The 67388-nt window shown below is 43.3% G+C and overlaps 1 protein-coding gene across 1 annotated transcript; it reads right to left on the bottom strand.

Moving 5' to 3' along the window:
* Positions 1–43038: 43038 nt before the first annotated feature.
* Positions 43039–65681, bottom strand: RUBCNL (rubicon like autophagy enhancer). The gene is made up of 15 exons (XM_041466989.1): positions 65510–65681; positions 63411–63519; positions 60683–61348; positions 56068–56153; positions 52769–52979; positions 51773–51877; positions 49650–49692; positions 49163–49295; positions 48599–48744; positions 47788–47852; positions 46464–46702; positions 45604–45665; positions 44535–44688; positions 44324–44414; positions 43039–43846 (listed from the first exon to the last, which is right to left on the bottom strand). Exons 1-15 carry the CDS (start codon positions 65579–65581, stop codon positions 43734–43736), a joined length of 2295 nt encoding a protein of 764 aa, XP_041322923.1. The 5' UTR covers positions 65582–65681; the 3' UTR covers positions 43039–43733.
* Between the last annotated feature and the right edge of the window lie 1707 nt (positions 65682–67388).

Raw genomic sequence — 67388 nt, 5'->3', positions numbered from 1 at the left:
CTCTGATTAGGTTGGTGTAGATCCAAGGCTGGCCAAGATCCCTCTCAGCCTTCTCCTCTCCAGGCTGAACAAGTTGAGCCCTCTCTCCCTGTTCTCTGACCTGTACCATCCCAGTGTCTCCCTACAGTTTGTCCAACCTTTTATTGAAGAGAGAAGCCTAAGAAAGAACACAGTGCTCCTCACACCATCTCACAACTGACACAGATTTCAAGGACACGTTTCCCAATGCACTGAAGGTCACATATAAAAGTGCTCGATGGATGCAAATATAAACCATCTTTCAAGCCCCGATGATGCAGCATTGCAGAGGTCTTAGATCTGAAAACACATCAAGAGAGAAAAGTTAATAATCAGTCCCACAGGGATTTTAAGAAATGTTCTGCCTTAATAGCAAGATTCTTGCTACTTTCCACAGACTCAAGAATCATCCTTCAGATTTTTCAAAAACTTCTGTTCTGACTTTCACCTCTGAAAACAGGCAGGTGAAAACAATTACCAAACTGTATGTCTTTAATGAAAAAAACTGTCATTCACCGGACCATGAGCCACATGCTGTTGTAAAGAGATTCAAAGAACCCCTTTCACGAACAAATCTCCATAATTAAGATCCATCATTGAATCAGCATACATTTGCTCTCCTCAGAGGTACGCTGAAACACTTTCCAGGCATTTTTGGTTACTCACTTCTGTTGAAAAAATACTTCCTCTATAGTATTTGATTATTTGATAGGCTGTGCCACAGCTCCTATTCTTTGTTTTCTAGGATATTTTATACAAGCCTGATGGTTTGTCCCAGCTTTTTTTTCTTACAGACCTTTTTCAAATCCTAAATTACTTTTGCTGGTCTCCATGACATCCCATTAAATGCTGCAATGGGATGTGTGCTCTAAATCTGACATCCTACTTGCACAGGAAAACTGGGGTGGGTGTTTCCTTATCAGACAAGTTTGCTCAACACTCTTAGCACCCTCTCTTGAGTTGTTACAGCTTGTGCAGAAGGTAGGGGAGCAACTCAGAGTTTCCACCATGTCATGTGGTATTTCATATTTGCGTGACCTAGACTGAATCCAGCACTGTGTCCTCAGCACTGATTCAATACCAGCACATCCCATAGGCAGCAGCTGTGTTAAAGAAGTGTTCAAACAAGCTTGGAAATACAAGGACAGCAAGGATGAGATTTAAAGTATGATGAATTTATGAGGCAGACATAGACAAAACACATATTTGACACATGGATCATTAATCCCCTTTTCTGCCTCATTTCAAGACCTGCTGGATTGTCACTGTATAGCTAATAATGCTGTCTCACCAGGTATTATTAAATTTAGTTAGTCTTTAGATACAGCCCCAGCTGAAGCCCTGTCATGACACACTATTTAAACCCTGCACTGTGCATCCTTGAAGCATCACACACAGCAATTTTACAGGGCAGCACTGAAACACATTTCAGTGGGATGGTGTGATAGTTATTGTTCCTGGTTAACTTGCACCTGTGTGGTTTTTGTGTTATTTTTTTTGGATTCCATGAGAATGATGTCTCTAAATTTCTTAAACCGGGCAGGATACTGCAGGCCATTACTGTAGTACTGGTTTCCTAGAAGGGTGTTGAATTGTAACTCTACAATATAAATGACTTGCATTTTGCCACAAAGTATGCTTATGGCTAGGACCAGGCCAGCTGGTGTTAGGATGGGCTGTGCTGTGGGACTGAGTTAAATGTCCATTACTGTCCCACTTCAGAAAAACAATACACTTGACCTACAGCTTCAGCCTTAGGGCCAAAATATCAATGCAGCTGCTTTGAGGTTTGTGTGCTTGAAAGGTAAAAAAAGCCAAAGGAGAGGTGGTCCTCCAATTACAGGAAAAGACATTAGGAAATATCAAAGATGATTGTCTATAAATTAAATACCATAAATTAGCATGCAGTGTGTTCAATCACTTGCAGAGGGAGGACTATAATTGTTAACAGACCATGCCCCTGAGACACAGCTGAAAAGGTCAGAACCAATCTTTTCCCTGCTGTTGTCACCACTATACCACTTCAAAAGTCTTGCCCCTTATTGTGCCTGTGCCTGAAGGGCCTTTCTTTCCAAGTACTTTTGGCAGTGCTGACACTCCCATCCTGCTGCCTGTGTCACACTTCACTGCAGATCAGCCAGACTGTGTCACCACAGCCTTCAAACCCTTCCACGAGTTATCTCCTCCTCGCCTCGGCCCCTGAGCCAGCCCCACAACTCTGAGTGACAGAGCACTTTCACTTCAACCTCCTCACCTGCCAAAGGCTCTCACCTTCCTCCTCCTCACCCCCAGGTGCCTTGGGGAGCCTTGGGAAGGGCAGAAACTGCCTCTGCTCTCCTGCCACGAGGCTTGGATGTTTCTTAGCAAAGTAAGTGACAACTCAAAAAGCAGGCAGGAATTAGTAATCCCACTTCCACCAATTAATGGGAATTTATTTGAAGGATCTGGGGCATCTGCCTAAGAAGAGGTCCAGCAGCTTCATCTGACTTGGCAGCACTGTGTTCTGGCAGCCAGGAGGGGTTTGCAGGGATCTCCAGCTGAGGAGGGAGCTGGGGTCTGCTCTAGGTCAGTCATTTCCTTATGGGCACTAGGGCAGTGTATGCCTGGGGTGGCCTTTCCTGGCACATCCACCTCTGGGCACTCACGTTTTTCACTGCCCACTGCAGTCTCCCAAGAACTTTGCCTTCCTGCAGGCTGCTTCTGCTTCAGGAAATTACTTTCTCCCAAAGCTATTCCTTTGCAAAATCACACTGATATAGTGCAACGTCTTCCTCGCCACAGCTGATTTGGTCACAGGTTGCAGACCACGCTCTGGGGTGGGAAGAGTGTGGTAGGGAGCAGAGTGGGGACTGCAGCACAGATTTTTCCAAGCTGCATGAAAGCTTCTTGTGGACTTGCAAAGTGTCTGACTAAATGACAGCACAATTTTAAATGAACCCTTTGAGAGGAACATCCTGGGCCGTGAAAAACTAGGGGAAATCAAAATAATGCAAATTATTTTAAAATTATCTCCTTTTAACAAATAATATCTTGTTCATATATAAGTACAGAGGATCTAATTCCCACTACAGTTTGATGCTGAGTTGCGCCTTTATTTTGTGACTCTGTCCTTGTTCCTAAGAAAGTTGGTGACACTTCCTGTAACCACTAGTGATTTAAGCACTGTACTGCCTCTGAATATGGACCCTGAGAAGCTCAATGCTGTTGAAAGGTAAATGAGTGTTTGAGAAGCAGGAGTCATTACTCTGATGGCATGTGCTCAGGTGCCAGGTGGTAATTTGACCCACTGCTGGGTCAGTGTTAGCAGGGTACCCTGAAATGCCACCTGTGATCTCCGCAGGAGAGGGAATACTACAGGCTGGGGCTTTGCAGAACGCATGTGAAACTCAGACCTTTTACACTGTATTCTTCCTGCATTATATATGCCAGAAAAAGCCTTGAGAATGCAAAGCACAGCTGGGTGATCCCACTGAACCTGTCACAACATGGATACTGGGATCTGTTAGGGGTGGAATCACGATATCATGAAATATCTCTTGGCGCAACAAGAGCTTCTCATTCTTTGTCTAAATCCGTTCATGCAGGAAGGAGTGGGGTGGCCAGATCTTTGCCTCCAGCTGGAGTCTGCCACCATGCCCTCCCTCCCTGAGAAACCTGGTCTCCAACCCCTACAGTCCATGGCAGGACTCACCAAGCCCCGTGGGGCTCTGGTCTGGGCATTCCCAGTGGCACCCACCATGGACGAGGAGAGGAGAGGAGAGGAGAGGAGAGGAGAGGAGAGGAGAGGCAGGTAGGGTGGAGGGTGATGGCCCATGCCATGCACACAGGTGTGAATGAAGGGAAGCCTGTGCCACCCAGCAAATATGGCAGCTGAGTGCCCATCAGCAATAGGACATTTTTGCTTGGTCAGGGAGGGACACCCAGACTTGCATACTGGCAAGGCTGGAGAAAGAGCAATGTAGAAAGAAGTTCTGTCATACTGAAAAGCATGATATTGGTAAGGTAATTCTCAGATCAGCAGCTCTCCAAACCTCACTGGGCACAGGAATGACCAGGAGGATAATGGCCTGTTAAAGCTAGGCCAGGAGACTGGTTTATGATTTCACTTGCTTGTGCAGCTTTCATTTTCCAAGTCCTATACTCAGTAATCTGTCTTAGGGTCTTCTAAGGAAATCTTTATTTCAGTTTCACTACAATCTGTCTTATTGGTGAATCAAGATGAGCCACAAAAATCAAATAAGCTATAAGGAGACTGTTTTCACAAAGAAGAAGGCCACTTCTATCTAGGGGATACAACCTACAACCTTCCAGCCCAGGAAGATTTACAGTCCCCAAAATCTGTGCTCAGGAGGGTTCCAACAGAGCAGCCCCCACTGGCAAAGGAGGGGACAGGGCAATGCCTGATTGCTGGTCTTGGAGCAGGTTGTTCCCTCAGCAGAAGTAGCCAAATATCCCTATGAAACAAAAAGCAGACAGCTCTTGAGGCCACGGATGAGCTCTGAGCAGTTACATTTGTTACCAAATTCCCCAAGTCATTTGTTTCAGAGATCTTCTGCACTGAAGTGGCTGAGTGGGTCTGAAAGTTTTCCTTGTGGCTCAGTCTCAGGCCCTTGCAGAGAGTTTAGTCTTACTTAAAAGTCATAAGGCACAAGATTAATTTCCTGCAAGCAGTCTAAACTTTGAAGGAGAGGCGTTTAAGCAAGTGAAAAATGAAATAGCAGGGGAAAAAACACCCTGTAAAATAAAAACAATGATAAATAAATAACAGGAAAGCATACACCCCACTTCAAATGTAATAGGCTACACCCAGCCATGAATTATTGATCAAAACCATCCATTTGCTGTGAAGGGGAGGAGTAGTGAAATATTAATAACAGTGCATGAGCTAATCTTAGGTTTTGCTTGGTGAGAGAGTGACAAGAAGAGTTGGAGAAGCCTGACCACTGTCAGCTCCCAGGTCTGGATGCAGTGGGAGAAGGGCACAGCTCCAAGGCTCTCCCAGGAAAGTGTGCAAGTCCCACATTTCCAGCAGAGACTGGCAGTGACTCTTCCAGCTGATAAACCCATTCCCAGATGGATATGGGTCTGGAAGTGTCACTCATGGAGGCTGTTGCAACAATACTGTCTATCCTGTTTTGGTAGTCCTACAAAAGAAAACCAGTGTCTTGGTTAGATCCTAACTCAGTTCAATGTGTTTCCTAGTTTTCCTGGTTTTCTTTCGGGAAATAATTTGACTTTGTGATGGAAGGAAATACCTGAAAATGAGACTTTGGTGGGTCAGCTGGCCAGAGGCTTACAGGAGTAAACAAGCATGAGAAACAGATGGGACAAAAAAACATATTTTATTCTTAATTACACTTGTTGTGCCAGGTTTTTTTTTTTTTTGCTAAACTGTGAGGAAACAAAGTAATAATTTATGACACTCTGATTTGGCAGAAGCTGACTCATGGTTAACCAACCTTATCCTGTACTTTCAGTCTCAATCTCACTCAGTTTTTGGTGAGTGAACCACCATTGGCTTTGACACAGTAGCAGAATGGGCTTTCCCAGGGCCCCTGCCCTGCACAGCGTGGCTGCCACAGCCAAGACAAAGCTATTCTGCTGCAAACTCAGGGACTGCCGCCCCACTGCCAGAATTTCAAGTACCTGTCTTCTGCTGCAAACCATGGCAGGAGAAAAAAACCCCCACAATTATAAATTACACTGCTCTCCTGAACAGCAGGCAGCTTTTTGCCAAGTAAAGAATAATTCAATTTCCTTTGGATCCAGATGAAAATTTGCACACAAATACTTGTAGCACTGAACAAAATGTCATGTGCACATGGGTTCACTTGCATATATGTCTCCTTGAACACTCTATCATTATGTTCTGACTTTATAGGATTTTAAATGTTAGAAAATTTACATCCTAGGCTGTCTGCTCTGTGTTTATATTGGTTTTCTTCTTTTTCTTTTCAGTTTTTAAAAAAGCTATATTCTTGCATATCTTCCTCTTTCTTTGCATGTTTCCCATTATTATCTCATTTTTCCTTTGCACATTTTCTCTCTTTTTTCCCCTGCTTTTCCATCTGTTGCGGTGTGATGTCCAATATCCACCTACCTCTGGTCATTTCCTCACTCCTACCCTGGCAGTTTCTGCTTGCTTGCTCTCAAGCTTTAAAGCCAGCATTCCTCATAAACTTTGTAACTGTGCTCAGAATCTCCATTTCTTGTTTGCAACCTCTCACATGCAAGCCTGGGGCCCAAGTTTTGCACTGGAACTGCTGCCCAAAACACTTACAAGCAGTTATTAGTTCCTTGTCAGGAGGGGAAATTTTGCATAACACAGAAGGAACTTGCTGGGTTTCTACAGCACATCCGAAAAAAAAATATTTCCCCCTGCACCGCCAAACCGAAGGGGTTTTGTTTCCAGCCTTGCCTTGCCATGGTTGTGTTTGCAGAGCCAGCCCTGCTTCTGGAGCTGCATCAGGGGGACCTGTCATCCTCCTGCAGGTGAAGGGTGAAAGCCAGCACTAGGAAATCCATGCCTTTTGCTCAGAAGGAACATGCCCTGCATCTACTGAAGCTGCAGGAAGACAAAAAAAGATTAAATTTTTTGCAAAAAATAAAAAGAGTGTTTTCTCTGGAGAAGGCATCATATGGAAATCAAACACAGGAGAGATCTGCCTACAACTATCTGAAAGGAGATTGTAGCCAAGATGGGGTCAGTCTCTTCTCCCAAGTTTCTTCCCTAGGCAGGAATAGGCTGCCTAGGGAAGTGGTTGAGTCACCATCCCTGGAGGTATTTAAAAGATGTGTAAATGGGGCACTCAAGGGCATGGTTTAATTGTGGACTTGACAGTGCTTGGTTTACCACTGAACTTAATGTTATCTGAAGGGTCTTTTACAATCTGTGATTCTATTATTCTATTATTCTATTATTCTATGATCTGAGGTCAGGCTTTTCACAAAGGCCCTGGATTCAACAAACTCTTACCTGTTGTCTCTATTTTTGTAAAGGAATGTGAACAAATCTAGTCCTCATAATGTTTTTACTTAGTGATTAACTAGACTTATGAGTCAGAGCTTGTATTTAGGATTAATCTCTTCCATGACACATATAAATTAAAAATACAAGAGGAAAAAGCTTTGGAAGGGGGAAACTTTGCCCCCTCTAGCAATGAGAAACAGTGATTATAGCTGGCACCAAAAAAGCCCAGTTATGATTCCTTTATATTCTCAGTATCAGCATTGATTATCTCAAGTAAGCAAAAAGAAGCTTTTCCTTGATTTTTTGGTTTGTTCTTTTAAAATTCATCTTCCTGGTCAAACACCTTCCTCTCCTGCTGGTTGGCCTTGATATTTCTTGGAAGATCCACTGAGGTAAGGCTGGAAGAGATGTGAATACAAAATCCCTGCAAGGCAACTGAAGGATATCCACCCAAAAGCATACTCCTATTCTCCAATCTCTCTCTAGAGCAGCAGCCAGGCTTTGACAGTAATGGTGGCCAAGACACAAGTGAGCAAAAATCTGAGGCAGCCTGAACAAGTTTTATCAAACAACATATTTAGCACCTGACTAAGAATATAGTCAGGAAGACCCTTGATATTGGGATAGTTGTTTAAGTTAGAAATCCTACAGAAGTCACATGTTACAAAAGAGAAGACCAGACTTTAATTTTTTCACTCACTGCTAGAAGTGAAAGATTCTTGAGGGAGCACAGAGAGATGGGAGACCCACCACTGGAAAGCAAGTTCCACAGTGAAGTGTCAGACACGTGTCAGGTGGATGAGTTTGATCCCAAAGATGCTGCTTGTGTTGCTCCCTGTGGGTATCATCCAGGAGCTGCCTGAGCAGAGCATCCAGAGCAAATCCACAGACAAATAGAGGAGTTCCTTGTTTCTGCATCCTCACTTAGCTGCTCCATTTTCTGTTCTGCTGTGGCCAATGCACACTGAAAGCTAATGAGGCAAAGACATCAGGTGTGTTTTCAAATGTCAGAAGACTCAAAAGAGCCCCTGAAGGACTGTTCTTGAAAAAGAAAACAAAATATTGCTGGAGTGTCATCTAAAAGACAAACATGAAACAAACATTAATTGCTCTTTTGACAAAGTGTTCAAGAGGCACGGGGGAAACTGAAATGTCAAACAATTCAGCAGCAAACAAAAACTCCACAACTGTATCGATCTTGTGCGTGGGTGGATGGATGGTGTCAGGAACTGAGAAACCAAGGCCTTCCAGGAGAGGAGCCCTGTGCTATCCAAGTGACACACACAGTAGTCACTTTGCTTTCTTTGCTGTCACAAAGCATGAAAAAACCCCAAACTGTTCCAGACAGCTGCCCAAAAATCCCCTGTATAAACAGCACAAGAAGCAAGGCACAAAGAGCAAGTGTTTGGCCCTATTCATCTCTGCATCCCACTAAAGAAATGCACTGACCATTCATCTCTGTAGGTCACCCCCAAGCCATCAGTGAAGTCCACTTTCCCAGGCATTCACTGACCAGAAGGGAACAGGTGCACACAACCCATCTCCTAAACCAAAAACCCAAAAGGGACAGTGTCACTGTCCCCACTTGGCTTTGCTGCCCAGTTTCCATTCCTCATTGTACAGCTGAGCGAGTGAGCAGTATGGCTTTGGAGATGAGCTCAGGCAGATCTGTTTAGCCCCTTCCTGGATATTTATCTGTGCCTCATGCAATGAGTGGCAGAATCCATCACCTCTGATCTCAGCTGCTCCCAAACAGCAGAGATTCAGACCCCTGGGCACACTGAAGGAAATCTCTGCAGATGATACCACTGGCCAATGTGACCTGTAGGTCGTGACCTGTAAGTGGACAACTGGCCTGTATGGCCAGCTGAGGCATGGCCACCATCCCTGCCCCTGCCAGGCAGCTGGAGCTGTGCCAAGGACAAGACGTGGGCATGCAGGGAGCCTGGGGCTGGGACTGCCCCAGTCTCATTCTGCTGGCCACGTTCCCACTGAAGTGCCTGGCAAGCACTGCCATGGCAATATGCACAGACTGGCTGAGGAGTCCACCCCAAAACTTGGGACCAGGTACAGGAAGCCACATTGGTGCTTGAGGGTGAAAATGGCCTCAGCCACTGTGAAGTGCTGGCCATTGTCCCTGGAATATCAAGCATAGAGGAATGTGTAATGCAGCTGAAAATTTTTTTCCAGAATGCTCCTGGGTGCTCACTTTTTCCTTCACATCTTTCTGTCTTCTCTTTTCCTATAGCTGATTTCTACAAAAGATCCCGGAGACTCCAGGCACTGTGGTTCCAGGAACTGAAGAAAGACAGAGGAGAAGAAAGATAGATTTCCCAAAGGTCTTGCACTCTGCCAGATGACAGACAGAAGCAGGTAAGAGGAGCCAGACATAACAGACAGACAGAAGAATGGTTTGCTCTAGCACTATCATTCAGAGAGTTGCAAAGCGTGGGGGAAAAGGAAGGAGCATCCTTAGTTTTTATTTCAATCCACTTTGCTAGCCAGGGCTAAAGGTCAGGCACACAGGAGGGGTGAATTGAGATATAAGAGTAGCACAAATCATCAAATAGCTCAAGGGAAAGAAGTGTCAAATAGCTTAGTGTCAAGAGTGGCAGGAGCAGTCTGCCTGCTGGTTAAACTTGCTTTTTCTTATTCAATGCTCCTTCAGGCATTTCTGTGTCTTTGGCCACCTGGTGAGTTATGAGCTTCATGTGAGCAGCAATGAGTTTCTGACAGGACAAGAACTCTAAATGCTTTTCTAAGCATTACTCTGGAGAGTATCTAAGTTTAGGTTTAAGTATGTTCTTCAGCTCTTCACAGCATTACATACTACATGACTGAGTAGTTGTGTAATGAAACATCCATTTTAGCTGTCAGAAACACTGGACAGAAACACCAAACTATAGCAGAGCCACCAAAGATCTCACACTGAAGACAATCCCACCAATTTGCCTGGTTCCTCTCTCTCCTGTGCATGGGAGCTGTTCCTGCAATTGCAACAGGAAGAGGAAGAAAAACTGGGGTCTGGCTCCGATGGTTTGCAACAATCCCCCCACCCCCATCTCCTCCTGGCTCCTTCCCCAGAGCAGTAAGACCCACCACGCTCCTGAGCAGCCCTGGCACTGTAACGCATCCCCAGCTGCACGGGGCACGCTCTGCCTTACAAATCCCACTTAAACAAGAGGGTTTGCAGGCTTTTGCAAAGACTAGATTTAGGTTTTGTTTACATTTCCACAGTAGTCTCAGCTGTATGTTGCGAGCTCTGTTTCCTCAATTGCTGAAGAGCTGTTGTTTTTGATTGTAAAAATAAGAGTACTTCCATAGCCCAGTGGGATTCCAGCACTTTGGACATTCTCTGCTTAAAGCCCAGGGATGCCTTTGCCAAGTTAATTTCTGGACACAGCACTGTGAGGACAGCAGGCACGAGAACCATGATGCTACAGCTACTCTATGCCCAGGGGTGTGCTCCTCCAGTGAGAGCAGGAGATGTAGACTCATGAATGAGAAAGAAATTATTGTGCATTTACTGAGATCCCCTGCACCAGCTGCTCTGCAGCCTTGCATCAGAACTTCATGGCCTCCCTTCCCAGCACACCTGCATTCTGCAGCACACCTGCATTCTCAAACCCCAGCTTTTACCAAAGGACATATTTTCAGCAGGTCTTCCTACCTGCCCTTGCAAAATAAGTCATCGTTTAAGCAAAGGCCATGTGCTTGTGGTTTGCATCAAAAGAAGCATCAAGGGAGGTGATACTCCCCCTCTACTCCACTGGTATGAGACCTTTCACTGTTTGAAATAGAGGCCTAACTCTAACTATTGGTTGTCGTTCCTCTTCTGACCTTCTGCTTGTCTATCTTGGGCACGTAATTCTGAAAGGGGATGTTGACAGTCTGGACACTGGGATTTAAGTAAGAACTGCATACACAGGCAAATACTTGGGCACTCACAACTTTGCAGCAAGCAAAGGTTATCTGACAACCAGTGTAAAATGACAGCCTTCATCTAAGGGCTGCTTTTGAATCTGCTTGAGAAGTTGATTTCTCATCTAAGTGTGTAGATTCACACAAAATTACTGGGGCTCATTGTTATACCACAATATTAAGCCTTTTTAACTGAATGAATGCCCAAAATGAAAAGAAGGAAGGAGAAGGCTGCTATTTGTTAAAAAAAAATGTGATTACTATTACAAATATTTTGATTCCTTCTGATAGTAGAAACCAGAAGTAAAAAGTGTCATCTATCCTGTAATTTACAGGAGACTGAAGGCACGTCTAAGGGATCTCTGGTAAGGACATTTTCTCTCTCTAATTGACTATAAATCTCTTCCTCATTTTCTGGGAAGTATCTCTCCTTTGGTATCTCTTTTATGACCTAGCAATCTCTCTGAGTCAAACAGGCAATGTAAGAACTGTGTTTGCAATATAAGAATAAAGAAATTGATAACTGCCTCATCATGTAAAGCACTTACCATTATCAAGAAGCAAACTGTGCAAAATAGTATTTTTCTCTTGCAGGAATTTTAAAATTATTTGTGCCAAATGCCCTGTGCATCCTGACACCTCAATACTACCCAAACCCCAGGCTTCCTACTGACACACACATTCAAAGACAGTTTATTTTTAAATAAAAGCTTTTTAAAGGTTGATGATGGTTATGAGACACATTCTTTCATGAGCATGGGAGACCTTCAGTGGGCATCACCCTCTCCTCATCAGGAAGGGAGCAGCACGGTGGTTCTTCTTCTGCCTCATTTCCCCCTGGCACCATCCGTCCATATGATTCCATGTTATTGCTGCAACACTTCCTAGGCAGCTGATGATCCCAGGATTATCAGTTGATGGCACTCAGGTATCCCCCCATCCACCAGGTACAGGGCAGCCTGCTTCCACAGTCAGAGATGGCTTCTTTGGAGGGACAACCCCACCTGGACAAGGCACTTGGCTTTGGGTACCTGGTGAGTGGGTCAGTTTCCTCTGATTCTTGCTCTTTTTGGCAAGAGGAGTCAGGAGTTGTTCTGCCTAGCCTTACAGCAGAGCACTCAGTGAGGGCTCCTCCTGATGAGCTGCGTCCAAGATAAGAGCTATTAGGGGAAACCAGGGTAAAATAAACTACTTCATTTTAATTCATAGGGAAAAAAAAAAAAAAAAAAAAAAAAAAAAAAAAAAAAAAAGAAAAAAAAGTACTGATGTTGCTGCTCATTGCATGTCCCTGCTCACACTTCCTGTGTTAATCACAGTTCTGACTTTGTTCATTAGAGCCAAGCTGACCAAGCCACTAACATGCAAATGACCTCACTGTGACTGCAAAATGTAATCCAAGCTATTTCCATTTATGCTGTGCTCCTTTGCTGTTTTCTCTAATCCTGGCTGAACTGAGATTCTAGAATGCCTGGATGTCTTAAACCAGGTAATCTGAAACCTAAGTTTTCCTTTAAAAACTCTGACCTGGGTACAGGTGAAGAAATGGAAGAGTGAACTCATGACACCCACCTGTACAAAAAGACAGCACACATATGGGGAGGGGAAGGAGAGAAAAAAATCATCCCTTTACAGAATGTCATGCAAACAAGGATTGTATAGAAAACAACGGGGCAAAAATGCTAGAAGAGTGTGCTGATGCTTAATACAGATGCTTCTGAATTTAAAGGTTGGGTAAAAGACGTTTAGTTTATTAAGAGATTTTGACTTATGACATAAATTGTTTAGTTTTTTGTAAATGCAAAGAAGAATTTGTCTGATAGACATTGAAATCTCATATTTGGAGTTCTTCCAATAAGCAAAAGAAAAATTACATTGACAACTTTCTAAAGCCAATCATTCAGGACCTTTCCTATATAAAAATCAGAGAATGTTCTCATGTTTCTTCACATAATCATGAAACCCAGAAGTTGCTTCTAAAGATACTATTTTAAGGTATGTTTTCAGTGAGTCAGCTTGAAACTTCTGCTTAAGAGCAGACACTGGGTTTTGTTTCCTTGCTACATAAAATGATGACCTAACTGGCTTCTTTTTCAGATTTTTTTCCCTGCTCAACTCCTCTTTTACCCAGCACATTGGCTCCCTTTTACTAGTACACACAAGAAAATGAAACTTTTTGGGATTTTTTTGTCTGCCCTGAGAGGGATAGGCAATTCAATCCCAACATGGCAACAAGCATTTGTAAAAAGTTAACAAAACTGCTTTTTTTTCAAGGTTAGGCAACATAACAGCATGGTGACAGGAACTATAATGAGGAAAGAAATTCCACTATTATAAGAAATATGGCTATTTCTGTCTAGAGGAACAAAACATTTTGTAAAGTACTCAGGTCTTGGAAACAAATATTTTTGTCACTGCATTTACAGTGCTTTATCTTTGGGAAAATCAATTCCAGAATGACGCTGACCTCCTTTTCCAAAAGCTTTTGGACTTGCTGATTAAAATGTGACGTAAATGTTAAATGTGCTGCCACATAATTCTCCCCAAATATTTTGACACTTGAGTTTTAACCATGCTTTTCCATCTTGTGGTACACAGTTTAAATATTCTGAGAAGAAAAGACTCTGTATATGTAGGTGGGAAGGAAACTTTGGAGTTCATCTACCCAAACCTCATACTCAGTGGGTCGCATTAAAATTCAGTGCTACGAGGAAGGAAACTTTTCTGATGTAAATGCATGATTACTTAGCTCATTCCTATGAGTGTTCCCAGTTAAAATGGTCCTCTTTCTGCAGGAAAAGGCTTGCAAGAGCAAAATGAGATGTGTTGACCTTCTTCTGAGACTTTCTTTAAAGAAAAAGCCCTGCAAACAACCTCAGTGGCTTCCTGAAACAGCAGTAGTCAAGGGCATGCAGTCACAATCTAATAAAGGACTACTAGAGCTAAAATGTCACAACAGGAAAGGAAGAGTAAATATTGAAGGTTCAATAATGAAAACCAACAAAGACACATCAATTTTAAACTAGGCAAATACGTTAAATATTGATTCAGAGTAAAACCCTAGGGGGGAAAAAAGTATAAGGATGTTCACAATAGAAACAGATTAAATATTACTAAAGCAGATTAAAATATAAATTGGGGTTTATTTAAAATGCTGATTAAGTGGGCTGCTTTCTTCCCATGAGAAGTAAATGGACTAGAGGTCTTCCTGTAAGTGAGAAGGAAATGAATGCACTGCAAATACTCAGTCACCAGGTTACAAGGTAAAGGAGAAAGGAAAAGAGGAAGCCTACAGGCTGCAGAAGTGTACATCAGGACTATTCCCCATTCCACTCAGGCTTAAAGCCTACATGCAGTGGGACCAACATCAGGGCCCTTGGCTGGGTCAGGGGCTCTGCCTACAGGCAGCACAGGGAGAGCCTCATAAAAGCAAAATACTGAGAGAAAATAAGGGTGTTTTCTGTGCAGAGTCCACAATCGATTTAGAAACCCATCCTTCGAGTCTAACTTGTACTGCTGTTACCTTTTTGTGAATCTTCCAGTCAAGTGCTCCCTATGTTGCCAAGGCTAAAGGCCAACAGGGAGACCAGCAGCATGGTCCCAGCTTGTGGGTGAAATTCATTCCATTCTGGTAACCCACACCGTTACAATTGGTACTTATTCCATCCATCCCTCAAAACTGAAATGTGGATTCTCTAATAACAATGAAAAGACTATCATTTTGGATGAATGAATGTATTTTCCTGAGAAAAACCTGCTGGTTATCTATTAAAGAAATAAATAAATAAATAAATCTGTTATTTAGCAGTAGCACAGGTTACACATGTGCCTGTGGAAAAACAAAAGACATTTTGCTTTGAATTTCTCCCTTTGATCTCCAAGCATGTGCTCCCACAAAACTCTGAATTTGAATGAATGATCAGAGAGCAAGTGTTTTCTGAGGACTTTTTACCAAGGGCTACCTGAAATGTGAGTTGCACATGGGAAAATTCAGGAATTGCAGGTCCACCATGGAGATGGGGATGGGCTGTGAGGGAGAAAGCATTAATGGCCAGGAAGCCCTGCATGCTGCAGTAGTGTGGTAAAGGAAGTCTCTGTTGTCTAACTCAGGAATAATGTGTGCAGCACGCTCCGTTCCTGGACTGCTACCATTGCTGATCCTCTCATTCACAGTCACTACATCTTACCCATTGTTACAGGAATACTTTGGAAGCAGCTGACGGCAGCAGTAGCATCCCAGCAGTCACCCAAGACAGAGCTCCAGTGGAGATCCATGACAGAGACTGCAGGGGACCAGGCCACAGACCCTCCCATGTGTCTTGTCACAGCAGACTCCTGCTGAGATGGCAGTGCCATCATCCACCTTCTATCATGGCCCCTGCCATCACTGTGGGAAGATTCTGCAAGAGAAGTGGAAAAGGGCTCCTTTCCCACCAGGAAAAACTCACACAAGCCTTTGAGTGAGATGGTGGTTTAAGCACAGCTCCTGTAATTATCTTTTATGCTGGAACAAAAAAAAGACAGGCTTTGATCCTGCAGACACAAAGGCCACCTTATTCCTCTCATCTGAAAGGAGAATAAAACCAATCCCAGAGCAGCCTGGAAATGTTTGGCCAGAAATCCACATAAGAGCAAAATTTCCTCCTCCTTGTAAGATACAGGATGCAAAAGTTCCTCAGGGAGGGAAGCCTAAGTAACACTCCTGTATTCAAGTCTACATTTGCCTGCAAGGGAAGTCTGCAACCCAGTATTTCACTGTCAGTGGCAGGAACATATGCACAATATTTCATTAGGAGAATTCTGGCACCCTCTGGGTATCCTCCTAGCCTTCCTGAGGCTGCCACCTTCAGTGTATGCAGCTCCATCTGACCAGCACACTCAGGAGCGTGCCTGGGCTCCCAGGTTTGGATGCTCACCCCAGCTGTACCCTGAGCCCAAACCCCAAGGCAGACACGAATTCCCTTATTCCACCTCCCAGACAGGGGTGTCAGGGTGGCACGTGAGATGTCACCCCAGCCCCCAGCACCACACAGGGAGGGCAGCTCCATGCTGCTGACACAACCATTGCTTTCCTGCCCAAAAGAGCTCACAGCCCAGCAGGGGAGAGCCCGTGGTTCCACATGGCACTCAGATAATGTGCTCTATTTGTTTGTGGCGGCGTTTTCCTTTCAACCTCGCACTGCTAAGCACAAAAGCCAATGATGAAATAAATCACTCGGGCACTGTATTGATCCTTGAATGATGATTACATAAAGAAAAATGTAAATGCTTTGGTGTATTAAATAATCCCTCTCTGATACCTATTATGCATGTTGCAGCAATGCCTTTAATTTCATTTATGCAGCTTCTTTGGAGGAAAGACATCCAAATTTTCTCCTCAGCCTATTCCACTCACTTTATGCAGTGGAATACGTGCAAAGGAAGGAGAGAAGCAGAGGAAAGAGGGAAATTGATTGCTGTCAGCCTGGTAGGGAAACGCTAACCTTGCAGGCAGGAGACAAACAGCAGAGTCATCTGCAACATGCAAACCCGCTCCTTCATCTCCATAGTGAGGCACAGGAAGTGCCCTGCAGAAATTTTCGAAACTATTACAGCTATAAGGGAGTTGTCTTTAGTAGGACCCTGTGGACACAAGTGAATTTAAAAAATAAATACTAAGATTAAATGTATGAGCCAAGCATTCTTTGACAGAGAAAACTATAGTGGGTGATCAGTGTTCACAGAACACAGATGCAGACTACCCATCAGTCCCTAAATGCAGCCTCAAGAGAACATTTTCATTTATCAGAGATGCCAAAACTGCCTCCACTTCAGTATCCCACCCTCATCCCTGCCCTCACCTGTCTCTCTCTTTGCCCTATCCCGCATTTGTCAGTCACTCTCAAAAGACTTTGTACCCAGCTAAAATTTCTATCACACTGTATCAAATGGGACTTGCTTGAAACAGGACTGCAGTGCCTATTTCTCAAAGTAATTATTAATTTGAAAAGGTTTCGGCTCAGCTCGACCTGGTTCTCATGAAGAAGCACCAGCTTTACACCTGCTACCCCATCCAGCACAGTGCGCGGCACCGCTGTGCTGGGCCAGAGCGTGACACCGACAGCAGAGCCGCTGTCCCCGCTCCCCGGGCACCGCGCCCGCCGTCTCAGCCCCCCGCACCCCGTGCGGCCCCGGCCGGGCCCCGCCGGCATCCCCGCACCGCTCTCCGCAGCCGCAGGGTCATCCCGGGACTCCCGCACCGCTCTCCGCAGCCGCAGGGTCATCCTGGGACTCCCGCACCGCTCTCCGCAGCCGGAGCATCATCCCGGGACTCCCGCACCGCTCCCCGCAGCCGGAGCATCATCCTGGGACTCCCGCACCGCTCTCCGCAGCCGCAGGGTCATCCCGGGACTCCCGCACGGCTCCCCGCAGCCGGAGCATCATCCCGGGACTCCCGCACCGCTCCACGCAGCCGCAGGGTCATCCCGGGACTCCCGCACCGCTCCCCGGTCCCCACCGCTCCCCCCGCCGGCCGCTCCCCACGAAAGAGCGGTAGCTGCTCCCGGAGGAGTCCGCTTCGTAGCAACTTTAATTTTAATCTTTTCTTCGTGAGCACCGAGGGGGAAATAACAATAACAACAGCAATAATAACAATTTAAAAATTAATAATAATAATAACAAGGACCACCATCACCACCTCCTCCATCCAGCACCACGATTACAGAGGATAGTTACCAGCCAGCAGCGGCGCAGCAACAGGCGATGCCGGGCCGGGGGGCGGGCGCGCTCCCGCAGCCGCAGCCCCTCCGCCCGCTCCCACCGGCGCCGCCGCCCGTGCCCCGCCCAGCCCTGCGGACACGCCCCGGACACGCCCCGGACACGGGCAGCGGCCCCACGGCCCGCCTGGTGTGTGGCGCTGGGCAGTCGGTGCCCTGCTCGGTGAAATCCGCTGCTAAGGGTGCCTCTGTAAGGGGTTCTGCTCTCGGCTGGTGCACAGAACAGGGGCTTTGTCCTCATCAGTGCTAGCCCGGCTTTGGGACTGTGCGGCAGAAAGTTCCTGGTGCTTGTGCATGGTTAGAGTAGAATACAGCTGCGTCCAGGTTTCTCTTGATGCACATAGGTTTGCTGGGAATTGTTTTTCCCCCTTCTTCAGACCCTGACTTTGCTCTTCTCCCAGAGTAAGGAGCAACCTGGCAGGATTCATGGCAGACACATCCTTCCTTTACTCCTGCATCCTTCACCACGCTCAATTTCCTCACTACCAGTTTTCTGTTCTCCCTTCTGCAGCACAGATGAGTCTTGGTGGCTCAGCTGCCTGGTGCCTTGAACTGAATTGCACCTACAGCAGTGACTACAGACACTTTGTGTGGCACCAAGGCTGTGGGTTCAATCCCTTTATGGGCCCCTTCCAACTCAGAATGTTCTGTAACTCTCTTCCGATTTCATTTTGATTTTTACCTAAAATCTCACCAAATATAATGGTCCGTTTTATCTCATGAGAAAATCATGTTTCCTCTCCCTCTGATGTGCTTTTATCCTTTCTGTCTCTACTAGCTTGAACACCTCTACTTTTCTTCCCTGACAGAAGCACTGGGGTTTCGTGTCTATGTTGCATTTCCTCCACTCCCCCCACTGGATCTCCTGTCTTCTTGTCATCAACCTCTGCAACTTCAGGTTTCCTTTTGTGTTTTCACCTCCTTCTCTGTCTCTGAGCTGTGCTGTGTACACTCACTTCAGGAATTCTTCCACTCCACTTCTATCCTAAGCCCTCATTTCTTTTCCAGTCTGCTCTTCCTCCTGGAATTTTTCGGGCAGTGCTCCTCAGAGCATTGATAATTTCTCACCATCCTTGATCTGTCAGCCAGTTTCCACAGAGGTTACCTATAAATGAGAGAAAACAAGCTCACTTATCTTTAGATCTGTGCCCTAGTTGGGTGTGCACTCTATGTCTTGGTTTTTATCGGTGTTGGAAGGAGGCCCAGAGGTTGCCCAGAACGTTGTGGGGTCTCCATCCTTGCGTACAGATCTGAGTAATCTGCTCAGAGTACATAGTTCAACCCTGCTGTAAGCAGGAGCTTGGACTAGAGATCTCCTAAGACATCTTCCAAGCTGAATTACTCCCTGTGCAATATCCATGTGGCAGGTGCCAGAAATGTTATCCTGAAGAGGAAAAGACTGGAATGCTAAGTGTATCAAGTACAAACATAATGATAGAGTGTTTTGTTCCTGTTCCTCAAATTCAACTTCTTTGGCTCTTTAAGGGGTCTTGCACTGGGGGAGGGAGGAAAGTTATTGTTGTTATTGGGTTGTTTGGTGATGGTTGGTTTGGGTTTTCTTTTTTAATATTATATATTCTTCCTCCTGTCCCTCCAGTCTATTGCAAGGGCACTGTCCCCAGCCTCTGGTTAACGTCAGGAACCATTTTTGTGTCATTGTACCTCATCTTGTTGCAATGTTTGTCTATTTATTCAAACTCAGCAGGGCTATAATTGAACCCCAGGCTTCCTTTTTAAACTTCCCCATTTCTTCCTTTCTCCAGCTCCTTGTTTAAGTGCCATTCAAGCCCAATAGCTAAGAGTCAAGTCTGAACTCATTATTTGCTTTGGGACTGTCTTTTTTCTTTTCATCACAGTGTTTGTTTTTCTTCTTTTCGGTTTTATATAATGCTGCATTTGATTTAAATTAATCTTGTCCACGTGCAAAATTGCACTGAAGTCTCAAGTTTATCTATTTTCAAATCAAATTCCTAGGGGAAGAAGTTGCCTAGAGGTGTCCTTGCTTCTAGGTGTATGTGACAGTTTTCTTAATCTTTGTAAATCTTTCTGTAAGCCACTAGCTTCCTGATGGCACTTTCGGTTTCTCTTCAAAGTCACCTTCATCAGGGCTCTCTCTTCTGTGTTTTCCTTCTGATTTCCAGTTCTTTAGGACTGGAATGATGCTTTATACTGTGTGATGCCTAGATGTTTTCAGCCCTAAAGGGGGAAAAAAAAATATAACCAACACATTCTGCAATTTAGGATATAGATAATCTTGACAATTACAGTGACTCAGAGATTTGCCAAAATTGGCTACTAATAAGAGGATTTCTGGAACCAAATCAGAGATTCTTTGATTGAAATTAGTGTCATTGTATACATTCATAAACTAATAGGAAACTAGAAAGAAGCATAAAATTACAACTTGCAAATTCGGCCTTTTCCCAGGGTTAATAGTTGCTCTTAGAAAATCTGTTTATCCAGCAGAAAACTGCTTTTGGGAGCTTTTGCAATGTCTGTCATGGGGCATTTCTCTATTTTACTGTTCCTCCTTTGGCTCAGAGATTTAAACTCTAATTGCCTCACCTTTTGTGACAGAAGTCATACAACTATAGAATTATAAATCATAGAATTATAGAATATCCTGAGATGGAAGGGACACACATGGATCATCAAAGTTCTACTCATGGCCCTGCACAGGATCACCCTAAGTGCTGAATAACATTCTTTAATGCAAGCATTTGGAGTTAATAGCATAAGTTTGGGTTTGTTTTGTTGGGGTCTTTTTAATTAATGTCACTGATTTATTTCCTGAAACACTAATGATAACTAGAAAAACTGTTAAATCTGTCACTAAGAGAACAAATGTCCTTTTTTGGCCACTTTGCATCTTTTATCACCTGCTTTATCTTAGCAGACATTCATAGCTCAGCTCTTAAACTAGAGGTGATTATTTCTTTTGTTTTGTCATGTGAGATTTGTTCTGATTTTTGAAATGTCTTCATTTATCTGTCAGGAACAAAGGCCAAGCAGGAAATGGTTGGGCAGCCAAAGATGCTCCATAGTCCTCTGCCTCCAAAGCTGCTGTCTAAGGAGGCACCACGGGAGAATGTTGACCAAGGTGAACTGCACAGACAGTTTCTGTGGCTCATAGTTACAAATGCCATGTGCTCTCTAAAATTAACACAGAAGAAGATAGATTGGCAGCTCACCTCCTAAGCAAAGCAGAGTGAATGAGACTGCAGTATGATCCATGTGGCCTCCATCTCTTTGGAAGGCTCTTCATGTAAACTGGGCAAGAGTCCTCTTGGCCAGTCCTGGAAGTTGAGCCTTGCACCTATCAGATTTGAATGCTACCCACTGGATAATAGAGGCATTCCCCTTAGCTCATCAGAAAATATGAGACATACCATGAAAAACTGCTGGTGTCAAGAAAAATAAAATTGGATCACATGGAGTCAGACCATAGGGGAAGTGCGATACAACTTGGATTCAGATAAAATAGAAAAAATGACATTTTGGGGGATGGCCATGCTCTTGTCAGAATATGCAATCCTGTGAAAAGAAATATCTTGGCCTATATTATTTTACAGGCACCAGGGATTTCTAATTAAAACAAAGAACTTTCTGTGCAGTATGCTTTAGAAATAACCAGGCATTTTGTGTGCTTCTTCTATATGTGAATGAAAAGCTTTTTCCAGTTTATATAAAGTAGCTATTGATTAAATATTTAAGGACTAACCTTTAAAAATAAATGTGAAAAACAATAACATGATCTCTAATTATAACATTTTTAACCTAACTAATATATAAATTTTTATATATAAATATATAAATTTTTTACCTAACTAATATATAAATATAAATATATAAAATAATATAAAGTGCCGAGATGGAAACTAGGCACTAATCCTGAAAAACAGATCTGTAGAGAAGAACCCTGGCATCTGTGCAGGTTCATTGACTTCTGTCAACGACTTCAGGGCCCAGCAGCTGCTGTAAAAAATTCTGTAGGAGTATCTAAATAGCTAAAACTCCTCAATCTTCACATAGTCAATGAAGCAGGCAAAGAGAAAGAAAATACATTAAAAGGGGTTTTATGATGTTTTAGAGAAATGGTAAGTAATGTAAATATTCATTTTGTTAGAATATGTCATACTGTACTTATCTTACATTAGAATAAAGTTATAGCATGGAAAAACAATGCTGTCCCTATGACTGAGATAAATAAACCAAATCAAGTCTGAGGTTTTTTTCCATCCAGTTTCTCTAATTCTGTAGGAGTATCTAAATAGCTAAAACTCCTCAATCTTCACATAGTCAATGAAGCAGGCAAAGAGAAAGAAAATACATTAAAAGGGGTTTTATGATGTTTTAGAGAAATGGTAAGTAATGTAAATATTCATTTTGTTAGAATATGTCATACTGTACTTATCCTCATTATGTAATATTAAATTAAAAGGAGTGACAGAAATGTATTAAAAGTAATACCTTTCTAACAGCATGAAAAATAGTAAAGAAAACTCAGTTAAAGGAGTAAGGTTGAAAAGTCAGATAATATAATATCCTGTGATATTATTAAGCCCTGCTGAATAGTATTTTGAGTCTGCTGAAATCTGTTAATGTACAATACAGTTCCAATCTGGTGCTGCCCAAACAGATGTAATTATTTCTGGCTCAGTGCCAGAGCTGTGATTCAATGATTTAAGCCATTTTAAAAATGATAGAAAAACCTTTTATTTGGAATCAAAGTTTTGCTGTGCTGGCTCTCGTTCTAGTAGTACATATTACTGATGAATGCTATTTAGAGATTGTGTATTTATATAGTAAACATGACAGGAATCTAAGAGCTCGCAGTAAAGTTTATTCAAGGATCATTTCTCCAAATGGAACTATCACACTTGAAAGATATTTGTACAGCAGTATGCCCATTGATCAGCAAGCAGCTCTTCAGCAATGGTACTTCCATCATCTTGGTGGATGGAATTGTTTTGTGCTTCATGAAGTGTGAGACAGACTGAAGAGCAGAAGCCCTGGGCTGGAAAAAAGACAATATTTTGTGTTGTCACTGTCTTTTCCCTCACAGGGGATTGTAGAAAGTGAGGCTGTAACAAAATGAGGTTGTTGATTAAAAAGGCAGCAGAAATGTCATAGAGGGTGGACTGTGCCCACCTGAGAGCTGGAAGCTGTCAGACACTGTGGCTGAGGACAGGGAAGTCAGGGAGATAAGACAATGGTCCCAGCTTGCAGAGATGTGTAAAGAGTGCCTTCTCCCTCAGTAGGTCCCAAGAAATGAGCCTCCCTTGTTAAGGGAATAGAGCACCAACATTGTGGAGCTAAAGAGACTGAGTGAAGGATAATTTACTAAGTATTTCTTTGTTGATAAAAATGTTCACAACTAAGTGACTATTAGTCACTTAGTGACTATCACAGGTAGTCACTAAGATTAGATTATCACAGCTGCAGTGCTATTCAGAAGCCAGGGAGCAGCTCAGGACCCAATGGTCCCAATTTAGACCTCCTAAAATAAGGTCTGTGGAGATAGCCCTGGTGGCAAAGCCCTGAGCCCAGTTGCAGTGTGAGGTGTATGAAATGAACCTTTGACTCAGTGTTTTCATTTGGTTTCTGTGGCACAGTTTTTGTAGTGAGGGGGTCTAAAGGGGTGTCTTCCATGAGACATGGAGACATGAGACATGAGCTGCCAGAAGCTTCTTCCATGTCTGACAGATCCAATGCCAGCCAGCTCCAGGATGGACCCACTGCTGGCCAACGCCAAGTCCTTCAGTAATTGTGGTAGCGCCTGACCACAGCCCCATTCCCTGTCCTCTTGCACCACTAAGGGGAAGAAGGCAGAAAAAGCAGGAGTGAAGTTAAGCCCAGGAAGAAGGAAAGGATGGGGAGAAGATGCTTTAAGATATTGAGTTTTTTCTTGTTACTCTGCCCTGGTTGAATTGGTAATAAGTTCAGTTCATTTCCCCAAGTCAAGCTTTGCCCATGATGGTAACTGGTGAGCCAAGTTTCCCTGTCCTTACCTTGACCACAAGCCTTGTGCTATATTTTCTGCCCCCTGCCCAGCTGAGGGGAGTGACAGACTGGCTTTGGTGGGTACCTGGCATCCAGCCAGGGTCAACCCCCCGCAGTGGTGTGGGACACTAGGGCTCAGTGCCAACTGTTGCGTTGAGAATATGGAAATTGGGCAGGTAATGAAGCCTCTTGCCCTCCAGCTGGTCCCCAGAGATCAGAGAGTCTGGGTGTGGCTGGGTTTAATTTCTGATTATAGCCAATTTGACACTATCAGCCTCATCAAATTCAGTAAGAATTTGTACAATCCAGGTTCAAAACCAGAGCAGTTTATTGGAGCAACAGGAAAGCAGGTTCAGAATTGTCAGCGATAAATGCACTAACCACAGTGTTAGTGCATGTTGCTACCCAAGGCACAGTAACAGGTCTATCAGTGACACATATATATATATAAAATACCTATGTAATATATCCACTCCAATGTAGTGCAAGGTGCAAAGCTCACCTAAGCATCCCTTCAGGGGCAGAGGAGAGACAGTCTTGACCAATCCAAAGCAGGATTTTCCCCCTTGCCACCCATCTTTTTTTTTTTCTTTTTTTTTTTTTTTTTTTTTTTTTTTTTTCCTGGAACTCCCCTTGCCCATACGATAACTTTTGGCCCTTCCCAATGAGGTGGAAGAATCTCATGTTATAGGTGGGGTTTGGGTGACTGTAGTCACAAATATAAGGCATGGATGGTCACTTTTCCTTTCATTTGCATTCTTATGGCAGCAAAAGTTTATATGCAAATAGGGCTTAATGAGGCTGTTTGTTACTTTCTGCCAGAATGTGCAGTTGCCACCAGAGGTAGAAAGAACACTTCAATCATCCTCCACCTGCTGAGGCAGCTGTAAAGGCTGTGTGACTCTGCCAGAGGTCACTCCAGGCATTGTTTCATTGTCAGCCCTTGCTTGAGCCAGGCTCTAGGTAAGCAAAGGGCTCAGCTCAAATTTGTCTCAACCAGCTTCATCAGATCTTCACAGACTGAAAGCATGTCTGACCGTTTAAGCCATCATCCACCTCGTGACCACAGTCACGAAAACAACACCTATAAAAAGCATAAGAAATTCTGTGAAGCTGCCTGTGGCTGAAGTTCTGTGAAGTGTCCCATCCTACAGTCACTGTTGAGACAATTTCTAGAAGATTATTCCTTTGTTCCTTTCATAATTTCCTGTTTCTTGACCACAACTAACCTCACTTTTGCCATCACACTTTAAACATGTCCCTTCCATGGTGCTTTTTTTTCATATGGTATTTGCCTGATTTGCCTTTCCCATTCAGTAGGATTAGGAGATACATGTAGGATGAGTTTTAGGTGAACAGAACACTGTGGAGCATGAGGGGAGGGAACACTCACCAAAGGAGCTATCTACTTCTCAGGTGAAAGATCTCATTGCATTGGCACATGGCACCTTGCAAATGGATTCAGGATCCCTAAACAGGGACTCGTCAGTGATACAAGTGGCCATATTTCACACACAGGAGAACAAACACTGCTCATTCATTCATTCTTCATTAAACTCACAAAGTGCCTCTGAAAAGCTGTCCTTTCTGTCCTGCTTCTGAGCCAACTCCTCTACTGGATAGAACACATCATTCAGAACAGTGTGTAGGAGAACTGCACTTGTGCTGAAAAGAAAGACTAACATATTTTGTGATTGGCAATACTGAGAAGCTTGGTCTTAATTGTTGGTGCATTTTGTCTGAACAAGAAAAATGCATATAAGGCATGGAGAATTTGTCACATGATCTTTTCATCACAAAGGATGCCAGAGGGTCCCTCATTATAAAAGTCCTTTTTTCTCTTGTCTTCAGCAGGAAGGCTTTTTGGACAAGTATCCAACCAGAGCAGTAAAGACTACAAATAATGAAAATGGAAAAGAAGAATCTGGCAGTGCTCAAGGGTTAGTCAGGCAAGCAGACACTTCCCTCAGCAATGAATATGTAGTCCCTTCAAAATCCAATGTAAAGATACAAGCCAGACCTGGCTGGAATATTTTGGGTTTGATCTCTTCATCAGATCTGCCACGGCCAAGTGCAAATCCAACTCAAAGGACCACTTCTTCAGACCCAGCTGGAGCCTGGCAATGCACAGCCTGTTTGACCACATTTGTTCTTGCCTTATATGCTTCCAACAGAGATAAGCCTATCTCCTTAGCCAAGATAACATCCACAGGCAAATACACTTGCAGCCCAAACCTACAGGTTTGCATGAATTAATGAGAGGTTTGATTCCCTCCAAAGCAAGTTTCCCAACTGAGCAGAATGATGATAGATACTTCCCAGATCTAGTTCATAGGAATAACAGTCCTGGATGTTGGTCTTTGCCAGGCATAGCTGCAAGTCTTCCTGTCTACTCAGGCAGCAAAATGCCAAACCAACTGCTTTGAAGGGGGCTGGCATAACTTGGGTTGAATTACAATTTCGCAATAGGTGCAGTGCTGGGCGAGTGCCATGAAAATTATTCAGGATGCATCTGAAAGAACATGAGACACAGTAAAGCTACAGAAGAAATGGCAAAAGGGGGTGAGACAAGAGAAAGAAGAAACAATGAAAAATTTAATGCAAGGGTACTACAGAAAAAAAACCATGCAAATCAGTTATCCCCACAGCTACTCTAATACTAAGTTTTAAAACACTAATATTTAGTTTTAAATCATTCTAAGCACTTAATTTTCATGCAGTGGTAGGGTAAGAAATACAAGATCACTTTTCTGTCAATGAGGTTACAATTCCAAAAGATACTTTAAATAAAAGCTGCTGTTGACTCTTGAACACAGCAACATGAGCGATGCATCTTTAATGAATATACCCTGAAGGCTAAAAGCAGTTTTCTGCTACAAGAAGCAGAACACAACACTTCCACTTGGGACCTAGACATCAGTTTTTCCTCAGACTGTCTTGTTCATACTACCTGTCTTTAATGTTTCACAGCTTCCTGTGAGAATGTCTGAATTGGATTTTCAATTTTGCTGGAAATGTTTTTCATCTTTACAATCACATGTTGTAGATTTTTGTTTACACAAAAAAAGGATTTTCATTTGGGTTTTTAATTTTAACGAAATCCAGACAGTGTTTTCTTACTCTGATTATGGTTATCTGTTGTTCTCAGGGAACACTGAAGCACTGAAGCATTGTTTTCCTTGCAAAGCAGATTCCAGGGATCTAAGAAAATTCTGAACTCCAATGAAGTATATAACTTCTCTTTCATGATAGTCATCTTCATTATTTACACTCATCTGTGTATTTATTATAGCCCTTTGATTTTGTCATATTTGTTGGAACCCTTAGATTCATATTTGATATTATTACAGGGATTAACAGGTAGTGTACATTGCATAGATACACTTTATTGTGTATCTGTTGTGAAAATGATTAAGTTCTGGTTTATATGGAACTGGATGGCAGATTATATATATTAAAGTGTGCTTGAAATTATGAAAGGCAAGAGTTAAATATTATCTCAGGATCTATGTAGCTTGAGAAAGCATATGTAAGAAGAAGAATGCAGAATTGGTGTTTTCCTATCAGAGTTTGTATAAAACTTCCTAGGTTAGAAAGGAAAGAAAGAATTTGATAAAAGAGCAACAAGCTGCCTGGTTGCTGGAGATGTTTTGGATTGCATGTTTGAATGGTTTGGATCCTCTCTAGAGGATGAGTATAGTGCAGAACTTGACTAAGCTTCTTGAGTGAATATATCCAGCATGCCTTAGGAAGGTTACAGAGGGAAGTCTAGCACAGTTGAACAACATGGGAGAGTGTTACTTTATTAGGCTGATTCAATTTATATGTCTCTTTTGGGCCTACTTTTTGTTTCACATTCCAGATCCATCCTTTTAATGGTTACCTTTGTCTGCCTTAATCTGTCATTCAATAACTTATTCTTCTTTCCTGTATGGGTATGTGCTGCTTATTTTCCATAACTTCACTGAAGAGATGTAAAGCTGAAATTTCACAGTTTACTTTTATACTTAGATATAAAGCGTTTGCCTGGGCAAAGACTGGTTTTGGATAACAGAGTTGTAGATGCAGGCTGGAAGGGAGTTCTGGCCAAACCCTACTCAGAGCAGCAACAGTTTAGACCTTCAGATATCTCCCTCAGGAGCACAGGACTCTTGACCTAAAGAAATAATCCAGTATTTTCCCAAAGTTTTAAAAATGTGATCCTCATCCTTCCTACTTTTCTGACTCATCATGTGTATGCAGCCAATTATATAAGACCACAAAATGTCAGATAAGTGACTTAAATTGAGGTACTACTAGCAGTCAGGCCTCTCTTTCGAAAATTTTCACTTCTCCTTTTGTAGAGCAGAGCAGGACTAGATGACTTCCAGAGGTCCCCTTCAGCCTGTATTTTTCTGACTCCATGATTCTCTGCAATTTCTAATTTTAATTTCTAATTAATATTTCTATTTTATTTCCTTGTAGGTTGTTTTTATTAGAAGATCTCTAGCATTTGGATGTTGCCTATAATGATATTAACTTTATTCCTGATAACATCAAGAACCTCAGGTACCTAAACAACAGAAAATGAAAACAGATCTGTACATCATAATTCTCTGGACCATATTTGCATATTAATTATGCCACTGAATACATTCGAAAGATTCACTGCCCCCTCTCCCTCTTCTTACTCCTGTCTTATGGGAGTCTCAGTGAAACAAAACCAGTAGATGATAACTGCATACCAGAAACAGCTGTGGGTAGTGTAGACCCAGCCACTATTTGCAAGAATCTTTATGATAGCTGTAAGTGGAACATTCCTGTGCAAAATATGATCATTCCCTCAACTGACCATAGGTGTTCACATACTCTTGATTTATATGATAAGGAAAGAGAAGATTTATTTCTAAACCATGTACAGTTGTTTTCAAGCAGTGTGAAGTGTTGGTGAGATAAAAATTAAAATGGGGACCCACCCAATAGAATCTGTAGGGAAAAAAAATATTCATATGAGACTTGTTCTTTGCTGACCATAATGTTGATGTTATCTGTATATACATGTCTAATACACTCAGATGCTCACATTCCTGTTTTTCCAGATAACCCAGGTACTTAAAGTATCATTAGAAAAGTACTGTACATACAACTGTGTCTAGAACATAAAGGGCACTATGAGAAACACACAGCATTTTTTTATCTACTTACCAGCTTGGTTTATTAATTCACCAAATAGGAACTAGGACAACAATAATATGGTCAAGATTGGATGTGGTTTGAAGAACTTATAAATGCCTAGTGATCCCTCAAGTTACTTAAAAATCAAGTGTTTGAACACTGAAGAGAACCAGCTCTCTGCTTTGCTACCTGGGATTTTGAATCTTCCACTAAAATTCCTCCAAACAAAAACATGACTTTTTGCACCCCTTGTTCTGGAATAATAATATTCAGAATATTCAGAATTCATTAGCCTGAGATGCTTGCTCATGTGGCTGCCATTTGCTTCTCCAGAAAGAACCCAAAGGAAAAATGCCTAGACATTAAAGACAGAAAAGGAAAAAAATTATTGGGTGAGTAATACAGAAATATGTCTCATTTCCTTGCCTCCCCCAAGGAGTATTTTGAGCATGAAATATGCAGAGATGACCCCCAATCAGTAATTGTACAAGTACTAGGAGAGTGGAAGTTTATAAGTTGTCCACACTTTCACATTAAATTAATGTTGATCAGAGGAAATCATTACGTAATATAGGGTATGTCATAGTTTGCTCAAATCCAGATATCCAGTGCAACTGAATGAACATAAGACGACTTTTAAGGGAGGTTTATCAGGCATGCAAATATTTCCTTGTCTCTGAGGTTTCCTAGGATTTTACACTGCCACCTGTCCTCCAGACAGATGTGCGTTGCAGCTTCACGTTGTGGCCGTGTTGCCAAGCAGTCTGCTCAGAAGGGGGATGGACCTGAAGCTCACAGCTGAGACAAAATTACGTCAGCTCCATTTCTGGGAACTGCAGAATCATTTTCTCCCCTCTCTCTCCACCTCACTGCACTGTACAGCACATCTTTCTATTTTTGACACGCCTGCCTCCTTCCCCACGGGAGCCATGCAGACTGTGCATTAAGGCACTGCAGAGTCATTACTCCTCTGCAGTGGTGTGAGCCGACGCTGAAGTGGAGCTGGAAAGTTTAAGCACCTTCTCCAGTGATGAACCACAGCCATTTTGAGGCCAGATAATTTCTTTAATCTGCATTTATGAGTGAGGAGGTTGAGCTGCTGTGGGTGTGCACACATAATTTTAGAAGGATGATGCCACAGTTTTGACCCAGTTTCTTCTCCAGCAGAGTTTTACTCTCTGTGATTGCTGCAAGTGGGCCTTGGTATGGCAAAGGACTTTGGCTCATCATTACAGGAACATACTTACATTTGGAAGACTTCCCTTTTGTTTCCACGCTTGCTCATCATCATGCTACAGAAACCTCATGTCTCTGACTGAGTCTTGTCTCCTGTACCTTGTGAAAAGTGATCTGGATTGCAGCAGAGGAACTGTGAATGGGATAAAACAGTTTAAAAATAAGAGCTCTCATGTTATGTCATTCTGTTGTACAACCTGGGACTCAGCTGGAGCAGTGATGGGATCAGTGCTTTCAGCTCTGAAAGGTCTGTTTTATCAATGTATATATAGTTGAATCAAAATTAAAGGCAGACTCAGCCTTATGTAAAATCAATGAAGTTATATGCTGACCCTGTGTTTCCTTCAGTGATACTTGGAGAGGGATTGGATTTTTTCTGCTAGCACTATGTCATTTTACATCATAAGGCTTGTCCAAAAAAAACCCCAACAACAAAACAAACAAAAAATCCCAAACCAACAATACTACAACCAAAACCAAACCAAACCAAAAGCAAACTAATGACTTTATTCTTGGATCACAAATTACATACAGGACCTATTTGTCAAACTGTAACATTTTACAAGCTATAGAAAGTCTTGCAAATAAAGACCTTCTATTGGCATTTCTTGTAAATACATTTGGTTGATTATAGGAAGAAAACCTGAATTTTTCATTAGTCACAGTCCCCAAATCTGAAATGCCTGATGTTTTTTCTAAACACTCAAACCTCAAGACCTCAAACAAACAAAAGCACTTTGCCTAAGTGCCTTGATGATGAAGATGGTCTGCAACAGAACAGGGATCAGAGCTCCAGCCTCTGATTTGCTATCCCTTAACCACCGTACTGCTCAGTAAGGGCTTAGTTGGTTCTTCCTGTTGTTTCCCACATGGTATCTGTACCAATGATACAGCATACAAACATAGTGAGGCTCAAATGCTTTTTTAATTTTGAAGAATCAAACCCCTCTGATTTTGTTACAATTCACTTAACAAGACATTATTATTAAGTGTGACATATTTTCATGTCTTTGGTTCAATTACAAAATCCGTCTTTTTCACAGCTACAGTTGAAGGGGTTTGTTCTGATTTCTGTAACAAACATTGTACTTTTGCCTATTCCAAGACAAACATTTTCTGTATTGAAGGATTTATACCATAGGTCTGTAACAGACTTTGGGCCCTGATGCACTGAATGCAGTGCCTGAGTCTTCTCTGACCGTGGAACACCTGCATGTACAACCTGCATTAAACAGGAGAAAGGGACTTCCCAGTATGGCCCTATGGGACTTGTCCAAACCTGCTGTTTTCATAACCTTCAGCTGGAAGTGCCTTGGTTTTGTTATGTGTCTTGATTGTCAATAATGTAAATTGTCTCAACAGTCAATATTGTTTGACTTGAGGCTGGAAAGTCTGGAAATGGCTTTTCACAGATGCTGGATACACAGCATTATAAATGCAGGCAGGACTCCAAGACAGAAGAGGGAAATGCTAAGGAAGAGATAAAAAACTGGTGACACTGTAAATGCTAAAGGAGAGATGAAACACTGGTGACACAGATCTTTGTATCCAAGCACTCCTATGCACAGATGTAATCCTCTGTCCCAGTGATGGGAACACAGTATTTGTCCCAACAGAGTTGCTGGATAAATTGCATCCATAACATCAAGGCCAGAGCTCTACACATGGACCTTCTGCTTGTCTAAGAATTGGGCCACAAAGGCAGGTGCCTTCTGCTGAGCTCTCTCTGGCCCCACGAATCTTCCTGCCTGTACAGCCGTAATAGCCCCCATTTCTCTCCCCACCACCCTTTCTGCTTTCCAGCACATATCACTTTATTCTTACTGACCTGTGGCTGGTGAGCTCTGCTCCACCAGGGTCACAAGGAGTGAAAGCACCTCGGCCTCAGCCAAAGAAGGAATGCTTTTCACTTCCTGGTGAGTGCTCCAATCTCTGCTCAGCTGTGCAGACACAGTTTCCCTTCTCCCCACCTCTTCTTCAATCTTGAGTGAACTCAGAGTTGTCCTTGTGTGGTTCCCACAGAACAGTAACCCACCTGTGTGTGCAGCAGTGAATCTTCAAGTGCATTGAGGAGCTGCAAGGAGAATTTAGGCGCCTATGGACAAAGGCCAAGCCAAGGACACAGTGAGGCTTCACTCTGAACACACCCAAAATCTTGTTTCTGTGGAGCTGAAGGATGGAAGTAATTTTGTGACTCTTTCTCCACTTGCTGCACTAATCATAGTAAAAACCTCGACTTCTTGTTTCTGCTGGGATTTTCACTGGAGTCATTAATCTCAGTTACAAGTACCCAGCTACACACTGCCAGAAATGGGGAAATAGGGATAGACAGCAGTGGGGACTGGGAGTGAAATTAGAGACATTTAAATGCAGAAGTAGAAAATGATGTAGCAGAAAGAGAACTGCAAGAGGGAATTCAGAGTTTTAATAGAACTCATGGGCATTGAAGAGAAGAGATAAAATCTGAAGGAGTTTTTGCAAATGGTAATAAGGATTATTCAAACACAGGGAAATAGGCCACTTGCAAGAAGACTGCCATTGGCTAAGTGTTAAAGCTTCACATACAGAGGGGAATGGCTAGTATTGAAACTCCACAGCACTTACCATGGAACAATGGTAACTGAATGCCTACCATGGAACACGTAGTCTGAACAACCACTCCATGATTTTGAGAGGAACAGGAAAGGAAAAGCTCCATGGTACAGAAATAAGAGAGAATTTTCTTTTCCTTTAAAGTTGTTTGGGATTTATGTAATTCCAGAAGATTTGTGCATGCTGAGGAACCTGTGGCTGAAAATCAAAATAATCCAAAAACTAGCAAGATGCCCAGTAAAATGAACAGTGAGCTTTGTCTTTGTCTCACCCATTTCTGGCTATTTATGGTGAGTAAAGTGAACTGTGCACTGCAGAGTGCAGTACAGAGCACAGAGTACAGCAGGTGCTTCTGCAAAGGGGCATGAAGGCACAGATGGAGGTGTGACCTTCTGTGCTCTGGGCTTGGAGCTGGCTGGCAGAGAAGGAGCTGTGAGCTGCAGTGACATTCCATGCTACTGTAGTAGTAGGAGGAGGAGGAGGAGGAGTATCTCAAGTGCAGCACTGCTTCACTCTCTGGCTTCTAAGTGAGTTTGGGCTGTGCCAGGCGCAGGGAGGAGCCACTACATGTCCGATCCTGCCTTTAAGGAACAGTAGTCCTATGTGTTCCAAAGAAAAAAAATGTTCGTTAACACTGAGATGCTCTAGGGATAACTTTAAAAATTTTCTTCCTTTATAATAGGAATGGCTGTAAAGCTTTCCAGGATTAATTAATAGGAAGAGTCTCCAGAGTGAAAGAGTTCCAAATGCATTCAGGATTTCTGGCCCAGACTCCCAGCCTCTGTGCCAGGCTCCAGGGCCAGGGATGTACTCTGCATTGCTAACATGGCAGCAGCACACAGAGCTGGCACTGTGTGTCTTTCTCAAAACGTGAATAATGCAAGGAGCTAAGGGAATATAGGAATAGAAGTGGGCAAACTTGGAGAAACGAGAAGGTGCCAAGCTGGATGTGAGCACATGGCGCAGCTGTGTCCCGCAGCCGCTGGAGCTGCTGGGGTGCGAGCATCGCTTCTCGGGATGAGCCTCCGCTCGCCCCCGGCTCCGCGGGCCCGCCTTAGGAACGGAGAGCAGCACGCACACAGCCGCACGGCGCTGCTGAGGCCAGCAGGCTGGTTCTGCCCCTGCTTCTGGGCAGGATTCGCAGTTTGTGCGGCTGCAGCTGCAGCGAGGCGTGTTTGCGGAGCCTCGTCTGTCTGTCCGTCTGTCTGTCTGTGCCCGCGGTGGCTGAGCGCTGTCCCGCAGCCGGGCTGGCCGTGCGCGCACCGCAGCTGTGTACAGCCGGCCCCCTCTAGTGGCACTGTCCCGCCAGGCTCCGATGCCTCTTGCGACTGGACTCGGTTTTTTAAATTTTTAAATTTTGTGCTGCATTATATAGCATGATGTGGTGAGACAGTGACACAGAATCACAGGCTCGGAGAGACTGAAGCTGTTTGACTCGCCTACAGCCTCTCTTACCTGGCATACGGAGCAAGTCACCTTCAGAGGTTTCTGTGGTGGGGTGAAGTGAAAACCATGATCTTGGGAATACACAGCTCTTCAGCTCACCACTAATGCTTCTCTCATCTCCTCTGTGAAAGCCTTCAAATCTCATTGGCCTTCCTCCTCATCCTAGGCCACTCCCCAACTCCCCCAGTTACACCTTTAAATGTAAAGCTAGTGTTAGATGAGATCCATCCCCTGAAACTACACCTGAGCATTTTACTAGCAGTATTTTTTGCAGTGTAACTTCAGGCATCTGACCCACCTGTTTTGCATGTGATGGCCTACAGACAGAGCTCATGCCTACACAGTTCCTCAAACAGAAGATTGGAAAATATTAAAATTACAGCCAGTTTGTGCTGGGGACCTCAGTTTGATCTATCCACTAACTCAGGATTTTGAAATTGTGTACTCTGGAGGCAGAGGACCAAGGTTACATGAGGTTAAAAGCTTTTTCTTTTTTGTTTTATCCAGAGATCACTAAAAATATAATTCTGACTTTCCCATCATGTTTAGATAGTGCAGAAATTACTGACTACTGGGTGATAAATACACAGCATTCTTGCTTCTCAGATGTGGCCTGATTTGAGACAAGATGTAATTTAGTCAAAGCTAAAACTGGCATATCTTGATTGCATTGCACTGGGCCCTGCTCCTTTAAACGTGTCTCTGTGTGTGCACGCATGTAAAAGCAGGTGTGTGAACACATACCTGTACAGGCAGGCAGGCAGAGAGGAGAACGAAGCTTTTTATTGCAAATCCTTTCTCAATTCACAGCTCTGGTCAGCTGAAAGGAGCTCTAATTGTGCAGGTAACAAGGATGGTGAAGCAAGGCACCCCGAGAGCTCCTGCCTTTGCATGTTGAAGGCAAGGTAGCTGTGAGTGACGTACACTCATGCACTGATTTCGCACAGCCAGTGGGGAGAATTTGGGCCACAGTTAAAAACTGCAGCTTGTCCTCCCCACAGCTTTCAGAGGAAAAGCCAGTGATTGAGGACTGTGTGTTGCATTCCTCGGCTGTGTGGCTACACCTGTGGCATTTTGTACCTGTAAAATACAGACAGATTTCTAGGCCAACACACAGGGCTGTCACTGGACCAGCTGGAGCATGCAGGGTGGTTTCCTGGTCCATTCTGGAGTGTGTCCTTCAACCGGAAAACAATAATTTGCTGCAGCCCAGTTGTGTGTTAGGCAAGCACAGGAAAGATGTCTGTGTTGGGGGAATGAAGTGGAGCTTACAACAGAAAAATTGCAACCGTCTGTGCTTAACAGCACCAGGCTGTTGCCCCATCACATTTACAAAACTCCCAACAGACTCGCTCCTGCTGTTCTGCACATTTGCTTTTCACTCTTACCTGCTCCCTGTTCTGTCTTCTCACTGAGCTCAGCACACTTGGCTGTTTCTGTCACCTGCAACAGCCCCATCTCCTGTACCATCTATAGTGTCCTTTGGAGTCCAGCTGAGGAAGAATCTTCCAGCTCTCATGATGAGAGGAAAGTTGAGGTTTCTGCTTCATTGATTGACACTGGTGGGAAGGGAGGTGAACAGATACAAGTCACTGCTTTCCTCATTCTTTCTGCCTGTGAACTGTGCCAAATCCCTTTGGAGGTCAAGGCACATCTTTCTGATCAACATATGAAACACCACTCCTTTCTTGGCCCCCATCTTGGCTTAGGGCACAGTCCTAGGGCACTGCACAGGGTATAAAATTTACATGATGTCTTATTCTTCAGTGTAGAGTTGCCTATGGCTGAGAAGCCCGGAACCAGGCACGAGGACATACCTACCTACCTGCAGGCACATAGCTGACTATTAAATACCAGACTGGCCACTGGGGCTTCTACAAGCAACTTACAACCCTCACACATAACTAGAAGCTCAAGATGATGTATAAATTCCACTATTTCCTGCAGCCCCAGTGCATGAGCTACCACAGAGAGGGTGATATGCCACACCAGAGCCTCTTGCTTGAGTGCGATCCTCAGCCCTGACTTTCTGCATGACGCTGGGACCTCTTTCTCACTCTGATTCACAGGTGTCAAATGTCAAAGCACAAATACGGGGGGTTGATCCACTTCCCCTGCTTGCTTCACTCTGATGCCTGCTTAGCAGAGAGGAGGGAGGGAGAAACTTTTTTTCTTTCTTTGCAAAAATAAGGAAATTCCTAGGTCATCTTTTATTTCACTGCGGTAGAAACAGAAATGATTCAGTGTCAGCAACTTCCATCTTCTTCCTTCCCGTGACTCAGGCAGAACTCTGAAGAGAAATCCTGTGTAGCCATAAGCCATCTTTCCTTTGGACAGGGTTTTGCACACATCCTTGGTCAGGCAGGACAGGACAAGCAAACAGTAAATCCCAGCTGCCCTCTGCCCCTGCATGAGCAGTGCATGAAATGAGCTATAGCACAGCAAAGGGACAGGACCAGCAGGTAAGTTTTATGCCATCTGCTGTCAAATGTGGATGGTAGGACTTGTTTGAGAAATCTGCCCTTAGGCACTAGCATGGTTTCAGTATTTGTTTCCTGGTAAGATCCAGTGCATAGAAAAGACTGACAACACCTATGGATGTATTGACTTGGAAAACAGCACCCTGAGGACAGTCTGATACTGTGGTACCTGTGATCATAGCCCAGCTTTGAAGACAAAAGAAGTGTCATTTTTTTCATGAGGTGTGGCAAACAGCATTTGTAAATCTAGAGCACTTGTGACCTCCCAGATTATGAAGTCTGAGGATTTATAATCAGGGTTTTTTTCACTCAGACAAAAGCATGTGCTTGTGCTTTGTCATCAACATGAAGTGCGGAAAAAAGTGTGAGCTCCGTCTTACAGCATTAGAAAGAGGTTTTTTCCTCTAAGCTTGAATTCTGAATTCCTTTGACTGGGTAGGTGAGCATGGGTCATTGGGAAACAGAGCCATGGTTTAGTTGTTGACATGTGTTTCAGGCTTCACTGGCAGGTCAAGTTGAAAGAAAGGATGAGGGGTGTGGATTTCAATCCTGAAGAAAGTGAGGATTCTTAGTAATAGTCAAAGGCTAACTCATGTGATATGCTGGAAAATCTGAGTTCTTTGGGTTGCTCCTCTGGAGGCAGAACAAGGAGAGAGAGCAGGAGAGTACTTGGGCCTGAGATGAGTGCCCAGAGGAGACAGTAGCTGGAGGCAGTACGCTGCAGGGACCAAGGTGTACCTTCTTGGTAGGCAAGGTGAGAAGGAAGGATTGCTGAAGGCTCCAGACAACCACAGCTGGCAGATGCCAGAAGAGGGAGAAAATGCTAGGGAGAAAACGCATGGCTGTGGGAGCTGAGAACCCCTTGAAGTGAATGAGGTGTCCACAGAAACCTGGAGATTAAAAGATAGGGTAGGATGGCCTGGAGAGTTTCCCTGTGGAAAGGAGGTCTGGAAAGATGAAAATGTAAGGAAAATTTCTGGGACAATATGGGAATAATATCATCGTGTTCCTTTGGTGAGCACTCAGCACAGTGCTGAGACAAGACTTGCCATGCAAGACCCTGGACCCAGCATCAAAGGCCTGATCAGGATCCAGAAGATGGACTGTTTGTGGATTTCCCCATCTCCTGGCTGGAGTAACTGGAAGACTGACACAGGGAAATGTCTTGGCCATCAGCAGCCAGCACCTGCAGCAGCAGCAGTTGTGCACATTTGCTGTGTGAAAAAGGAAGTACATGTGTTAAGTAGCCAGAATGCAATTTTGAAATAGGAAGTGTGTGGGATATGCTGGTAGCTATTTCTGCTTTCCCATCAGTCTGAGAGATACAGAAATCCTGGGGATTTGGGTTAGGGGAATCCAGCCTGTCCAGCTCAGGCACTGGCTTTGTGCCTGACTGCTGGGACCGACGGAAGGAGCCCTACAATGGATGCAGGGCTATTCAACAAGGAGAGTGAGTCAGGTGTCTTTGAAGGCACTTTGAGGGGAGGCTGGGGCAACCGGAGCTTTCTGTTGAGAGGGACAGTTGCTGACTGGTGCTGCTAACATGTTGACTAATACACTGATGAAACATAATCCAATTTTTCTTGACTATAGGGAAGAGACAGGGTCTCTTCAGCCTTCTCTATGCATTTCATCCTTTCTGAGAAAGTCAGAGTGTTTATCACTGTTGTGTCTCTCAGGGTTAGAGAGGCTCTTCTGCTCAATCTGCTGGTCTGCATCTGGGATGTGCTTCCATTTGAACCATCACCTTCCTCAGGGCTGTTTAAACCTCAGCTGGATTGCATTTTCCTATCCACACTTTCCTCTAATTACACATGATCTCATCCCATCGTATTTTTCTTCTTCAGTGACTTCTCAATCTTTTGTTACACTTCTAATTGGCCCTGTGCCTCTGTTTCAGTCATAGGCCACAAATATTTTTTCTAGTGTGACACAGCACAACATGCTGGCCATGTTAATGCTGTGCTAACCCAGGAAAATGCTGTGCCAAAGTATTTTCCTGTGAAAGAAGATTGCAATTCAGCTAGATGTTACTACAGTCCAAATCAGCTTTTGGGAAATCCTCTGTTATAGAAGCATGGATATATCCTCTGTGCTAAGACATAAAGTAATACTCACATTCTTTTGCCTCATCCATGAAATGCGTAGGAGGCCTAAAATCATATCCTATTCCAGTAAAACCATTCCTGGTTTTAGTTTCACCTTCTGAGAACTCAGGGAGGGGGAGATTGATTCACAACAACTCTTGGACAGAGATGAGAGCACAGTAAAATGGCTCCCAGGTGAGGCACATAAATTCTCCTTTCCCCACATCATGCTCCTTGATGCACAACAGTGCATTTTGGCAGTCACTGACTTTCTTTGAAGTGACCACAACACCACATTCTTGCTGATTTATGCAAGGCACTCCGGTCCCTTTCTTGGAGGAAATGCTTCTTGGTATTGTCACCTCAGGCAGTAGGCAGGCCTCCCTAAGGACCTGCCAGCACTTTTTCGTCTCTTCAACCTGACAACACCTCAATAGATTTGCTTCTCTATCTCTTTTTTTTTTTTTTTCTCTCCAAACATCTCCCTTAGTATCATCCTTAGCTTATGGAATAGCCAAAGTATTTTATTACATTATTTGTTTTATCATAAAGATATTCATCTGGGCTGTAAAGAGGCAAAGATGGTTTTAAAAGCGAATAAAACAAGCAGGCCTAGGAGAAGAGGGGCTGGTAACATTGGGGATTTATCTCTGTTTCATTCTGCCTCTCTGGACAACTGGAAATGCCTTGACTAAAATAGCAGAGAAAGGAATGCAACAGGAACTGCTGCTGCTGCTTGGGGAAGTAAAGCAAGTCAGTAATTTCAGATAAGTGACATAGGGACAGTGGGAGCAGCTGTCAAAAACCAGTCCAGCTCAACTCCTGCAACTGTCCAAACAGCTCCATGACCATCCAGACACTGCACTGTTCACAGCATCAGCAACTCAGTGCTGGGACAAGACAGGCACGTGAATAAAGTTATGTAGCCAGCTAAAAGCTGACATTGAAACACGCTTCGCAAGCATTTTGCCCTCTTCCCTGGGCTCTCTTGAGCAAGCATCTGTCCATCACTCAAGCTGACTTCACCGTTTCTTAATCACAGACAGATGCTGGCAGGAAACTGGAATCAAGATGCTCTGACCAGGGCAACTCTCAGCCTGAGGAAAAGACCTCCAGGCAATGAAAAAATTTTCACTGGAAAGGACCATTGAAATAAGGCCTTCAGAAAACAGCATTTTTTCTTACTCAGCTCCTCCTTAACACTGAATTCAGCACTTTTTACTGCATCCTGGCCATTGATGGGTGTGACAGACATCCCTGGAATAATACAGACCCATAAAACTACTTAAGTACTTGACATACTTGCTTACAGTCGCAACAAGACCTGTATTTGTGAGACCGTACTACACCTGATAATTAGTATTATTCTGTTGTTTACAGTAATAGCTGTATGATGCATCATGAAAAATCCTGGCTTCAATGCACTGCACAAAGCCTTAGCAAAGCACTTCCACATCCAGAAAACTCACAACTGAAACTAACAAGGAAAATACAACAAATCAGTAGGAACAAATAACTATTGGAGAAGCTGGCAAAATTGCTAACTGCAAGAGTGGGATGTTGGTATTGTATTCCTTTGAAACCTTCTGCCTATAGAAATTACTAATAATGATGTCTGTAAGTGAATTCTGCCTCTGAAGTGAGGTGGGCAGCTGGCTAGGAGTAGGTTTCTCTGCCACCAAAGCCCCTGAGAGTGCTCCTCCAGCAGTGTCCTCAGCAGTGCTCCTGTTGTATCCACATGGCAACACAAAAACTCACAACAAAGAATGACTTTGGTCATCATTGCTCACGCAAACAGACAAGTGTGCCAATACCCTTTCCATAGCTGAACAATCAGGTCTCTTGCAACTCTCCTCTGTGAGACATGTTCAGCTCTCTAGCTAATAGGCAGCTTATTTTGAACTGGCCCAACTCCTTAGAAAGTTTTCCTAACCCTTTTATGTCTGCTCCTATCAAAGAATTCAGAGCTTACACGCCTAAGGACTGCAGGATATTACTTCCTGCAAAGAAGTTCACTGTAGCTTTTGTTGCTTAAATTCTTGTCTTGGACATGTCTTATCATCTGGTCTAGCCTCAGAAACGACCAAACTCAGTACTTACTCATAGAGATATGCTCAGTAAGAGCATGGTATTGATCTGAGAAGCGTAATGAGTCTCAAAACTGGATTCAAACAACTTGGCAACACCCTAAAGCCATTTATAGGGTTTGTACACAGAAGTCATCCCTTCAAGCCACTTTATCACCCAACACAGAAAGATAATGCATGCTTTCAGCTGCACGATGGTTGCTTTATGCTATCCTAGGATAGCAGCTGATAAAAGACGCTCTCACCACAGCAATGCTAAGAAAACCATGTGTTTACAGGTCTAGTCACCTGTGCTTTGCTTCCCACCAGAGAAGACATGCAGGGTGAACAGCCTCAGGTGTTCCTGTGCTATCTTGTGCTGACACCAGCACACAAGAATGTGGATTTGGTATGATCCCCCTCCAGACCCAACAGTCAAAAGTGGCATCCCTTCAAACACAGAAAACAGCTATTCCTTCCAACTTGGGGCCAACCTGCTGGCATCTCACAACTTACTCCTCCTTACTTTAGCTCCAGCAGCAGAACATTTTAACCAGTTTTACTTGGCCTATAAGCATATTGATACTCTCAGGCCATTCGCCTTCCAGCTTTACCAGCTCACGGAGGATCTGCTCTTGCTGGAACCCGTGTTGTGGTACGTGGCAATAATTAGTGAGGATAAGCTGTACCGGCTCTGTGGAGACCCGCACTGAACTGAGCGGATGTGAAGGATCAACACTTGACGCATGAAATTTGTTGTTTGACACTCCCCCTCCTCTGCACTGCTACTGCTTAGCAAGACTTCAACATTCATGAAAAGCACAGCCAGAAACCAGATCAGCTCTTCTAAACTAATGAATAGTGAAAAAAGACATACTCAGCTGCCCTGCAGGTTATCCCACAGAAGGAACATTAGTCTACTCCTTCGTAAGCACAAAATCCCTGCAAGCAAGGCCTTTCATGTGATTCAGTTAGTTGTGCACCCAACTCCAATGAGAATTTACTCTTGCATAACATTAAATACAGTCAGCTGCAAAAGCAGGCTCTTTCTCACCACGTCTTACCCTGCATTGGTGAGTTTGTGTAAGGGACACTAATCTTGCTTTGGAGCAGTAAGTAGGTAAGCTGGTTTTGATCACAGAAAAAATAGATTAGTGGAAGTGTTAGTGAGCTTAGTAGTACCATAAACATTAATGTAGAGGTGAACTCCCAGGTAGCAGATCCTTTCCTTGCTAAAAGGTGGAGCAAACAGATGAGGAGAGCAAGAAAAAATGCACAAAATGAGAACAAAAAATTCAAAATACTAACAGCATCCCTCTGGAGAGATCAGAACACTGATTTGTACTTTCAGGTCCTGGGATTTCTCTGTTCATTGGTACTTCATAGCACTAACAGAAAAATGGTTTTACAGGTTTGAGCAGCTGTTCTACCTTTCTGAAGGCAAGGGCTTCATTAGAAATAACCAACCAGGCAGGGAAAGAAAGCTGCTTTCAATTTCCAGCACTTCACCTTCAGGCAAGGACTCCGTCTGCAAGTGTGAGGGTGGATTTAAACAGGAGCATCTCTCCTGATCACTCACTGTCTCTCCTCACATTTCCAAGTGCTCTGGAAAGAATCTTCTAGAGTGGAGTAGCTGGTGGAGGCAGCAAGACACTGGCACTGGGTGACTGCATGGTGGCCTGTGTGTGCAGAGGCCAGGACTGCCCCATGCCAGCTACAGCTGCTTCCAGCCAGCTCCGAACAGAACTGGGCTGAGCACCTCAGCCACGATGGTGATACTGCTAAAAACTGTATTTAAGAAAAGGCATGAGAAACAGCAGCAAGAACACCAAGGTCAGTGAAAAAAGAGGAAGAAGAGGTGCTTTAGGCACCAGAGCACAGATTCCCCTGCAGTCCATGGAAAGGACCTCACTGGAGCACATGAATATTTCCTGAAGGAGCTACATCTTCCTGGAGAGCCTGTACAGGAGCAGGTTTATCCTGAAAGATTGCAGCCCATGGGAAGGATCCACACTGGAGAAAGGGGAAAGTGTGAGGAGGCAGGAGTAGAAGAAAGGAGCAGTTATGGACTGACAGCAACCCCAATTCCCCATCTGCCTTGCACCACCTGGGGCAGGCTGTAAGGTAGAAAAATTGGGAATGAAGATGCAAAGTTCAGCCTGGAAAATGGGTGGATGAGGTAAGGGAAAATTATTGTTTAGTCTTTGCTTTTCACCACCATACTCAATTTCTAATTTACAATGCATTTAATTTTCTCCAATTCAGGGGTCTTTTTATCCATGACAGTAGCTAGCAAGTGATCTCCCTGCCTGTATCTCAGCCTGTGAGCTCTTCCATCTTCTTTTCTCCTTCTGTCCTCTTGAGGAATGAGGTGAGAGAGCAGCTGGGTGAAGTGTGAACAGCACCTAGCAGCAGGCCAAGTTATCTCACCACATGCTGTTGAATTGATGTGTTTAAAAGAAACTTAAAATTTACTGGTTCACAATAAGCATTTGCCATAACAATTTCAGATTAACATCTGCCTAAAAGCTGCAGACAAGTCTTTTCTATTTATTGTAAAGCTTTTCAGAGAATGATTTTGTACTTCACCACTTTTTCCCCATTTCCAAAATCGAACACAGGCAAAAACTTCCAACGCTCACTTACTATCTATACATTATCTGCAGAACTACAGAGATGAATAATTTCTACATGAAAAAATACAGTATTAAATATCTTACATCCAAGGACAAAACATAGCAATAAAAGGCAGCCTGAAAAATTAACATCCAGTCTGTCACCATTAAGATGAAACTCCTTTAGGGTGAGTTTTCAATACCGATAATAAAGTTGACATTTGTTTTTTGTTTTTCTTCTTTTTTTTTTTTTTTTTAATTTTTACCCCCCCCATAAAGGAGACATGCATTAAAAACAGTAATGTCTAAAACAACATTATTGAACACTTAATCATGCATCTGAAGATTTGGCTCTGAGCATCTTCTAAAGCCAGCAGTCAGAGGAACCCAGTTTCACTGAGGCGCCAGTGATGGAGTTTCTGAAAGAGTCCTCCGAGCTGAGATCCGCAGACATTTGGGGCAGCCTCCAGACTTGAAGCATGCTTTGTGAAAGCATGTTTTGCACTCTGTTTATACATACAGAGTAGCATTTAGAGAGAGAAAAAAAAAAAAGAATTAAAAAAAATGAATCAACAGCTGTGTTCCTTGAATCATGTTCTATCATGTATATATCAGCACAAAAGTAAACAAAAGCAGTGCAAGGCTGGGACAACCACCACCACTGTAATAATTTACACTGAATGCTGGCAAGATCTGATAAAACAGCTCTCTCATGCCTAGACCCAAAACATAGCCTCCCCCTGCAAGCACAACCATGGCCAGGCAAATGCCTGGTTTTGCTCTCTGAATCCACTGATACGAAACAGCTGCCACAGGCTGGTTTTCAAGGATGCATGCTGTCCATGGTTTCCAAATGCACAAGCAGGTTTTCAAACATACATGCTTTCAGTGAAGCTAGTTCTCAACGTTTAAAATAAGTCTAAATGGTTTTATACACCAAATTCCCCCAAGGAAGAAAGAAAAACATTCAGTCTGGAACATACCTGGGCACCTTTTACATCTGGCAGTCTGGTACGGAAAGAGCAGGTCTGCACTCTGACAGAATTCACAGATAAACCCCTTCGCTTGACAGAGCTACAACAACAGCAAAAGGACTGAATTTAAGTCTAAGAAAAAAAATATTTGGGAATGGCAGCAGGGATATTTCCTTACAGTAGCAGCTGCAAGGACACTAAAAGCCCTGGTTTTCCTTACCTCACAGCCATCTACATGAGAGGTGGAGCTCTTCAGAATATCTTTAAGAAGGGGCAGTAACTGCCCTCGTTTGATCTTCACCAGATCATCCAGTGAGAAGAGATGCAGCTCCTCTGTCAGATGGCTGGGAACCTGTTCAAATTCTTTCAGTACACTGCAAAGAGAAATAAAACCCAATTAAAGTTATAAAAAGTTGTTTTTCAAGTGTATTTCCAGAATAAGCATCTTTCACTTCTCTAGTCACATGGGGATTATACAAGACAAGTTATTGCTATCTACCTCCCCTCCCAATTTGAGATCACTTTAATAGAAATTGGAAGTTTTGGGATTTAGAATAAATTATCTGCTTTAAACATGCATTCCTCAGGCTTTGGAGTTGCCATACACAGTTACCCCAGCAATCCTTAAATAATGTGTAAAGGGCTCTCTCCTACCTCAGGAACAGTAGGCAAAATCCCATATAGTATCTAATAAAATAAGCCAGGCTTATTTATTTGCTTTGCAAAGAGGACTTTGAGGTGTTTTATACTGCACAGGTCACTACTGGGTGAAATTTGGTTTGTGCTGAACAGGCGAACTCTGGAAATAGAGCTACTGGTCTTTATCACTTCTGCTTACTACTACTTTCATTTGAATATTTTTGTAAAATAAACTGAATTGAGCATCATGACAGATTTCTGGAAGAAATCTTTAAACACTCAAGGAACACACCTGATAATTAAAAAAAGCGAACATATTTTTTAAAGACAAATATTCTCAGAAAGATAAGTATCTTTGACATTTTAAGAAGAAGTGAGAACCTAAGAGAAACAGAACAGGAAAAAATACACACCTAACTAAAATCACTCAACATTTAAAACCAAACTATATTACAACAAACAGCTACCACATAAAACTTGTACTTCACTCAACATTTGCAGTGCAATAGAAGGTAATTTTTATTAGAGTTCTTTAATGTTCATGTCAACTTGTTTAAAACTGCACCCAAATGTCTCTAGAGAAGACGGCTCTATAAGCACATCATGTACATTTTATTAAGCTATTTTTCATGCATAATCACAGTCCATACCTTTCAGCAAACCTGCACGTTTTCAAAAGCTTTTTTAAATGAAAAAGCTGTTCTTGCACCTCCTAAAAGATGGAGGAGAAAAACAAAGCCATTTTTAAATCAAAAGCATTGCTTTTATTTATTGCTAAGTGAGGAACACCACTATTTGAGTTTGCAACCCTTGCAAGTACACCAAACCACACCTAAAAAAAGGGACTTCACACCTAGCATAGTATTAAACAAATGGATTTTCTAATGTATGAAAGCCAAAGGCAAGCAAAGGATATTTTTATTCCCTGACAGTGAAGCAAGTCCTAATGCCAAAAAAGGCTGCAGGTCTTGATACATGCTAGACCCACACCTGTGTAAGAACAGGTAGGCCAGGTAAACTCCTCAGCCAAGAAGGGAACACATGCCTACTTGCAGTCTTCAGCAGAACACTCTTCCTGAAGCTGTAGAAGGTACAGCTCTTACATAAGCCAAGGATATTTCCCTGAATGGCCCACAAAATTAAGGAGTCATTCCAAAATTACAGAACTTTTCAACAGCCAAAAGCCAGGAAGATGCAAATATTTACTGCCTGAGACCAACTCCCTTATATGCATTAAAACCAGAAACCACTAAGGAAACACTTCCCAAAGAAAACAGGGCTAAGGAGACCTCTGGCATAGACTGGAAAAGCCTCTCTTTGCTCCCTTCACCTGAGGGAAAAGAGGGCAAGTCCCAGAAGTAGTGATGGGATAAGTCAAAAAGAAAAAAAAAGAAAAAAAAACCCCTCCTCCTTAGCCCATACACACAGGACATCCTGCCCTAAGGACTTCTTCCTGAAAGTCTCAGACCCAGAAATTCCTAATTAAAAAAAAAAAAAAAGCCACACTTACCCTGACCCTGTCCATTTCTTTACTTTTCGTGTAGAGGGTTTTGTTAATACATGACACATTGAAAATGGGGTGCTGCCATATGCTCTCCAGTAGGTGTTTGGAGAAGTTGCACACGTAGTATTTTTTGAAATCCCACTTTGAAAGTATTCGGGCAGGAATAGAAGACTGGGCATAGCTGTGGCAGCAGTCACAGAAGTACTTCCCCAGGTAGTCACAATAGCGGAGTCTCCTGATATATTCTGCAGGCAGACAGCAATAAAATTCTGAGTATTTTAAAAACTTATGGGACAAAACTTTTGTCTGTATGCCTAGTCTGTCTAAATAACTCAGATCTAGTGGAATGAAGAGAAAGGGCTTTTTTTTTTGTTTTCTTATTTTCAGTAGAGGGTTTTATTATTGTGGTGAACACATAAACAAGTCTTGTACTTGGCATTAGAAAAGAAAGCTTTCCTCATTTCCTTATTTGTTCAACTGATTATAATTATCAACATAACATCTTAGAAAAACCTCTGTTGCTTTAACCACAAAAGAAACACTATGTAAAATACACAACAAAAATACTTCCACCAATTTTGGAGTCATGTTGGTACAACTTTTTCCCATCAAGAGATTTGTGGGAGTTTTCCCAGCTATTACAGCATCTCCTATTTGCTCAGCTTAATATGCCACTGTAGATTGTTGATACTTTACAGGACACCACAGAGCGAAACTGAAGCACCGCTTCAAAGATTTCTTAGGTAAGGTCTGTTTGTCAGTTCTGTAAATCATTGTGCTTTCAAGGCAGTTCTCACAAAGTATCAGGAATTAAACAAAAAAAAACCAAGAAAGGTTTTGTCATCAAGATCTAAAGAAACAAAAAGTTTTCAAGATTAGACACCCCAGAAGAACAAAACCACAGATTCCATAAACTTGCATACAGTCTCCAGAAAGAGACTTTTGGCAATGTCTAAATTGGCACAGGGAAAGAATTATTAAAAGAAATAACTGGACTATGCAAAACCAGCACTTTCCAGCCTGGAAGCTTGATTTTTTGGTATAGTTTTTTTTCTGTTTTATGACTGTTATGAATTTTTGTGGTTTATGAGAAGGACATCTATCAAGTATTGTTTTCTGTATTGTATGAAAAATTCCAGACACCGGAAAGATCCCACTGTCTGTTTTACTATGGCAGGCACATCCAACAATGAGATTTTCCTTCTAGCTCAGATAATTTAAAAATTGTGGTACATCTGTGTTGGTGAGGATTATAGTCTGACTGCAGTACTGATTGCAGACCAAGTACTGCACTTATTAGGAGTTTCTTGCCAGTTTTGCTAATACTTACTGCTTTCTATCGGAGTTCCACAACCAACACACGTAAAGTTTTGAGCAGCGACCACTGCATCTCTCCTGTGTACAAAGGCAAAAAGTTACCCATTCAGCACCCAAAACATAGTTTTAATTAACATTCTTCCAAAGTGCAAAAGAGCTAACACCGGCACCAGGGAGAATGTCCACCTCAGGAGCTGACTCTACCCCTTCACATGAAGAAGGGAGATTCTGTAACTCTTGTTGAAAGAACTAAATTATTTTCCATTTCTTAAGGTGGCATCAGTATCATAGGGTTTGGGCAGGGGAAATCCACATTTGCAACTGAAAAAGCAACTGTACCTGCAGCAACACAGGGAACAGCCAGTTTACTTACTGTCTGCACTTCACAGCAATTGAGACAGGGTGAGACAGGCATTTCCTCACACATGACCTGCTGTCTCCCCCCACTTTCTGAAAACCAGTTATCTATAAAATACTACAGAACAGCAGGGAAAGAATATTCTTCAGGTAGTGGAGAATTTCAGAAAATAAAATTTTCAGGAGCTAAGTACACTGCCACTATTACACCAAAGAGTACGTGTATTATCACACGGAAAATTGTACAGGCTGTGCTCATCAGGATGTGCCAAGAGAAGGGAAAAAAGAGGCCATCTGTTTTCTAGTGAGGCTGGTGACAGACACTGCAGAAGGCTGTGCCATGCACCAGCTCTACACCTGTTCCCAGATCATCTGCACATGCACTAGATCTGTTACTCACCCAAGCTCCTCCATCAGCTTTCCCCATGCTATACTAAATGACAATGCCCAGATCCCTCAAAACTTACTTGACTGAAGGATGAATATTAAATATAATCTGTGATCTTGGAGGGGACCAGCCAGAAGATCCTCTCAACTTGGATATGATCTTTATTTCTTCAGCCAGATTCAAACTGGACTCAAGTTCTCTTGGAATCTCTTCTTTCAGCACAGACTATTGGGAAAGACAAGCTCATGAAGATAACCAGCCCATCAACTGGGCATACGTTAAATGCTATAGGAGATGTTTATCTCCCTTTATATTCCAGTATTTTAAAGTTCAGTTTTCACCTGCATGTAGTCCCCCCTCAAACTACCTCATATCAGTCCCATAAGAAAGGACATCCTGATTGTTCACAACTACATGTTTTAAGTGTGCTGAATTTTGCTGGAGAGAGAAGACATTTTCTAAAAATTTAGATAAAGTGAACTAATAATCTTTAAGCACTCATGTGCATTTGTTTTCTTTCTTTTTTTTTTTTTTTTTTTTGTAATGTAGCTTCGTCCTTTTCCTAGCAGTGAAGCAGCTGCAGTGAGACCATGACTATTTGGGGAACTGAATAAAGAGCTCGTTGTTTTCAGATCAGACTCACTCTCTGCTTAGATGAGCTCAGGCAACCAGACAACTGAACTGCAGAGTCTGTCTGCAACCAGTATTTTCTGAAAGCTCTGCACAACTCCTGGGCTGTTGCTTCAGCAGAATTGCTGCCTGGTTCAAAAGATGATCTGAAAGGTAAGGAATACTGTCAGTGAAAAACAGCAGCATGTCATCAGCATCTCCACTGCCTTTTCTGCACCCAGGAAAAGTTTTCTCCCATTCCTTCATTCTTGCCCTCCTTCTTTGATACACCCAGGCCCTTGAAGAGCCACAGACACTACCCTCCAGCAAGACTAGGGGACCAGAGAAACACTAAGCCAAGCACCAGAAACATTTGCTGTCAAGCAGCATTCCTTCCCCTTCCTTGAGAGGGCCCAGTTTACCACTCCCACAGCTTTCCCTGCCCCAGCCAGAAGAACCACCAGAAAGCTGCTCCAGCAGAAAAGGTAGAGCCACGAGGCTATTATAGTAAAGATACACACCTTTTATCAGGGGTAACAGACAGATTTTCAAGGTCTTCAAGTTCTGCAGTAAAGAAGAAAATTGTATCAAACCATTTCAGAAACAAAGCATCTCTTACTCAGCATTATTTCAGAAATACTTTCTGTGTTACCACAGTGTCAGTTTCAAATACATTCATCTTTCCAACACCCTTCCTGGATGTGGGAAATAACCTCAGCCCTGGTTGTACAACAGGCATAAGGAGTCTTATCTCCTCTGCGTATCTCTGATGTGATGAAGAGTATTCCCTAATACCTTTGCATCCTATCATCACCATCAGCCTGCCTTCAAGAGCTGAAGAGGTTAGGAGAGACTAAGTGTATGCAGGTCAAGGTCCAGACAGAAGTCACTCAACAGCACAGAGCCAAGAGAGGCCACATTAGCTTTTCTGGACACTAAGAGATGTTTGGAGACACCAATCACAAACATACCAGTTCATGCTACAAACATGTTAGTGACATGTGAGATTAATGCAACTAAAGGACACCACTTCATTATGTCTACATAGACACAATATGCTTATGCCAACAAGGTGTTCACATTGGTAGTGTTAGTTTTGACCATGCTTATTGCTCTCAAGACGAATGTTTCCCCATTTATACATCTCAAAGTAACTCTTGCTACTAAGTAGAGTGGTCTTGCAGTCTACTGCTAGTCTTTTGGGACTGTGTTCTTCATTAGTAGATCAGAGAAAGATGAGAGGAAAAAATAAGTCTCTAAGACCAAAGAGAACAATAAAAATCCATTTGTTATCAGGAAAAGAGAAGACAAAGGTTAAAAGTTGCACAGGCCACATTTCAGGGTTTCTACTTCTGTATGTGCAAAAATCAGAAGCAAACCAAATGAAACTCAGGATGTCCTAAAGAGAAGCAAAGCATATATAAGAGAACACAGACACTGTGCTCTCGTCCTGAAGCAGAGGGAGAGGCTGCCTAAAACTGAGTCAATCTGTTTCATTAGGAAATTATCATGTCCTAAATTCTCTCAAACAGTGCTGCTATAGCTGACTGAGGTTGTGCCAGCTTCACACTTTCTTCATGCATGTTCCTTTGGTTTAACCCTTAGACATAATTTTAGTCCTTTAGTTGGGTTTGCATGGCAAGATTTTGGTAGTAGAAGGAGCTATGGCAGTGGCTTCTGTGAGAAGCTGCCAGAAGCTTCTCCCAAATCTGAGAGCCAATGCCAGACAGCTCCAGAATGGACACACCATGGGCCAAGGCTGAGCCTGTAGCCATGGTGGCAGTGCCTGTGGGATAACAGAGTCAAAATGGGAGGGAAAAAATCCTGCACAGTTGCAGCTGGAGAGAGGTGTGAGAACAGCCCTGCGGACACCGAGGTCAGTGGAGAAGGAGGGGGCAGGAGGTGCTCCAGGAGCCAGAGATGGTATTCCCCTGCAGCTCCTCATGCAGACCATGGTGAGGCAGGATGTGCTCCTGCAGCCCATGGGGATTAATGGGGGAGCAGAGATCTCCCTGCAGCCTGTGGAAGAGCCCAGGCTGGGGCTGGAAGATGCCTGAAGGAGACTGTGACCTAGAGGAAAGAAGCCCATGCTGCAGCAGGCTCCTGACAGGATGTGTGGGAAGCCCCAAGAGGTAGAGAAACTGGAAGTGAAGTTTAGCCCAGGAAGAAGGGAGAGGTGGAGACAGAGGTGCTTTAATATTTGATTTAATTTCTCATTACCCTACTCTGGTTTGATTGGCAATAAATTAATTTCCCCACGTTGACTGTTTTGCCTGCGACCGTTTTTGGTGAGTGATGTCTCCCTGTCCTTATCCAGCCCACCAGTCTTTTGTTCTGATTTCTCTCCCCTTCCAGGGGAGAGAGGAAGTGACAGAGTGGCTTGGTGATCACTTGGTGTCCAGCCAGGGTCAGCTCACCACACTCTCAAATCAGCGAAGATATTCTTCCCTAGAAACAAAATCCTGCAGCAGTCTGATGTTTCTGCATGTGTTCTAATAAGGAGCTACACATACATAATTGTTTCCATTTTCTCATGTTATTTCTCCTACAATAACATCTACTAAATCAAGAGAATTCCCAAACAATGAAATCGATTCAACTGAACAATATATCTGTTTCTGCAGTTACAATTTTAAAGTCTTACCAATAATTACATATTCATCCTCTGAGTCACTGTGGCAATGAAATCTGGTAACCTCATGATGTGATGGCAGATGCACTGGGGAGCTGACAGGCAGCAAAGCAGAGCCTGCCCAAGACAAGGACAAGATCAGTTAAACTTTTCCAGCATTTAGAAGTAGCTGCAATTATGTTTACATTTTTCATCACTTGCCAAAACTTGAGCACACAGACTGCATTCATAGAGCAATTTTAATTGTTTTTATACACACACAGCGCAGGCCAGTTCTTGGGAGTCTGTCATATAGTTTATCCCTTAGTTTCTCAGCCAGAATCTTGTAGAGATAAACCCAAACCTTTTATATTGCCAGTGGTCTCTCCCCTTTTCATGTCCAAGAACACCATTCATTTTTCCACAGAATTTACATCATTTAGACCTTAGACTTATGATTCATCACTAAAGTCTGTACTACTCAATAGACTAAAATCTACTTGAAAATGCATGTGCTGACTCAAGAATAATAATGCCAGGAGTATTTATTATCTTGCCCTAAACTATATGTGAATGAATACTCTGAGGAGTCTCACTCAAACCAATTGCACAGCTTCATCTGCATACTGCAGAAGCAAACACAGAAGGAAAGAGCCAAATGGCAAACTACAAAAAAAAAAAAAAAAATTTAAGCAGAGAGAGAAAAACAGCCAGCTACAGGCATGCTCTGTGCAGAGTCATGCTTGGCTTGTGGCATTTAACCCTACATTTTAACTCTAATGTAAAAAATTATTATAATTAATAAAACATAGGTGTGAACCACCTATGCAGTGGCAAAAGGAAGTATGCGACCCACAGGAAAACACTTGTGGCATAATGATCCTCAATGGACCCAGCTCTCCAGAGACTCAAAGAAGGTAACAGAGGATTTGGTTCCAAGCAATGTCCCAATTTGTTTAGTATTTTTTTGCACAGAAACAAACAGCAAAGGCTTTCAGACAAGGCTACATTCTAAATTAAGTAACTTGCCTTCATAACCACTGTCAGAAGAGGTAACAGAAGAATCAGACTTCTTCACTCCAGGGTAAGAAGATAACTCTGAGTCAGTGTGATAGCTGCCATCTGATCCACTTGTCTCCTCCACACCCCAGGACTCTGCTTGTTGTTGGCTTAGGATATTACATTTCATTTTTTCTAGTGATGCTATAATCATATCTGCGACAAAAAAGTGTGCGTTTTCCTGGGCACAAGATTGGAATGCTCATTAATAACAGCATATCTGATATTCAGTTAAGATGAAGTGAAATGTATCATTTTCTCCCCACATTTTTTCAACTCTATAAATAAAAATGTAAACCTGTCTGACCTTTTATTTAAACTCAAAAAAACCACCCCAAGGGCAATTCAGGAACAATATGCAAAAGGCAACTGCCTAGATAATTGTCTCACCCTTGATTATAACATCCAATCTACTTTATCTTACCCATGTATTAGATAAAAATGAACCTGGTTACATGACTAACTGGTGTATATGTATGCATTTCAGAGACGCAGTCTTCTAGTTACACTGCATTATTTAGTATTCCAGCATGCACCCAAGTAACCTATTTAACATGATTTAATTTTGAGTCAATGTGTACGAGCAGTTTTGCACACATGCTAGCTGGAGGGGACCAGAAGTGGCAAGTTTTGAATGGATTGTAGATCTTCAGGTGGTGGGAAGTACAGGAGCTAGTAAAATGTTTTCATGTGCTAAGAGTTAGGGCAGTGAGGTGGGGAATATGCAGTGAGATAGCTTACATGGCCAACTCAACGCTATATAGAAAGTCTGTGATAAGAGTAAGTGGGAACCTGGCACCCCTGGGCTTCCCACTGCCTTAAATAAAAGGTAGCTGTTCCAAAGCTTCACTGTAGCATTTCCAAATCAGACAACACTTCCTTGTGATGTCTCTTGCCATCTTGCCTGCCCTGGTCACCCGTCCTCTAAGAAAAGGGACCACTGAGACATACATGCACACCTGGGGCTCCTTTCCTAATATAACTGCTGTTTTCCTTGCTTTCTGAGGTCTAACAGCCCCACCTGACCTACTGCTGATGGCCTGGGCACAAGTCCAACACCAGTCGCAGCTCAAAAGTGGACACATCATGGAGAGACAGTTATACTCAGGCACCAGGGGGGTAACCCAGAGATACCCAGGATACTCTCAACTGCCATATGCGAACATAAACTTACATCTAAAAAGCTATGGCAATATCCAAGGCTAAAGATTCTTGAGTGCAGGATAATTAAAGCTTTATAAAAATACCTTATGTTCAGAAAATTGTACCACTCGACATCAGTATTCATGATATCCCCTCAAACTGTATGGGAGCCATGAAGAAAGGCATCAGTGTTTGTGAATAGCTAAATCTTAAGGAGCACAACAGACGGCCCAGCTTTCTTACAGCTCACAGACAAATACACGTAGACAAGATTAATCTCACCATTAGAGTGCACCCAAGTCCCTGTGGGTGTTTGGAGAGACTTATCTTTTTCCTACCACTAATTAATATGATTTGCTTGGTGCACAGTTTCCCCAGAGACAACTTTCAGTACACTTTAGCAGTCCAGGAGTTCGCTATCCTTCCATTAGCAAAGAAATAATTTAAAAGCCTTTTTTCCTTTTGGGAGTTATCTCCTACTTTGAAGATAGAAAAAGTCTCAAGTTAGTGTCAGAACACAGCCTATCAGCATGTCCTGCTGATAGAAGCAATTATGAGTGTATCTGAGAGAGCTGCACTGCAAAAACATGAAACAGAACACACGGACTCCCATACTCAGCGTGACTATCAGCTTTCAGCTCTGCCTACTGATAGCTCCCTCACCCTACAAAGCAGAACCAACTCAGATGTGACACACCAACCTTCTCATTTCTGTCCTCTCCCACTAACATCAGTGGAAAGTCCCTTTAAGATTATCTGACCCATTTCCTTCCTGGCTCACAACTACAACTTCAGGACCTATTGACACCACATGCACCTTAAGTTTCAGTCCTAAAGTTGAAAGAGATTATTTCACAAGCTAAAAGTATTTGAAGTTTAGTGGGTTTTTGTTTGGTTGGATTTTTTTGTTCCTTGGGTTTTTCTTAAAGGCAGCCTTGCTCATAATGGACTGAGCTCTTGCTATCTTTTAACTTGTAATCACATCAGCCCCCAATCTCTGCACAGCAGTAGTAGCTGATAAGATCTTGCTTCACTCAACACTCAGATTGTGGTTTCTAATCCAGGTACCTGCTCACTCATCTCCTGGTGTCTGAAAACAAATTACTTTTGTTTTAGGTCCCACAATAAAGACGGAAAAACATTGTTCCTTTCTGAAACATCTTTCATAAAAACCTAGTTCAAGTTCATTGAGTTTTGGTGTGTGATTTATTGAGTGGGTTTTGTTGTTTGAAATGCACCTTATGGATGTTGAGAGCTTCAAACCAAAGGGAGAACTTGCTCCTCTGGTAAAACCAGTGTTGTGCACAAAGATGATGATTACCTCTGGGGCCCAGGACATGGGACCACATGCACACAGTCCAGCAAAAAAAAAAAAAAAATCTCCTTTTCTAGGCACATTTTTAAAGTTCTTTTATATTAAATCCTACTCATTACAATCCATTAACCCCTCTTTTCCCACTGTTGGAAAAGATTAACATTTAGCACACAGAGTGTTGTGTGACAGCTTTAGCTCCTCATCTCTATTTCTAGGCTTGAGTGGACTGCCTATCTGGCAACACACCTAAGGCTGTTTGAGGCCCTTACGAGAAACTGCTTGAATTACTGCAGCTCTTACAGTTATTGTGCTTGGTATTCGTACTATAATTCTTTGACAACAAATCTCACATCTTATCATAAGCACACACAAAAAAACCCCATCCTCTCCCCATCTTTTGATAGTAAAAGCATGAGGTAAATCTCATACATATGCATGCAGCTGCCACAACTTCTATGTAACATATTCTAATACAACTTTAAAGTTACTAATGTTAAAGATTGCTTTCAAGGAACGTGTGGAGAAATGATTGAATGAAAAGCAGAAACACACATTGTTCCTGCATATATTTCCATTATTTAAAAATAATTAAAATATTTCATTAATGGGTCAAGAGTAGAAGACAAATTATGAAATAGGCATTTTATGTTTGTAGGTTCACCCATAGAGGGCAAGAAGAGGGAAAATAGAGTATTTGTAAAGATTAGTACATCTATCAGGAAGTTCTTTTATTGAGAAACACCTCTCGTCATTTGGTTTTGCCACAATAAAACGTAAAAAACATTATGATGATAGTGTTTGATATCCTCACCTTTTCCACATCCTCTGGGAGCATGCAAACGTCCTGCAATGAACGATTCAAGGGTATAGCACTTATACTCAAAGGACAAGTAGAACCTGAGGGTATAACAAGAACTTTTTATTAGTTACTTCTTTCTCTGTAGCTCCCACGATGCATGCTGGGACTTCCAGAAAGAAAAACAAGGTTTTTTTCCCAAAACTCAATACCACTGGGGCTGGAGGCTGTGGTAGAAGCTAAGGCAGAGAAAAATGTGAGAAATACGCTGGCATTTGACCTGTTCTGGCAACCAGTTCTCTCCAAGCTACAGCCTGAGCTGCTGGGGACAACCACAAACAGAACCTGAGGCTGGATTTGCAGCGATGCTCTGCAGTTGGCAGCACAGCCAGCTAACACTGCACTCTGCTCCTTCACAGCTGCCGGAAGAAACACAAATCCCATGCTGGCATTTGACCTATTCTGGCAACCTGAAGCATGAACACCAACTACCAGAGAAACACAGTTTAAAAGCTGTCCTGTGACAGCAGCACTGCACTCCCACACCAGTTCTCTCCAAGCTGCAGCCTGAGCTGCTGGGGACAACCACAAACAGAACCTGAGGCTGGATTTGCAGCGATGCTCTGCAGTTGGCAGCACAGCCAGCTAACACTGCACTCTGCTCCTTCACAGCTGCCGGAAGAAACACAAATCCCACTGCTGTCTGGGCATGCAGAGAGATGCACCTTAAAAGAATCCCCACATCACTGCTAGCATTGTGCTTGGAAACATTAAATTTGGAAAACATTTTGCCATTATGTTTCCATACCCCGAGGAAATTTCCCTCCTGCTTCCAAATGTAGCCCATACTGAAAGGTAGTACATCCAACTGTGGCATTAGGGACAGTATTCCCTGCTTCCCAGAATTGCAGTTTTTTTCTCCTGGTAGCCTCTGATGAGTATGTGAAATAAATTTTATCTCTTTTTCCCCAATAAGAACTTCTCCCTGTACAGCAGAGCACACATGAGGTTTTTACTGGTGCTTACTACCTCTTCTTGGACCTTGAACTCACAGAGTTTCTGTTTCACCCTCATGATGTTTACAGGATAAAACAGACCATATGTGGTGGAAAAGGGCCACCACACAGACACCATTTAAAGCCTTTGCAAATAGCACAGCTTAATTAATGGCTTTTTTTTTAAAAACGTCCTTCCTAAATTGGTTTAAAAGTTACAGGCTAAAAAGTTCCCAAAAAATATGATCATGATTTATGTAAAACTTTTCTCCAACTAAGGGACACCAACTCTCGGGCCTAGTTTGGATTGTTTATATTGCTGTAGTTAGAGAAACCACGTTATGCTGCCCTGAGCATCGATGACATCAGGCTGTAAAGTCAACACCGTGCTCGAGCAGAGCGACACAGATGGAGAGTTTTTGTACAGAATTATTAATACCTCCATTGTGGATACCATGAAGGAAAAACGGAAAGGCTGACAATGTGACTTTTCAAAACACATTTAATGGCCTAATTAAGTTATTTTCATTCCTAGCTGATGATTCATCTTACTAGGTAAGCTCTATAGCTAGACTACATTCTCGTCAGTTAAGATAACAAATATTACTCTCTAAACTAAAAATAATAAGCAGAAATAAGGAAATGGGAAAATTATTCCTTCTCTTTAAAACGTAAGACCCAATTCATCTCAAATATAATTTTGAAATCTAATGGGAGCTCTCTCCTTTGCTTACCTCTTGCATCCCACTTGCATCTTTAAGTACAGAGAATGTAAAAAAAGCACAGGGAAGGAGCCCAGCACTTCAAGCAAAGGGATGCAATTCTGGGTCTGATGCAGAAAAGTTATCTAGTTGCCCTTTTGCTCCTGAGCACTGCTGCCTGGAGGCTGCTGGGGCTGGGGAAAGAGCCCTAAGAGCCAGAGAAGGAAGTGACTTTGATGTACATAGGGGTTAAAAGCAAGAACAAGCTTGTGAACTCAGTGACATACCAGCCACAATAAAGCCCCCAGAAAACACTAAACTCAGTCACAAACTCTTCATTAACAGTAAGAGAGCCTTTTCAAAAGGTTGAATAAGGGCCATTCTCTGGTGGCCTCAAACATACAAACAAGGCCTAGTAGGAATTTCAGGGGACCAGCAGAAAATCCCACTAAACAAAAATTATATTCCACTGAAAAAAAATAAAAATTCTGATTTAAATTATAGTACATAGTTTTCTTGTATCTTGTGCATCCCTCAGCAATTCTCCTGTGAGAAACCATCATCTCTAAGCCAGCAAGTCAGGAAATCCAATTGTGTAATTCCTGACCTTAAATTAGGCATTATATTTCTTCTTTTTCATTTTGCTATTCACTTTTCATAGCCTCAAAGCGCAGAAGAGAATGAGACCGCATTATCCAAGTTACCCAGTAGTGAGTTAATAGTTAAAAGCAAAAAGGAAAGAAGAAATGCAGAAGTTTTCACTTTGTACAGAAAAGGCCTGAGTCTAAGGCAGACAGAACATACCACATCGCAAACTATTTATCAGGATCCTGCCTCGTATGAGGAGTATCTTTTAGTAAAATCAAGGATGCTCTTCACCTGGCTGCCACATTCCTTGCTCCCTTTGTTTTCTGGAGAGCCAGCAATACTACTACCCCAACACAAGCTTGTGACACATCCAACTTGTGCCAGAAGGTCAAGTCATGCACGATGTATTTGTTCTTCTACACGTGCCTCGCAGTCCCCGCTGACCCCGAGAGCCTGGGCTGTATTTTCCAGACCCAGCTCCCCAAACACGTGTGACTGGCCTCAGCCAGCCCCAACTGCCGGGTGTGGTTTCCTTCTCCCTGCTGGGCACCTCTCGAAGGCACAGAGCCAACGCAACACCCAGCAGAAGGAAGCAGCCATAATCGTCACATACTAACTGATGTCAACAGCCTGTCCCAGATGACAGAGGTGTTACTAAGAGCACACAGTCCTGCAATGGCACGTGCCTGTTTGAGACCTTGCTGCCAACTTAGACCCTGGAGGAGTTCAGGGTGAATAGCTAGAAAGGATCAGAAACTGGAAGTGGAGGTTAGTGGAGTGTCACTGTTAGGACTACTAGTGACCAAAGGGAGAAGAAAACACCCAAACCAAAACAAACCAACAAAACCTAGACATAGTGTCATTCTTTTATAATACAAAGGCAGGATGAACACTCCTTGCTCTTTGCCTTTATTCCAGTAGAAAAATCAGACCTCAGCTGCAATATTTTTCTGAAGCTCATAATCTATCATCATGGAATCAAGAGGGGCTTGGATTGGAATGGAAGGTGAATATCACCTTGTTCCAAACCCCTTGCCATGGGCAGGGACACCTTCCACTACACCAGGTTGCTCAAAGATCACTCACTACACCAGGCTGGTCAGGACCCCATCCAGCCTGGCCTTGAACACTTAAAGGGATGGGGCATCCACAACTTCCCTGAGCAACCTGTGCCAGTGCCTCAGCACCTCATAGTAAAAGATTTCTTCCTAATATCTGGTCGCCCTTCCTATTTTTTTGTAAGACCCCCTTCTAAGTACTGGAGGGCTGCTACAAGGTCTCCCTGGAGCCTTCTCCAAGCTGAACAACCCCAGCTCTGTCTTCATAGGAGAGGTGCTCCGTCCATCTAAACATCTCTGTGGCCCTAAGTTAAGTCCTTAGATGCCACTAACATCCTTTATAAACAAACTGAAAATGCTTCATCTTGCCGTACCAAAGGCTGCTCCTGTCAATATTAGGTGTTAAACAGGAGGGGACTGTTCTGCTGCCTCAGTCAAAGGGCAGGGACCCCAGCCTGCAGCCCAGGAAGGCTGGCCCACCTCATGGAGGCACACACAGCCCCAAGACCAGGCCAGCTGCTCCCCCAGCCATCTCAGGGTCATGTGCTGAATGTTCCCACTGAACAGCTCCTCACCTACAGGCCTACACTGCCCAGAACCCCCTGACACTGCAGGGACAGAAGGCACCCTGCTCGAAGAGCACCCTCTGCTAGCAGCCCTCAGCCAGTCCTCTTCACAAACACATGGGATTATCCACATGGCTGGAAACTGGTGAAAGGTATAAAGAACCTGCTCTACATCATATGTGTCTCCAAAACCTCAGGGGCACTTGTAAAGGAGAACAGGAAAAACATTCCCACTCCAAAACAAGCCAATTCAGTCGTAATAAACTGGATGATAATGCCCTGCCTCCAAAACCCCAGAATCCAAGGACTGCCTCTCCTCCAGCTGCTGCCAAACACAACATGACCCCACACCAATGAATCGCTACCCAGTGCCCAGATCCATGCTATCTGCTATTGGGAAAAGGGTAACAGTGAAGACAAGATAAAGCTGGTAGAAAGCTCATCCAGTGGATGTTCTACATTTCTCACAGCTCAGCAACTTCTATGTTTTATCTACAGTTGTATATTACAGAAGCATTTCTTCATCCTGAGAGATGCCTAAGCGTGAGCATCTCCCATTTTACCGACCACCCCTCAGGTTCTCCTTTGTTTTAAGCTCTTTCTCCCCTCTCTCCTATTTTGAATGACAGCATCTGTCTTATTTGCAATCACCATAAATAAGGCCCGCTTCAATGACAGTTCTCTCCAGAGATCTTACAACAAAAATGCAGCTGTAAAGTTACCTGTTGGATTGACCGGCTCTGGCTGGGAAAGGCCACTGGGAGAATCACTGTCGCGGCTGCTGAGAGGCGCAGGCTCCATGGCTTGAGGGTATTTCACCAGATCTGCTTTAGCAACAGTTGAATCTGAAAGCAACCTTGTGAAAGCCAAGTCTCTTTCAGGGGAGGTAGAAGATTCTTTTCCAGAATGCACAACAGCGGATGTGACAGTGCCTCCTGTTAACGTCACCTGGGTAAAGCAGTCACGCTTCAGAGGGGACACGCTTGAAAGAGTGCAACCATTCAAGGAGGAAGCAGCAGGATCTCCATCAGTGTAACGGGGACAAGAGAAAGTATCCAGCGAAGGTTTGGGGGAATCACAGGCTGTGTTGTTCCAACATGCCCGGGGCCTGGTAAAACGAATGTCTGTTTGTGTACAGGCAGCACTGTGATGTGCAGAATCACTGTCACTGTCATCATGGCTGTCCCCGGTGCTGCTTTCTTCCCACTGCTCCACATCACTGTCCGGATGCTCAGCTCCCTGCATTGTGCTCTGCTCCAACACCAAAGAGGGCTTCAAACCAGATGCATTTAAAACAGACATGAGAATGTCTTTGATAGCTTCAGCACTGCCTGGGTATGATCCAAAACTTCCAGCATGTCCAATCACTGCTGGCCTTGAAGATTCGTCTGTTCAGAAATTAGAAATAAACAAGAGGTTAGGAAACAATACTAAGAAAAGTTAATATAAAACATGAATAAAACACATAGTATTTTTTACACAGGTGAGAAGACAGGACAGCTGAATTCACTCTCCACTCGTTGCTGTCTCTTCCTGCAAGAAAGCTCTTGCTTTCTGCACTCAGGAAGCAATTCTGCCATTGATAAAGGCTAGGTAATAAAGCAACAGTAAAGTATTCTGCTGCTATCCAAACACAATTAGCTAAGACTTTAATGGTGACTGATTGTCAGTGTGCTCAAAAACATCACTGTCCTACAAAACAGGATAACAAAACTATTACTGGTACAGGTACTGATCCTATTGCCAATAGAAGAGGAGATTACATTATAGTAAGTCACATGGAAGATCAACAGAGCAGAAAGAGTAACAAAAAATACACTCAGTAATACAAGGTCAATGTGCTTGTGTGTTTCAGTTCAGTCAGACTGAAGTTTACTAAAGTAAACTTCAGTCCCATTATTCATGGAGTGGCAAGACTTGGCCAAAACCATAACAAACTTAGCTCTGTCACACCAAGATCATTATAATGCCTCTGAAAGAATGAAAAGCACTGCCAAGGTTCTATGTGATCTACTACAAAACTTAGTTTGACAGAAAATGGAAAAACTGCTTTTAATGGCAGACATAGCTTCATTAGCAGGACACAGAAGCATGCACCACAACCAGTAGCTTTTGAAGAATAAACTGAAGTCCTGTACCTTGAACAAAAGAAACAAAAAACCCAAAAACAAACAAACAAACTCTCAGAGGAACTGCCATAATCCAAGTAATTGAGAGAGATTAGACACAAAGTCTATGTTCAAGAAGAAACCATCGACTACATCAACACAATGAAGTTAACAACTATCTCCTTTGGGGAAGATAAGTCAGTTGTAAAATCCTAAGAATAGATACAATCAAGAACAATCATTTCCAGGACAAAGAACTCCTAGCTAGGACCACGAGGATTGTTAAACACTGCTGGTGAAAAAAGCAGGAACTCTTGCAGACTCCAGACTTTGCCCAGAGGTTGCTCTCCTTGGACATATCTCATTGGAAAACAATAAACTTCTCCATGAGTCTCTCACCTGGAAGCCTGCATGCAGGCAAACAACATGATAAGAAAATTTACTAATGAAGGGATCAAAACAAAAAAACCCATGTATTTTGGAACAGCAAGTCCATATAAAGATGAGTGCTCATCAAGAAAAAGCTGAAAAAAAACCTGAAAACATCACATATAACAGAAACTGCAAGAGCTTCTAGCAAAACTATCCTAGTAAAGCCAGGTCAAAATCAGCCAGAGCATGTCAGTAATAGGGATCAGTCACCTGCCACTTACCAGGACAAAGCTCTTGCAGAAATAGAAGCAAAACTGCACATTTTACTGCCTACACTTGCAAAAAAACATCTTGCCAATGTGGCCAGCCATGGCAATATAAAGACAGGAATGGGAAAATTAAAAACTAGCTGACTTTCAAACAAATACATTTCAAACTTTTCAGGGAAAGAAAGATACTTGGGTAACTACTGACATTTCAATTGCACAGGAATACCTAAATCTGGGCTGCAAGCAACATCTTCTCTGTGCAAAACATGTAGTGTTATAATCAAAAAATCATAAAATTTTATGGGCTGAAAGGGGCCTGAAAGATGATCTAGTTCCAGCCCCCTGTTGTAGGTGGGGACACCTTCCAGTAGACCAGATTGCTCAAAGTCCCATCCAACCTCACCTTGAACACTTAAAGGGACAGGGCATCCACAGCTTTTCTGGGCAACCTGATTCACTCTCACACGCAAACGTCAGCATTAACTAAAATGGCCAAACTACCATTAAAAGGCAAAAAACACCCATACTTGCAAATTGTATCATGTATTTTGATGTTGTACCACCCTCAAAGCCAATAAGCAAGGAACCCTCTTCAAACAAACTAGACTTGTGCAGTACACACAAACACCAATAGCTTTTGCTAGCACTACAAGCACCAGGAAAACTCCTGAGGGAGGCAATTTGGGACAAACTGGCATTACCTGAGAGAACAGAGATTTGAGGTGTCGGAGCAAGGCAGCTAATCCTCACCGAGGGATTTGAAGAACACGCTGAGTCGGTGAACGCCACCTTTAGGCTTTCGTGGTTTAACTATAACGAGAACAGAGAGGCAGACAATTTGGTTATAAGATAACAGCAATCTGCTAATGATACCCTCAGTCTCACAGTCATCCCAGAAGGAAGAACACTTTTCTAAAGACTGCTGACAGTCACCTAACCACTGCCTACATTTCTGGCTGCCTGGAAATCTCCCCAGAAGCAAGCACTGTCTGGAGAGCACTCACATCTCAGCTCTGCATCTCTCATTTCACTCCAGAAGGCAGGTGACCAAAAGGAACTCACCACAGCAGGAGGAATAAACATGTGCATACGGCACAAATGAGACAAAGTGCTGAATAGGATGCCTGTGTATCTAGCAAAACAACAACAACAACTGAATGGAAAATAATTTAAGGAATCGCCAGTCTGTATCTGGAAGCCTTGGCCTATTTAGATGTATACAAGTTATAAGCTAAATCTATGAGGATCCAACTCCACAAATATCTGATCCATGTGCTGCTTTATCTCCCAGCTCTAACAACTGGAAGCAAGTGTGGTCATGTCACCTAATTTGATAGAACAGAGTACATGTGGTTCATATCAGCAATGTGACTGACCCAGCATAATGCAAGGGGTGACACAGATAGATAATACTTGACCTGGCACAGGAGCCTGCCAGTATAAGCTGACCAAAATTTTGAATGCATTTGAACTGCCTGAGCAGGTTTATACCAGATCAGCACTTCACTTTTTGCAGTCATGATGCTTTCAATTCAGTATTTCTACCCTCAAAGCTGGATTTACCATACTGTCAAACCAATGTAAGCTGAACCAGGGAAGCAATTTAGTGCAGATACTCAGGGGCTAATTCCAACACGAGATTATGCTACACTCAGGACAGTAAAGCAACAGGTATCCTCGCTAAGCTCATAAATTCCTTGTGAGGACCTAAAATTTGTCCCCCTACCTCCCTGCTGCCTCAAGTATGTCATGGACCTGCAGAGCACATCACAGAAACCTGGGAAATGAAAGGGTTGCCCTGCTCTGGCATGCACATCGTTAAAAGCCACTTAACCAAGGCGTTGTGCCTTCCCCCCAGATCAGTGAGAATGTCTGCACACTAAAGCACGACCAGGACGCCTCTCACCCTCCCCTGAACTCTGTGATCCCATAAAAAGAGAAGGGAGTTAAAGGTGTGCTGCCCTCCGCCACCGGGGTTGTTGACCTCTACACTTCCTATGTAGAACAGTGAGGTGACTCAGAGTACAGCTCTTGTCCAGATACCCTTCAGACTCACGGAAAGCAGAAGAAATTAAAACCCACAGAGAATTTCCCTTTTAACTGAAGAATAACGTTTCAAGCCAAAAACAGTATGTTTAATTTAAAATATTTAGCATTTGATTATGCCAGTGCTTAGAAAAATATTATTTTCAGTATCTGCTAGTGTTTCCATTTTTCCCCCCTCTGTACTACTTTCGAGAAACTGGCATGTAGGCAGGCTTTATACATATAAATATCATACGGTCAAAATTGTTTTCAATACAATTAACAAACTCTCAGCAGTTAACAGATTCTACCTCTTAGGATGCAAGTATCCCAACTGCCCAGCAAGATAAATACAAGTACTTTATCAGTAAGCATAGCTGTTAAGGATGCTGAGTTTTAAGACTTTTTATCTTTGTTTTTAAACAATGCTCCCATCTCTCAGTTCTTATCAGAATGGTCTGAGAATTGAGGTATGATTTCCATTTACTCTCCAGATGCTACAATGTCAGGGGGGAAAAAAGCCATGTAACTGTCCCCTCCAATAACCGCAAAAAAAAAAAAAAAGACAATTTGATATCTTCCTACTATAAAAGAAGTGTGCCTTTTCCTCCCCCACCTCCAACCAATATTGGGACTGTGTTTCTCAAGTTAACTCTACCAGCATTTAGAAATAACTTACTACGTCCACTGAAACTAAAAGCTGGTGTTTGAACCAAGACCCCCTCCGAACTAACGAGCACACTGAGCCACCATTCACAAGTCTCCCTTGCCTCACCTTCTCCGAGCAGGGGTGCTTGAAGACTTCTGTTCTGCTGAAGCTGGCGAACGCTACTGCATGGAGAGACATGATGGGAAAGCTTTCATTTTTCGGTGTTAAGTACCTGGAAGAAACAGAGAGAGAATTACAGTCACCACTATGTTATCCGCGTTTCTCCATCTGTTTTGCAGACTCTACAGTTAATATTCTGAACTGTTTTCCGTCCCGACTTGGCATGCTTATAGGAGCTCACCGAAAAGCAGAGCTCAGCAACAATGGAAATGTGCTTTTAAAAAGCGCCTAACTCAGAGACGGGGGATCGTTTGTTTGCCTGTTTTTTAAGTAATACAACAGGTACGCCTTCCCCATGCATAAGAGCAAGAGTATTGATCAGTGGTCCTTCAGAGTTTGCTGTAAAAGGAGGAAGAGAGGGAGCGGAGTGGGCAGCAGCGAGCTCCGTGCTCCGGCTCTGCAGCAGAGGCAGCTTCCCCCACGCCGGGTGCCGGGCAGGGGCTGGCAGCGGCGATGGCAAACGCCGGCGATGTCCCCGGCACGCCGCGCAGCCCTGCTCACGGCAGGGCTCTGCTGCCATCACGGCTCGCCGAGCGCCGAACCCGGAGGGAGACCCCGGCGCCTCCCGCCGCCCCAGGCAGGCGCGCCGCGCTCCCCGCCAGGCACCGACCGCTCTCCCGCCGGCCGCGCTTCCCCGCTCCCACCTGCGGCCGCCGCTCCAGCGCCTCCTGCCCGCCCGGCCGCCGCGCCGACGATGCTGAGGCCGCCTCCTGCCCGCTCCACGTCCCTCCCTCTCTCCCGGCCCGCCTACCCTCCCTCCCGAGGCGGGGCCCAAGCCAAACGACGCCGAACAAATGTAAACAACAAAAAAACCTCGTGCCGAGGAGTAGCGCCGGGATTTTGTTGTTGTTTGGGTTGGAGAAAAGGAGATCGAGCCGGCGACCTCGTTGCTCTTTGCAGCTTCCTGAGGAGGGGAAGTGGAGAGGGAGGGGTTGAGCTCTTCTCGCTCAGCGACAGGACGCGTGGGAATGGTTCAAAGCTGCTCCTTAAGTTTACACTGGACACTGGGGAGTGTTTCTTTGCCGAGAGGAACGGCGTTCGTGGAGGTGGTCAAGGCCCCAAGGCTGTCCGTGTTTGAGAAGCACTTGGACAACGACCTCATCAATATGCTTTAAGTTGGTCAGCACTCGTTACTCAGGAAGTTGGACTGGGTGATCCCTTCCGAATGGAAGTCTATCCGACAACCCAAGAGGAGTCACCTGGGAATGAGTGGAGGGTGTTCTCTCAGTCGGTGTGAGCTGGGTTGGAGTACAGTGAAGCTTCCAGGCAACATTTGCAGACACAACTCAAGAATCAGCTGTATCCGAGGACTTGCTAACTGGCCGATTAGAAATGACAGGTCCATTCTCACTGAGCTTTTGGAAAAGAATTGAGCCATCTGCCAGGCTGATCTACGAGTCAGCTGCCCTGGCAGGCTCAAAACTAGTAGTTCCTAGTAGCCAGTCTGAGCTAAAAATAGAGTGAAGTAATGCTGAGCTGTATTTGTGAAGCTAAAAAATTGCTGATTGTTCATAAAAAGCAAAAAATATGTGCAGGAACTTAGGAAATCACAAATCATGAGGAAGTGGGAAGAAGATAGAGTCCAGATGGTACCGTGCAGAAATAATTAGAAGCAGTAAATAGAATGCAAAACAGAGCTGCAGCTGAAAATGTGACTTTCAGATGTTCTGGAGTAACTGTCTCCTTTTTAAGCACAAATGATGACTTAGCCAGTAAATAGGCCAGTGGAAATGGGCTGTGGAAAACTTAGGAGGAGCTGCTGACCACACTGCACCGTTGCCTGAATTTAGTCTAGATGGGGTTCTAAGCAACCCTGCTTATCCCA

This window comes from Pyrgilauda ruficollis, unplaced genomic scaffold (assembly GCF_017590135.1).
Source record: "Pyrgilauda ruficollis isolate IOZ18807 unplaced genomic scaffold, ASM1759013v1 scaffold20, whole genome shotgun sequence".
In the NCBI taxonomy this organism is placed as follows: domain Eukaryota; kingdom Metazoa; phylum Chordata; class Aves; order Passeriformes; family Passeridae; genus Pyrgilauda; species Pyrgilauda ruficollis.
The sequence above is the reverse complement of the archived record's forward strand: the minus strand, read 5'-3'. Positions and strand labels throughout refer to the sequence as shown.

Coding starts and splice junctions, on each gene's coding strand:
- RUBCNL (XM_041466989.1), bottom strand. CDS start 65,581: ATGTCTCTCCATGCAGTAGCGTTCGCCAGCTTCAGCAGAACAGAAGTC. Junction 56,154..60,682: donor AGAGCCGGTCAATCCAACAG/GTAACTTTACAG, acceptor TTATACCCTCAG/GTTCTACTTGTCCTTTGAGT. Junction 44,689..45,603: donor ACGTGCAGGTTTGCTGAAAG/GTATGGACTGTG, acceptor TTCTCTTTGCAG/TGTACTGAAAGAATTTGAAC.